Here is a 70994-nt window from a genome sequence, read left to right as displayed (position 1 = left end):
TGCTTATTCGCTTTCTTGCAGAGAAGTACACCTGCTGCCTGACAACCAACTGATTTGTCAATTATGTGTTTTTTACGCTTTGGTTTTTGATTGGATTAAACAAACAAGATACAACGTGTTAATTAGTGAGCTTTAGAGGTGCTGGCAGAGGCAGATTTTGTTCCTTTAGGAGAGAGCCAGGGCTAACCATTTCCCCCTGTTTCCTGTATTTGTGCTAAGCTAAGCTAACCGGCTGCTGGCATTTGCTTCATATAAAACGTACAGACATGGCAGGGGCATCAACTTTGCCATCTAAGTATCAGCAAGAAAGCAAAGAAAAGAAAATTTATTCATTTGAAACTTCTGAATTGAACTGAATCATTGTGAGTCATTTTTCAAGGATAAATACCAACTACTCTCTGGTATCGAGCATTTGAAGATGCCAGCTTGGGGTCTGGGAAATTGTGATACACATATTTCACTATTTTCTGACATTTTTATTGACCTAATTGATCATAATCAGATTAATCCATAATGAAAAGAATCGTTAACGTGCAGCAGTGCTTTTGATATGATGCACCTCACTAGTGTTCATGATGCTATATCATTTCAAATCAAATTTTATTAGCCTCATGAATTTAACTATTTTGTTAAACATCGGCTGTCCACTCTTAGATTTTTTTTGCCCTTGTCTATGTTGAATGTCAGTCAAACCTGAAAATAGCACAGATTGCATTATGTGCCTTCATTGATGAGTACAGCACATTTCTGTGTTAAAATGTAAGCATTTTAGACACCACAGAAGTATTTCTGTTCTGTAGATTTAGAGCTTTTCAAGATGTCAGGTTTATATATAAAGAACAAAGCCACATCCAGGGTGACAAGTGCAATATTCAGCATGTCTATTTCAGCTTATTCCCCCTCTGCAGTTGATCAGCCATTCAGCTGCAGTGAATTGAAATCTAAAGAAGACAGGGCACTTTCTCCCAGAGTCAAGGCTATTACGGTGGATCCAGCAGTGGGCCCTTAGTTGCTGCGCTTTTGTAAGGGGGACACAGTCTGTCCATTATGTTGTGTCAGAGTGGATATGTGGGAGGTTGATTTATGTCTGAAACTCTCATGGGTTTCAGTCGCCCCTCTCTTACTTTTCATATTTCAGAGAAAAAGAGGGAGGAACGTCCATTAATGCTTGCATTTCCTCACTTTCAGCATGTTTAATCATGCAAGTAATTGGATGTAACTTACATTAAAGCAGGCAGAAAGGCTTAATGCCATCATTCTGTGAAATGACAGCCAGCAGGTATCAAGCTTGACTTGAATATTTAGTTTCACCTGTTGGCATTTCTGCTACTGTTACCTTATGGCGCCTCCACCTCTCTCCGCTGAGGCAGACAGTCAGGGAGTTTTGGACTGGAGCCCAGCCGTCCTGAAGGACCTGCCGAACATGATACCTGTGTGGAGGAGCTCCAGCGTCTTAGCCCCCAGGTTCCCAGGGGAGAGCTGGGTCCCCCTCCACACCACACCCTCCCACCATCACTGCTTTGCTTATCGTGTTCCTCATTTTCTTTTGTGCTCCTTGGTTACCCACATACCCCGAGGCTACTGAGCCCCCTTTTCACCATCACTGAACCTGGCCAGTCCCTTTTCTCTGCTAAATGAGTCCTCTTTAAGATAATGTTTGATGCGCTGACAGCCAGGACCAAAACAGTGTAAGAGAAACCGAGTTTGACATCTTTTAATTGTGCGTCAGAGAGCGGAGATTGTGGTCTCTTGGACCGCTTTGAGATCAGGCTGCTGATATGGTAATTTGCTCAAGTGAAGGATGTGATGAAAGTGGTGGTGTTGATAGTTTAGCAGTAGATGTCCCCGGTGTCCAGTCTGCTGGTTCACCGCTCTGCCTTAAACATGACATGATTCCTCAAGAAGTGTATACTGAAGTATCAGCAAATACAGAAATAGCAGCAACAACTGAAAAGGTTTTTTTTCTTCCACAGAATATGTTTTCACACAGGAAGTCTTTAATCTCCTTCAATAAACAGGCACAAGTGTTCATTCTGATTTAGAACAAATGGCAGATGTGCATGAAATGATTAAGTTCTCCGAGTGCCAATGTTTTTTTTTTTTCCTTTCTTTTGCAATATTCATGGTAATTGATTTCCATCTGTGTACGACCAGAGCTTGTGGTTGTGATTACATCTGTCGGCTAAATGACTTGGGATCATGGTGCACTTCAAATCGAGCGTGTATTAAGCCGGATTTCTATTCAGATGGCATGAAAATAGATCAGTTAGTGTACATAAAGCACTGGATTTTGTTATCATGATTGACAGTTAGTGAACAGCCGCATGACAAGACTTGTTATTTTTGTCACAAGTGATGCATGTTTGTAGAGATAATCCTTTCCTTCATCACAACCCGATGAAGACAAAGTAGCTTATTCAAAATTTAGCTTTTTTAGCCCCTCTATCTCTCTCTGTTGTGCTTTTCTAATTGATTTGAACAAATGCAAATGACCCTATGCTTTTTGAGTCATCATACTACTTATAATCATCAATGACGGGAACCTGCTGCGGCATTTGGTTTTAATTTACTCCATGTGCAGCTGTAAAATATGACATAACATCTACCAGGAAGTTAGGCTTGTTTGTTGAAAAATCTGTGGAGGACTAATTTTCAATGTGTGACTTAAATAAAAACGAGTTGTGAGTAATTACTAGGTGGAGGAATGGGAAACATTCATATGTCAATGTTCTGCACAGCACGGAGGATTTAATTGTGAAGTTATTTCTGTAATAGAGATCAACAGAAAACATTAAGAGTGGGCTTTACGTTTTCATCTGCACATGAATGACCTCTTTGACTAAGCTGTTATTTCTTAAGACTGACTTTTCTTGTACTGCAGGGCCTGCCTGCGTATTAATCTCTTAAATGAGCCGTGCTGTGTGGAGTTGGATGAACATGTGCTTCTCTAGATGTAGTTTTCTTATTAAAACTGTCCCATTAGGCTGTAATTGGTGCTATCTGAGGCTGGGACAGAACCGTATGGGGAAGGGAGGGAGAAGTCAGACTGAGATGGTATCGGGGCGGCCGAGGAGACAGGAAGCCTCTGTGTAATCTTGTCAGGTTGGAGATCGGAGCTGCGATCAAGCCGACTGGACTGAACTGTGCTTGTCTGCTGCCACACTGCAGCTTCACGGGGAGTGTGCTGAACCGCTGTGAACTGTGCTTGTCTTTGTTGTTTGTGCAGCATTTCACCTGGGTGTTTACACGTTGGATCGTTTTCAACTTTGTATATAAAGTGAGCTCAGTGTTACGATCAGTGCATACGATGAGCATCAGAAGGGATCAGTTGCTACTTCATATCAAAATTCAAGGGAGCAAGAGAAAGGTGGCTTTGTAGAATAACAGCAGTAGAAGCCAAACATGTTCCCATAAACTCTCTGCTGAGTTTATAGGAACAGAAATCCAGTCAGATTATGTGTAGTTTTAATCTCTGCTTTTTTCCCTCCTCATATGTGAGGTTTTCAGTTTCATCTGCAATTTAGAATCACAAGAAGTGATTAACCTATTATTTGGCTGGAGGGCAAACAGACAGAGAACATGATCCTTTTAATAGTGATTGAGGTAATAGATGTAGACATCAGTGGTATAGAGCAACGATTTTGTTCTCGACTCGGCTGATGACAAAATCAAAATCAGTAGCAAAAGGCCACTCAGCTGAATTAAACAAATCCATGTGAAGTGTATTTTTACTGCACTAACACAGTAATGGATATGTTTGGTTGGTGTACAACAGAATGAGAAATGCTCAGTAAACCTTAACTGTACACAAGAATCAGGGGATAGTGAGAAGACTGCTATTACTTTACACATATGTCACTCACGATACGATAACAAAACACTCCCAGGACCCCGGTCTGAAACACTGCAAAGCTCTCACAGTGTTTTTTTCCAGCTGAACCCAAGCTTACTAAGTAAATAGGAATGCTGCACGCAGACACACACTGACATTTGCCAGATGCTCAGTGCTAATTAGGGCCAAGTATTCCCCCTCGTACGGAGTGTGTGAGAAACCATAAGTGCACCGCTGGCCGACCTGTAAGACCCGACCAGGGTGGAGTTCTATGTTTGTACTCTGCAAATAACAAACTCGGGATTGTTATTCAGAGCAGGAATTTGTTGTTTCTGTTTTCATACAGGGAGACATACATGAAGTCCAGTTTTCTTTGATGTGAATTTGTGATCTCTGATCATTTGGAGTCCAAATAAACAGCTCACAGTGTATTTTACTCATGGACATGAGTGCTAAATCCAGTAAAGCTCAGGGTCTCCCAGAAGCTGCAGTTAGAGGCATGAACAGACACAGCTTTGCCTCTTGACTCTGTCATTTAAGATACTTACATCCTTGCAGTTCAGTGCTGCTTGTGTGGGTGTGCCACAGCAAAAAGCAGGTGCTGAGAAGCAAAATGGTTTCGCCTTGTTGCTATTTTCCCCCAGTGAGCAGTTTACCATTGAGACATTATCCTTTTCAGGTATGACATTCATCATTTCTCATCTGGCCTCCACATTTTGAAATCCAAGCTATCACACCACCTACAAGTCTCCAAATATAATCTACCCATATCCAAAAAACAGTCCCTCCCTCCTGCATAATAAGCCACTCTTCAAACCCTCCTCCACCCCCCAAAATGGTGGCGGCTTACTAAGCAGGAAGTGAAAGGAGCCCTGAAAGCTCCAGCCACCCACAGACCCGCCCCCCTCTACCCCACCTCACCCTTCTTCACCCTGCTCTCCCAGGCTGCAATGTGGCTCTGTGTCCTGGCTCCTGTCCAGGTTCTGGTGCTGTGATGGGGAGGGTCACAGTTTGTGTCTGACCCCGGGCCTGCATGTTGGATGTTGTTATTATTAGTGCTCCATTGCCCCCCCAGGCGGGCAGTCCCCAAAGCAGGAGGAACTGCTAGGGCTCTGGAGAGGCTCCAGACCTGGAGAACAGCTGTGTGGGTTAGAGGCTGCTGGGGCCCCTGCAGTCCCATGGGGGCACCGCTGCACCGGCCCGCCAGGAGGTACGACTGTGTTTTATACGACCTCATCGTACATGGCTGTGCAGCAGGACCAAGGCATGTTACTGGATACACTATCTAATGTACAGGTGATGGGCACAATAATGGGAGGCTTGTAATATAATGCAGTACATGATATGATATACTGTTACACCATATAAGTCTGTAAACCATCAGAGATATGCCAGTTTACCAAGGAATACATCTCTTTGTCTTTGACCCCTGTTCACATGTTAGGACCTCAGTGTGAACATTAAGTCAAGACAAAAGTCAGAGAGATTAATTTTGTGTTGCTGATTTTTTCCCCCCTATCTCATTACTACTCAGATGTACACATTGATATTATCGTATAAAATTACATTTACCAGGATAGAGGCTCATCCACCCCCACAATTAAATTGATCCAAAACTTCTCTGAACATTTTAAGCTTCCCAAAGTTTCAGTAGTTCTTAATATATTGCAATAGATGCTCCTGTCACTGTGTGAACTCCCTGAATTTAAAAATATATTTGTGAATTTATTTGAACTTAACTCACATGTTGCAGCCTTCAGTTGCTTTGTTTACAGCCGCAGGAGGGCAAAGGGTATTTAAAAGCCTACCTTACCTCTCACTACCATCTTAATTCTGCCTATTCTTGGCAGTTCTGGGGGTGTGTGTGTGGGGGGTGGTGGCTTCTAACTGTGTAAATAGCTCTGGAAATTGCGTGTGGCCTTTGACTGTCTGTGTAATTGCAAGCCTCTTGCAGTATTTTGCTTGGCAGTCTGAGAGGTTAACCCCTGAGGGCTGGAGGCCTGAAGCTCTCCGTCTGACTGGCAGAGGGCTCCTCAAAGCCCCACTTGTTCACCTCGCAGCCTGGGCAGTTCTAAGCCGCTGCTGATCCTCTTCTGGACAAGAGGGAGAGTGAGACGCTGTCGTGGCTGAGGCTCTGCAGGGTGAAGCCTGGAGTGTTATAGGCCCCCACAGACACACCGAGCCCAGGCTGCCTTGTTGCACCTGGGCAGTCAGTAGCACTCATAGCTTTGTCACCTCTGCGAGAGAGCACCAGGACTAAGCTCAGGTTTTAGCTGTAATCAGATTATATGGAGGCTACTACAGTATGTGGTTGGTCAGCTCCCTGGAATTTTTTTTTCCCATATTCCCATCAAACTGTAAATGTGGACTGCTCTTGTAGTTAATGATGCGCAGATGGATGCACTTACTTTCATTATATTGAGTGAGTGTTTGATGCAATAATGCACTTAAATGTCAATTTATCAATTTATATGGTGTATTGCTGCTAATTTACAAAAACGCCCATTACAAAGCCACAAAATGCATTTGGCAGCACTGAAAACGATGGAGAGAGAGTAAGATTAGAGAAATAAATCATGAGTATTCAGACATGGCCAAAAATAATGTCATGTTAAATTGATTTGATCTTAATCCCGCACATTACTTCTGTATTTTTAAGGGTTTCACATCCATGACACTGTTTATTTTGAACGTCTTCAACTCAGAAGTATTCAGGGGTCAAGTTGGGGATTTTGTGCAGAAGGTGAAGTCTAACCTGTCTGCTGTGATGGATGATGTAGCCGTATGAAATGGTCTGTAAAGATGCAGCCTCTTATAGAGTCACAGCAGAAACTGTAGAGAAAAAACAACATGCGCCGTTTCCTCCTTGGATTCCCACATTGTTCTCGCCAGCTCTGCTCCCCCTGGGCCTGGAGAACGAGTCTCTGTACACCCCAGACAAAAGTACACAGGCAGAAAAGAAATATCAAGGCACAAAAGCTCTTTATGTAATGCTGTCAAGTTGCATTGATTTTTTTTCCCCTCTATATTTGACAGACAACATAAAATCGTTGCTTCATGTCATGTCAAGCTGGGCCTCGGAGAGCGCATTGGCTCTTACAGTATCACAAAATTCTTTGGTGGAAATGTTTCTTGGACCAGACATTGTGTGGAGATGTTGACTAAGAGTAATTCATTTGTGCGGACTCTGAACATGTTTGTTGCCTTTACACAACAACATAAATTAAAACTACTCTACAGAAAGTCAAGTCAGATTAGTTTTGTGACTTTGTGCAGTGGACCACAGGGCACAGTGTGCTGTACAGTATCCGACACCCGGGTCTGTTTTATCAGTGGATGAATGGATTCAAGGACCGGGGCAGGACTGGGGGGGTGCTGGTTTGTCTCTGGGTTTCTGAGGTGGAGGATCAGCAGCTGTGTAATCAAACCTGGCTCTGACCCCACCTGTCCGGACGTTCCTCCACACCCTCCATCATGTTCATGTGTCACGCACACACTGATGAACCGCTGGTCGCGTGCAACCTCTGAGCTGCTCTGACCTACGGTCTGATTTAGTGAGGATATTCCACAACTGCCGGCGCGAGTAGGGAATACAGTACTTTATTCTTTTCCCTTTACATTCATTCAGGTCTTTATTTAAACTTCTACTGATTTATTGTTGACCTGTGGCCACTCAAGCTTTGCAATAAATCACAGATTAAAAGACATTAAAAATACAATTTTAAGGTAGCTGTACCTGAGTATGTCCACTCCATTCCAATTTTAACTTATACTATATTACATTTCACTGCCAAAATATTGTATTATTTACTCCACTACATTTATCTGACAGCTAGTTATTACATACATATATATAAACTATACAGCAGTAATGTAAAATTGTTACACCTTACCAGGAGCAATTAATACATTAAAATGCTGTTTTACACATTTAAGCATCAACTGATTATAACCTAATTATATAATAAAGGCAGTGAGCAGTAACTAGTGAAGTAGTAAAGTTGAGAAAAGGAGTTTTCAGGCTGGATAGAAAACATGCCTTGTTTTCTCATCTTTTTAGGCTGTTTCTCTGGGGTAACAGCAGTCACTGCTGTTTGGCTTGGTTTTCAGCTCAGTTTTATAGTTAATGCAAATTTTACTTAATGGCATTTTGGAGGAAATTAAATATTTTTCTCTTTTTTGGGAGGTGTCATGATGCAGAAATTAAAAAAAAAAATAAATTAAATAGTTACAGTAATTTAATAATAAGAATAATCTCAAGGGGTGTAAACAGTACTTTAGATACTTTCGTGCTTTACTGAAATAAAATCATTAGTACATGACTTGTTATAAAGTATTTTCACATTGTAATATAACTACTTTTTCTCTACATGTAAAGTATCTGAGTACCACTGCTCTCTGGTAAAGAATCACATTATTTGCTGACATTGTTTACATGGCACTTTGAGCTGAATGTGGCACAATAGAGGAAGAAGCCAGTGTCAGACATGTGGATGCTCGGTGGTTCCTGTTGAGAACACTAAGCTCTGTATTTGCACTCCCCTCGTTGAGGATAACAGCCTCTCCAGCCCAGGTTAGGAGTGGGGCTCCCTGCAGCTGCTGTCTCTGAGGCTGATTAGTGTGGTGATGAGCGAATGAGGGCCAGGGGAGCCACGCACACACACTCTGAAAGGGTTAAGCAGCCGGTTAGGGAGGAGACCTGCTCTGTGTCCAGGACGTTGAGTGCTGCAGCGAGATGGTGTGCTGTTACACTGCATGAGGCCTCGGCTCCACTTGGATTCTGATTGGGTCTGTAAGATCACAGTCCCGTATCCCCCCTCCTCCCCTTCAGTCCCCCCCCTCTCTCTGCCAACCCCCTTCCTCCCTGAGGGTTTCTCTCTCCACATCCTCCCTGCTGATTATCACCACTGCCAGAGCTGACTCTTGCACTCCAGCTGCTGTCCACACTCTGGCTCTGGGGCTAATTTAACCAGGCTGCGTGGAGGGAGAAAACTTTCTCACACAGACCCAGAGAGGCTGAGCTGCCGCACAGCAAAGCTCCTCCCAGGCTTTAGCTTGTTGCCCTCTGCAGAAACCTCCATCAACCACCGCTGCTGCTCACTACAAAAAGAACCGCGCTGCTAACACTACATGCCTTTCTGTCAGCTTCTCCCTGGTGGACCATTTAAACAATATCCAGAGCTACAAATGTTCAGAAAAAAGGTCACAGTCCTCTAAACTTGGAAATAGTTCATCAGTGCAAAATAGACAGCAGAGGTTTCCCTGCCGACCAGCATGTGTTCCTCTCTGCAGGTGTTTCCTCTGAGTAAAGCCAGGGCATAGTTCTGCCTTCACTGTCCAAAGGGTGACTCTCAACAGTCATCTTCAATGTGAAATTCAACCCTTAAGTCAATGTAGAGCGCACATACAATATCTCAAGAGCTACTGTATATCAAAGCATTGTGTATTTCCATCACAATACAACCAGGAATAACAGAGGTGAATGATGAGTTGCGAAGATTGATGCCTTGACAACTTCTTTTACCAAGAAAGATGGCTGAGGCTAGAAAAGTGAGTTTGAGTTTCTCTCTGAATTGCTATTTCTGCATTAGGGTATTTCAGGTTATTGTTACTTGATAAAAGCAAAGGCTGAATAATTCACACAAACATCATCGTAAGTCTGGGCTTCGAAAAACATCTATTTGACTTTGTGAGACTGCGAGGGAGAAAAACACAGTCATTGACCAGTCGAACAAGTGACTTTGGAGCAGGACAAAAGAGGTGGATCACAAAGAAGACAGGAATCAGAATGAGGGCTTGCTTTATGAAGTGAATTTGAAATCTAGCTTGGAGAAAATTTTCATTTGCACTGAAAATGATTCCTCAAATCTCTAATTATGTAACATATAAATTAGAGATTTTCCCTCTAAGAATACAGTTTATGCTCTTCATGGGAAAGTATTATGGTTTTGGTTTGTATTTAATTCTGTGCGACAATCAACAATTCAAACAATACGCACACCACAAACATTAGATCTATCCCATGCCCTGGCATATATCCATATGCCACTTGGACACATGCCAGCAGCTCTTGGAGTAAAGCCTTGTCTTACTTGTGAGTCTGTGCCAAAGCAGCATTATATGAGTGTTGACGGTGAGAGTCCTCTGTAAGCCTGCGGGGCTCCGGTGTCTCCCTGTCGGGCCGTCCTGGGTCGTACAATTGGACAGAGAGGGCAAGACGCTGCGCCACTCTCCCAGCCCCCCACCCCCCGGCCATGTTAAATGGGAGCATTGTGACTGCAGACCTGTTCTCATCTTCATGTACACTTTCTTTTTTTCTCCTTCTCGCAGTACATAATGACCCCAGACTATGTGACGACAGCCATTGTATCCGACCACATAGAAATTAAAGATGAGGATCTGATTCAGAGGCAGCTGCAGGTCTTTTTCTGCTGCGTGGTGTTGCTGGGTCCAGACATATTCAAGGTGTGTTGGTATACGTGTAATATTTAGTAAATCGCTTTTTACATCCTCATGCTGTGTTTGGCCTCTCATGTTGTTGCAAACACTGAGCCAGGTGGTAACAATTGATTAAATCAAATTTCTGCCCAGAAGAAGAGTTCAATTATGACATTAGACCTGTAATCTGATGCATTCCTTCATTCACATGTAGAACTGTAAATTCGTTATGGTATATCTACAATATTTACCCCTGTAATTTCACTTATTTATATCGTTTTAGATGTGTTAGAGGTGGTGCATATATTACACATGTGAAAGGGTTTCATTATCATACGTGTAATGTAATCAGAGTGCCTGATTTGAATATGCATTTTCTCAACAGGTGCATGGTCACACATACATTAAATGTACTGTAGAGACTGCAGGGAGAGAACAGACTGTATCCTTTATTTCATGATTAAAATGTCTCAAATAAGCTATTCAGAAAAAGAAACCCCCACTTTCATGTTTTTCTTTTCTCTCCACAGAATTTCCCCTCCATCAGTCTTTCTGGCGAACAATGTGGTCGCACCACACCGGGCAGGTATTTAATCTCTTGCAGTCATTTTGCCTGGGAATCCCCCTATTTTTTCAAATATGAAGTGCAATTTAGAAATCAAACCCAGCAGCACTGATCGTGGGCAGAGGAGTTATGAGAAGATACTTTTTTTTTCTCCTTCCATTTAACTAAAATGCTCCGAGAACTCACACAGTGAACACACAGCCCACTGTGCACGGCGAGATGGGTCCTCAAAGACAGAGATAATGCTTTTTCCTCAAAAAGGTGATTGATGTGCCATTCACTATGAAGAAAAACAATGCAAATTTCAGATGGGCAGGTTTTACATGGCTTTAGACTACATACAAAGTGTCCTATTGGAATATACACCAGGAGAAATACTTGTTACTGCATCAAAATGTGGTATGTTTTCAGTATTTATTTTCATAATGTGGTCTTTACATCTTCAGTGACACTGTAGAATTGTCATGTTCTTGGACACTTACTTACATTTTGGAAAATAATTTACCTTACATTTTGCAGCGGCAGTATGAGTATGAATTCAGCACTTTGTGTTCGCCAGCTTTGGCGATCATGCTGCAAAGTCAAACTGACCACAGAGATAGCATCTCAGAAGGCAATTAAAAAGAAATTAAGTCAAATTGTGACTAATGTTGTGTTGTCTAGTATTTTTCCATGTTTATTTTGAGCAAGATTTCTTGGAAACTCCCACTTTTTAAATTGCAGCAAATGCTTATTTTAGATTTTTTTTTTTTCAAACCAGTCTGCTTTTCCACTGGTCTGCAAAGATGCTATCAACAGTGATTTCAGTGTGGCTATTTCTGCCTTATACACACACACACACACACACACACATATACAATGCATGTATAAATAATTCGCATAGGTCAAGCTTTGATCCTCTGATACAGCCTCTCAGATTGCCAGTGGTGGCAGGAAAACCAGTAGATTGAAAATGAGGAATGCATCAAGGGGTGTGCTGTTTACTTGTAGCACGGGCAGCTGGTTAGCCACCCCCTCCGCCATTTTACACCCCCCTCCCTCGCTTTTCAATTCCAGCCAGACCCCAGGCTCGGCCGCTAACTGGGGGCTGGAATATTGTGCACTGGGGATCAATGCGGCCCTGAGTGAAATGTCAACTGTGGCCCTGCGATGTGTCAGGCTGTGAGGGAGTTGTAATGGCTATTGATCCACTGTGCGCTTAATGCAGAGCTGCCCTGCCACGGTGCGAGCCAGCTGCAGCAGAGAGATATATGTATGAGATGAGCTAAAACTGAGAAAATAGAAAAGAAAGAGCCCACAGTTTTGTCCCCCTCCTTCCAATCCCTCCCTCTCTGGCTGCAGATTGATCTTCCTCTTCCTGCTGATTCTAACTGGGGTCTGTCATTATCTTACTCTGTCATTAGGGGCTCCATTGACAGCCTTGGCCTGTCTGTGTCACTCTATTGAGACAGCAACACTTTTCCCATGCAGCGTTCCCTACATTTATTAAAATCTGTGACAGCCTTGTCTTAGCTTTCTCCATAGATGGCTGAGCTTCAGGCAGCGGTGCAGCAGTGTAATTGGAACATGAGGCTCTCTGGCTAGTAATATCTGTGAGGTACAGCTGTAGGTCAGACTGGTTTATATCAGACTGCTGGCTATGAAGAACATAGTCAGACCACCTCTGTCTGGGGGTCAGTGTAGCCTGTGCTCCTTGGGGCAACGCTATAGACCCTGCATTTATACCTGCATCCGTGAATCACGTGTATGATCAGGAGTTTTCACACTGCCACTGTGAGGGGAAAAAACAATGTTTTCAAAAACATATATTACGAAAATAAAGGGATGAGCAGGAAGTCAAAAAAGGGAGCGTGTTATATTTTTCTTTTTGTTGAAGGGAGAGTGTCAGGAGATTTATCTCAGAGTTAGTTCTGAGAAAATTTTCTTCTAAAACTCTAGTCTTATAAAGCCACAAATATAGAGTACTTGAAATATTCAATAAACAGTGCCCATTATGTTATTGTTTGCCATAATTTTAGGAATTCCACTCCTGATGTTTGCTTGAAAATTGCATCAAGGTTTAAATTAGAGTGCAAATTGTTTGTCCATTTTTAGTTATTATTGGCAAAGTAAGTCTTAATGTTGTCTTAATTTTTGAGCTATAAATCCAGAGACTTTGAAGAATATATTAATAATGCTGGGGAGGATGGTACTTAAAAAAACAAAAACAAAAATTAACCATAAAGCACAGCCACCACCATCACCACCCCAATAATTTTCATAATGTCCATCAGGAAAACAGTCCTTTTATTTTTTCCCACCACCAAAACACCTTTTGGCTTTAACCAAAGGATTTCTCGACTATCACAGCCAAAATCAATTTTATTTAAATAGCCAAAAATCACAAGTTTGCCACAGGAGGCTTTAAAATGTGTACAGCATATGACACTCTCTATGCTGAGCTCTCAACAGAGGAGCATGTAAAGGTAAAATAACAATAAAGTCCATGAAAAATGACCATAGATATACTTTTAAGGTTTTCACAAGACCACGACAAGAAGTCATTTTAGTGCAGACTTTTTGCATTATGCACTTGAATGCATGCTTAACTGTTCAGGGAGAGTATAAAAATGACTGGGGAAGGGAGTAAGGCTGAAAGATATGTGTCACTTCTCAAAAAAGGAGCGCCTTCCTGTTGGAGTTTCCAACAGCCTGCCTCTGATATCACACATAAACAACTAAATATCATGTAGTCCTGTTTAAACATTAATATGTCACTGGAGCAATAATTTTCATTGTGCCACCAACTTGCACATTAGAAGCAGAATTAGTTATTGCCAAACTTTTGGCAAACATAGTAAAATGGATCCAGTTACCTGAACATTAAAGCCTTTTTTCAAACCAAAATCTCCTAAATTATCACTGTTATTGAAAGTTACATGAGACTATGTTGTAGCCTGCTACGTATTAGAATAAATTCAATAGAATATGAACCTGGGTATGAGAAACGGTTAAAAGACTCGCACATAATCGCCTCAAAAAGTCAAATAACTCTCCCCTCAGCAAAAAGAAAATACACAGTCCTCCCCTTCCTAATAATTTTCATACTGTGCCTAACCACCAGGTAAATTAAGCTGTTTATAAAACTGAATTCATGCTCAAATGTCTCAACAGCTGCAACTTCAAAGAAGCAGATTTGAAAAGCCTATTTGTTTCTGTGTCAAAGTGACCAAACAACTGAAATATTGTGCCAGATTTCAGTGTGAAACAAAATGAAAACAGAAAAAGAAAGAGCCTGCAATCCAAACAGTTTTATTCTTACAGTCTTTACATAACCTAAATTTGTGATCACATGATTATTGTTTTATTGTATTTTCTGCTCCCGGACGATTACTGTAGGGACTTGACAACTTGAAAACATTTCTGGAGGCTGTCAGGAAGTGCACAGTGGGGTGCGCTGAATTGAGATTGGTGGTTTGTGGGCATGTGTGTGTGTGTGTGTGTTTGTGTGCTACACAAAAGCGATGCTGAGTATAGGCTGGTGGTGGGACCAAGCCGCTTCTCCATGTTACAGGAGGCACAATCAGGTAGGACCAGGGGGTCTCTGGCTGTCTTGGCCCCCGTAACACACGAGGCTGCTCAATGGGACGGAAGTTATTGGGGGGTTGGGGTGAAACTGATGACATGGTGTGTGACAGAGACTCATCATTTGAGTGTGATACAAGTATTTGAGCTGCAAGGCTGTAATGTTGCTCTGCTTGTCTGGAAAGATTTATTCCAGATTGCAGTGCCTGAGGGGTCAGCGGCCATACATGTGGGAGGTTTTGCACTTTTTCGGGGGGTTATGGACATAATTAAACAACATGGAGAATCTGTTGGCGTAGAGGAAGAACGCAGCCTATGTATGTCTTACAGGACATGGTGAGGAGTAATTTAGTATTTGCTTTTATGCAGATATACATATGGCAGAGAAATACAATAAATTTCTGTCTCCACAAAACTTGAATTTATGGCCTCGCTCCTGCCCGATAGAAAAGAAGAGCTTTTTTTTTTTTAAAGCGGGAAGGAAGAAGTGTTTAATCCAACACCCACTGTGAAAGGAAAAAGTAATGCATATCTCACTATCTTGCCTGTCCCCCAGCGAGATGAAATTGAAATTTTAATGCATTGTGGAGTTTTTCCCTCGAATGGAGAGGCTGATAGACACGGGGATGTCATATTTACAGTATGAACACCCATGGTTTAATGCACTCTACAATACTGCCATCTCTGAGTTCTTTGGAACAAAACATGCTCTCGAACATAAAGGAAAGGCAAGGAACAAAATTATTCCATAAGCTTTCTATCAAGCCTCTGCATTCATGGCAAAGTCTAAAGGGCATGTCAGTCGTCCTGCCTCTGAGAGAGGTAATTATCCTTTTCCTGTCAGAGAACAACAAATGATAGCCAGAGATGGGGGTGCATTTTCAGGAGCTGAAATTTGTCAATAGGAAGGAGAAGGAGGTTTAATTTTCTGGCAGCTGCATATCTACTTTTAGCATGTTCTTCCCAATGGTCATTTGTTGCATGTTTTCTTTCTTTTCACAAGGGTAGTGCTGTTTGTTTATGTCTGTGAGCTTCTGAGGGTGTATTTATGTGCCCTGCATTAACATACCTATTTATAGTCCCACACTTTCTTACAGTCACCTTTTTTTTTCTGTTGTGACCATTTCACAGATTATATATTGTCCAAGTAATTTCCCTTTCAGCATCTGTGTTTTTTACCTTTCAGAGAAAGCAGTGAATGGAGGGAAAATTATCACAATTACTCATATAATTGAGCCGTCTTTGTAGCAAGTGCAGCTTCAGTAGCCTTTTTTTTCCATCAGCCAAAATGGTTTCATTATATGGGTTTTTCATATTCCCTGACACAGGGCTCTGCTGAGGGCCTGGCGCGTGGATGAGATGCAGGATGAACAGAGCGAATCATTAAGGTCACAGTAGGAATAATTATCCCAGCTATGGAAAGAGCATCTACAGCCTTTTTTCTCCCCCGGCACAAATGCAATGTCCACGGCTTTTAGTCACAAAGAACTTTGTTACAAATGGAGCTTCCACCTTCTACTTATACAAAGAAGAGAGGGGGAGAGCAAGACTTGTATCAACATGACAATTTTCCATCATTAAGACTAATGACAGGCACAGACTGTGGGGATCAAGGGGGAGCACAAAAAAGAGAGGCGCATTCAGGTGTTGGCTGAGTGCTGACCTCCTTCCTGTCTTTGTTGGAGACTTAACTCTTAACAAAAACTAAAAAGGGGGTTTCAGACTAAAGGCGCAGTGGCAGCTGAACGTCAAGCAGCACAGCTCTCCAAATTTGCATGTTCTCCATTCGCAGGGAAATTAATTCAATTAGACAGATACATGTAAAGATGTTTCGTCAGTCGTTGTTCTAGTGTTGGTGAAATAATTCCCCAGCTTACAGCCGTGTTATATTGATTTTATCCCTGCAATCCAGCTCTCTCACATCAAACCAAGAGTCCATTAAATTTGGATTTTCTTTAAAATTGATTTTCTGATAAGTTGACGATTTAATGCTCAGATCTTGACTTAACAGATGGGATACTGTAACATGTGTGCGAGTGTGACGCATCAATGTGACACTAGTTTCTTTTACAGTTTTGCTGAATTAAGTAAAAAGCCATATTTTCCAAGTCCTTTCTCCACCAACCTTCACTCAGGTAATTGGTCATTTTGCAGCCAATTTGGGGCAGGTTGGATGCTTACTGCCATGGCCTGACCCCTGCTGCTGCTGTAATGGGGACAGCATTTCTACCAGTTCGCTGGGGGCTTTTCCACACTTGTGACCCCAGCTTTCTGAGCAGGAAGCTGCTCTGAACACTGAAAGGGGGAAAAGGAGTTGAAATATGACTTCTCAACTCTGCAGTGATCAGCTTATACATGTGGATGATAGATTCCTGCTTTTTACTCAAACACGTTTTTGCAGCGAGAGATGTCATATGTTGGGAATGACAGCGTTACAGGGGCTCTTAATTTTGTACAAATGCTCTGCTTCTGCTTGAAGGAAAAAGACAAATACTAAAAAATAAACAAAGAACAATAGAGCAGACAGAGTCCTGAGAGCAGCAAGTCCATTTTGGAGTACCAGGAGTGTTTGATCAGTTCATCCCCAATGGATGTGATGCAGTTTCCTCACAGGGTCATCAGCGTCTAAAAACAAACAAAACAAACATTACTTTCCTGCACAGGTCAACACTATATCATTATTTAATAGCTATAGAAAACATTCTTAATATTTTTAGCTACAAGGACTATATTCTACTTTTTGGTGTATGATAAGCATAATCAGTGACCCTAATATAACAGATTAGCCCAACACAAAAATTTAAAACAGGATTTGAAGCTGCTATCACATTCAGTCTTTTAGTTAAATGAATGAGTTATTAATGTTTACACCTGTTTAATTATAATAATCTGAGAAACACAAAATTATTTTTAATTTAGAAGCCATATCATCTGAATAAACTTTAATTTAAAAGGAAAAATGCCTGACTGTGCCCTTAAGAAATAAATCATGTAATTGTTTCTTATTTTTATTTAATTTCAGAAACCAGAAAGTGTGACTCTACTTGCAGGTAATAAAACCAATCTGATTGAGACTCAACTGGTTGAGAATGTTTTTTAAAAAATACATTAAATTACTGTCAGACAGTAAATTTGGTTTGGACTGTATTGTATTTTCAAAAACCATAAAAAAAAACAGACACCCCCCCCCCCCCCCCAAAAAAAAAAAAAAAAAAAAAAAAAAAAACACGAATTTTCTTCCAGCATCTCTCCTGGCCCTTATGATAATGCAATCAATTAACCAGTGTAACAATCTTGTTTCTCAGATATTATGATTTATTTTTTGTTTACATATAACTCGGTAAACAAAATCAATTCACATTTTGATGCCACACTGAACATGAAAATAGACACTGAATCGAGTTAATTGTAGTGCATCTAGTTTGCGTTCATTGACGCCACAAATTACAGGATTGCAGCGAGCAGCAAAGTCAGGCAGGAAGCAGAACAAAAGGCAATTTCACTTGTTTGATCCACTGCCTTTAAAATGTGAAATACAACCTTCATATAGTGTGACATTTCTGCTGGAAGTCAGTCGCCGGACTACATTTGCATTTGGAGTTGAGGTGATGTGGTAAAAATGTCCATAATGGGCAGTTTGAGAAAGATGAGCCACTGTATTAATGTTTTTAAAAAATCATTTAAAAACAGCAGAGAGTGTGGGAACAATTTATTTTTTCGTACACTTCAGGTGGACATTAATGCAACATGAGAAAAGTTGATCGAAATATATACATATTTTTAAAAAGCTCTTTTCTGTGTAACTTTTCATTTGCAGATTTTAATTATAATCGCCTGAAATGGTCAAATATCAGCATAAATTATTTAAGATGAAGCTGAAAAAAACTCACATAAACACATCCTGTTAAAACATATACAAGTGCATGTTTTAAAGCTGCATTATGTCTCCTTCATGAAGAAGGGAAGTAAGAAAAAAAAACTCACAGTTGCCTGCACCTCTAACGACAATAATTAATCACTGCTCACATGCAGAGTGTGCACGGAGCACAGGGGGCTGAGCCTGCACACAGCATGGATACACGGTTTACCAGTGCACCGCGGTCGGGATAATATTTGGTGGCTGTTAAAATGTGGGTTGGCATGGTAGTTGTGGAGGGCTTTCTATCACCGGACTGAAATGAAGTCTGTGACATCTTGGCCCGTTTACTACCCCCACCCCACCAACCCCAAAAACCTCCTCACCCCTCCGTCCCACACCCCTCCACCCACCCCTCCCTCTCCGTCTCTCCACCTCTGTGCACACTAACCTTCAGGTGAAGAGCAGCAGGTGTTAAAACACCCTCAGCCACAGAGCTACTCACTCCTAATGAGTTCTGCCTCCGCGCTCCATCCATGCATGGAGGACTTTATTTTTAGTGCGGCTAGTTAGAGCCCTGCTGCGCTGCCATGCTGCAGGAGGGACCGCTCTGGCCTATGCTGCCCTCCTGCCAGCGAGCGCAGGAGTCAAATTCTAAATTAAAGTGGTAATATTATCACACGCCTGCTCATCCTAATGACACCGAGGATGCCCTGAGAAATATCTTTCAAATAAATAGCTAATCCCTTAGGTGGCAAGCAAATTAACACTTTGTAAATGATTGATTTTTGCAAAAGGTATCAATAAAATTAATATAATGTATGCGGAACTACATTTACTCCTCAGCCCTACAGGACATTTACCTCACCAAAAAGCCTCTAATTATTATTGCTATTATTAGTATTATTCTAGGGGTATGATTTTTACATTTTTTCCCTGCAAATTCTGTCTCTGTTCTGTTAATGGTTTTGCTCACAGCCGCGTTTCAGTTTGCAGATACTATAATCGTGGGAAAGTAATGACAGTTATCAGTCGCACCCACCAAGTACCCATAAAAATCTGTCCTCTGTTCTGGAAGATGATAATTATTGGTTGTACTACCATTATCATTGTCGTTGTTGATAGAGGAAATCTTGAAGCATTTTTCGAAAGTAATTCCAGAGAAATCACTTCAAATTGGCCTATTTTAGAGGGGGACAAGGAACCATCTTTCGTTATAGCCTAATATTTCACAGAAATCTTTAAATTCAGGCATCCGCAGCCGCCTGGCACACTGTGGCACACGCGCCGTGATGTCAGAGCCCGCATTTTTGATAACACATTTTGCAACTTGCCTAGTTCTGTTTTGAGATCAATTATGTAATTACATTGATAATGACAGTGACGGAATTTAACTGCCTTTAATTTGTTATTCAGGTGGAGATGGGGGGACTGCGGATGGAGCAGCTCGGCTGTGTTCCTGCTCTGCACAGACACCAGAAGAAGAGCTGCAGCCTGCAAATGAATCCTAATAATATGAAGAGCTGCTGGATACTTTCCTCTTCTTCTTTCACCAAGTGCAACCCGTGGAGGCTCTTTGACCCCGGATGGCGCGGATTTATCTGCTCCTTTTCCATCACATGATTTTTTTAAGTAAGTGTTAGACATTGCCTGTTTTTTTTTAAAAAAACCTCCTTGTTGAAATGAAGGTATTGTTTTTAGATATAGCGTGGCTGCTGCACTGATCCTGTTTGAGCTTTGACGGTGTGGAGGTCTGAGCATGCAGCTCAAGAAAAATGTCTCCTGTTTTGTCAGCCGGCAGTTCAATTAGATCAAATGTCCATGGATAATTATTCTCGTTGGGCTGTGGGAGGCTGGCCGCACCCACCACCCCCCCACACCCTCACTTAGATTCATGTTAATCAAAGGTGCCATGTGTTTAACAAAATTATTACCATTAATTGATTGAGATAGAAGGTGTGTTAAGTGTAAAGTCGCTTGGAAAACATTTGAAGGTGATAAGACAATAGGCCTGTGTGCGTTCATGCATGGCTGTGTTATAAAACAGGCGAAGTTGGGAAGGTAAAATCCATCCGAGTAAGGGAATAAACAATTTATACACTATATTGTATTAAAAATAAGTCAGTTAATAGGAAGTTCGGTCAGGTTGAAATATTAAAGTAGACTACTTTTATTAAATTACTTAATGGCCAGATAAAAACAATCATTATTTTGCTATATATCCTATATATTATGTATAGGCTGTGTTGTTGTTATATGTTTTCAGGTGTTATAAAACATCATTGGGCCTTTACCTGAACCAATAACCATTTGACATCAGAGCAGACTGTTTTAACATCCCACTGCTGCCAGGTGTGACCGAGACCTCAAGCCACTGTAAGTGTTAAATACATGACTAATTACAGAGCTACTTATGAAAATTGAACACTAGTGTTATGCTAATGCACCTTCCTCCTGATAGAGCATTAGGGGAGCTTTAATCAGGAAAAAAAAAAGAAAGCTTTAATCAAACTGGCCAGCAGAAACAGGGCAGCTTTAACGAGGCTGGAAATATTATTTAACTTTATTACATGACGTTTAGGCGGATATGAGACAGTCCTACCTTTACTGTATTATCGAATATTACATTTTTTGGATAGTGTCGATAAAAATATGTATCAGAAAAAAATGTTATCACCTGACAATGTACAATATTTTCTATTGTACTGTTATTATTTGCTGTCCAAAATGGATGTTGGTATTAAATGCATTTTGATAATAATAATAACACTAATAATACTGATAATAATAATACTGATAATAATAATAATAATAATGATAATAATAATACTAATAGTGAATCTTGACATGTCAAGAAATCTGAGGTTTTGTGGTTTTCCTTGACTTTATCAGGTTCTTCGGACCCAGCCTCAGCGTCGCCAATCGGCTTCCCTCTTGGAGAGAGTGGACCAATCAGCGACAGTCTTTGATGAATATTCATGAGTCCGAGATTCAAACCTTTGAGCGAGTTTGTCTTGGTCCACAGCATCATACCTAGGACTTTTCACAGGCACAAACTACATTTTCTTATGAATGGAAAGAGAAAAAATCAGTTCGGCTTAAATTGGGACACATCCTTCACTGAGATCATAGAAGGAAAACAACAAAAGGAAGACAAGGGGAACCGCCAGAAGAGATGACAATGACTACAATTCCAGAAAGTCTTAATAGCCCTGCCTCAGGAAAAGCCGTTTTCATGGAGTTTGGACCCCCGAGTCAACAAATGTCGCCTTCCTCCATGTCTCACGGACACTATCCCATGCACTGTTTACATTCTGCAGGTCATACCCAGCACGACAGCTACAGTCCAGGCTCATCGTTCCCCAGATCTTTGGGTTATCCATACGTAAACTCCGTCGGCAGCCATTCCACCAGTCCATATCTCAGCACAGTACAGACCTACCAAAACAGCTCGGCACTCACACAGACTCGGTTAGAGGATGCAGGTAAGTGTGCAACGGCATCTTTGCATCTCAAATATTAACTTTCTGTTGTACGCACGGCTGTCTACTCTATACGATCTTCGCTGCATCGAAAAGACGACCCAAGCGTTGGAATTGGGCTTGGTAATTATTTATTGCGTAACGCTATAAACAATGTATGCAATTAAGGGTAATTATACCTAAAGTACAGCGCTGGAGTATTCATTGCTGCGCAACACGGTTGGCCACAACTGCCTCCTAATTTTTTTCTCCCTTTCTCTGCTCTTTTTTGTCTCCCTCAGCACCAGAAACAGAGAAAAACACAGTGGTGGAAGGCGGAGAGGTTCGATTCAATGGGAAAGGGAAAAAGATTAGGAAACCTAGGACTATCTATTCGAGTTTACAGCTTCAAGCGTTGAACAGGAGATTTCAACAGACTCAATATTTGGCGTTACCGGAGAGAGCTGAGCTTGCAGCGTCGCTGGGTCTCACTCAGACACAGGCAAGTCCACGAGACATACTCACAAATAACTTCACTCTGCAGGAACACCCAGGGACACTTTTTCACAACATGCAATCTTATTATTATCGAATATTGTTATTATTATTATGGCTATACTATAGCTATATATAGACGGATGATACCAGATAATATCACAATAATATCATAATCATGGGCCGTATATTTACATGTCATTTCTCTTGATCTTGACTTTGTTTAATGAATTCTGCTGTGTGCGTAAAATGTGCGTAAAACCTGCGTAATTCTATTTCAACTGTCTTTTTTAGTCTACTCCTTAACCTCAGTTTCAGTTTCCTCATCCAAATGATTTCCTTTGTCTTTCCAGGTGAAGATCTGGTTTCAGAATAAACGATCCAAATTCAAGAAACTGATGAAGCAAGGCGGTGGCACAATTGACACCAACGCTTTAGCCAGTGGCCGTGGACTTTCGAGCGGCTCTCCTTCGGTGGCACCTGTTTGGAGCACACCGACCACCGTGAAGACTTCAGTGGGCACAACCGGATCTTACATTCCCAGCTACACCTCATGGTATCCAACCACACACCAAGAGTCTATGCAACAGTCACAGCTCATGTGAACAGAGACCTCGGCCCTCAACTCGGCTCGTGGCTCGTGTGTCAGGATGGTGAAGGGGCTCACAGCCGCTCAGCGCGGCCCAGCACTGATAATGCACAACACCAACCCCGGAGTTTGCTGCCTAATGCCGCCAGCTGACACAGTGGCCTCCTCATACCGGATGACGGCAAGCAGCAAAGAACAAGAAGAAGGCGAGGGAGGAGGAGGAGGAGGGAGCTGGGAGACTGAAAAGGCACGCAATGCGCCCAAGGGCAACAAGTCCGGAAATCGTAGACAAATGGATCTTTTTTTGGCTGCTGTTTATCACTTTTGTGTCAGTTTCTATTTTTTAAAAACAAGTCATATTTGTGTGAGCTATTCTGTTATTGAGCTCTAGGCTACATGTTTATAAGAAAACGCGTGTTTGTTTACGCCAGATGTCGGACCCGAGGTGATGACGACCTAAAACCAATCTGCATTCATCAACAGCTAAAGGTTAATCAGGCCATAGGGGCGATTCTTAAACCAAATAATAACAAATTATAAACTCCACCACCCGGCCATTATGCTTACAGCACAGTCAACCACAGAGCATATTGTGCAAAGCCTCAAATTGCTACTATGTTGTTTATATGTGTTTATTATTTAAGTTAAATTATTCAGGCTAGTTTTTCTGTTGAGGTTAGTCTGTGTTCATTTTGTAAGTGTGTTTGAAATAACAACACTGTGTTGTTAATGCTGCACTAATGCAAGCAGAGCTTTTTCTATGCCGTGCCCCGATGTTATGTGAAAAATGTAAAAGGCCTGACGATTTGCTGCTTTAGAAAAAAAAAAAAAAAAAAAAAAAGAATAATCCTGAGGGTGAGCAGCTCATATGTCACTGTATTTTGTACATAATTTTCAGATTTGTTTTTGTGCTGTACTGGATACGCTGTGAAACAGGGTTTTAGGCTTTCTGTATTTGTCGAGATGTGTTTAGTCAACATAGAAAATATTTAGTTTTGTATTGATCACTTTAATTTATTTATCTGTTTCTGAAGTTTATGTACATAATGTGCAAAGTTTCAAAAGCAGTAAAATAATGATTTAAATTATGTCAAGAAAGGTGTCTAATTCAAACCACCACCTCCTCCTCCTCCCTCCTCCTCCTCTCCACCCTCCTCTCGTGTGAAAAGAAAGGCTTCAGCATGGTGCAGGTTTAATGTGAGCTGACACAAAGCAGTATCATGTTGGTTATTGTAGCAGACAGCATGTGAGCGCGTTTGTGTGAGCTGCAAAAGGCTCGTCGTCTAGATTTATGGTCGTGTTTGAGCGTTCATCGTACACGGGTTTGCGCATGCTGCTGCTTACTGACTGCAGATGTTGTCAAACCCCTGGAGTGACCTAAGAGTTGGAAATCTGATGTTGCATCTACAAAACGTCCAACTCATTAATGCAACTACACGAAAATGGCTTTACATCAACTACAGTTTTAAACGTTTTAAATAGGAAAAAAAAAAATGACTAAATACTTTTCAGGACCACAGTGATTTTTCTTTTTGCCGATTTAATTCTTTTCAACTTTTCCAGATAATCTCTCTATTTGTCTTTGACAATCCCCATTTTCTGCCGTGAATGGGGGAGATCAATTGAGTGTGTTAAGTGAATAATCGCGCAAAAGGCAGGTGCTGAAAAAAAGACTGGATGAGCAAGCGGGGACACAGGCACAGGGCGGATCAGATGGAGATCTGTGAAAGTGAAAAGTTCAAAGGCCTCCTTGTTTGGGGCGCGCACTTTATTCATTTACTCTATTACGCAATTCTGCAGCTAGGCTTTTAATTTGTTAAAACGTGTTAAAATGCCACCAGTCTGGTCAGATAGGATTTTTGAGAGTGATCTTTGTGCTTACATTTATTTTCATAATTAGTTAGTAAATGTCTAAAACAAAATAAACAGCATCTCACACAGGTTGGCCACACACTGCAAAGTAATAATAGGACAGAATACGAAAAAAAAGAAAATGGAAAAAATATAAAATAATTCACGATACAAACTGAATTAATTTTCTGACGTTTTACTGTTTGTCTGAGAGGAAACAAAGAAATTAATTGCACACCGTGCGGCTTGTGCTCGCTCTCCTCCTGCTGTCATGTCTATCATCATGAATATATATAAATGTTTTGCAATTATAATGACAAAATCTGACGCAGTTTCTGCGGTCTGCACAGCATCCCTTTAAAACTGAATGAGGCCAACATGAGTCCAGACAGGTCACAGCTCACCACCATCACCATCAAAACCGAGCACCTCATTTCCTTTTAATTTATCCCATGATTCATCTGTGTATTTTTAAGGGCAAATTAGACCATTGCAATGCATTCATTAATTTATAATCATATTATTATTATCATTATTATTATTATTATTATAGTACTATATACTATATTTGAACTATATACCAAAAATGTCTTGGTCTAGTTTATCCATAATGTCTGTCCTCTGCTTCAACCATGCACTCTCCATTGTTATTCGCACACAAAAAGCAGAACATATACGGTCCTTTGTGAACAAGCTTACATCTAGAGGAGGCCTAAGTATATTTCGATACCATTAAGAAAGAATATGAATTGTGCTGTTGTTGCTGTAGCGAACATAAATCTGCCTACCTAGCCCCTAGAAAGGCGCAGCTGCACATCCAAGAGGGTCAGTGTTATTTCGCTGTATTCTCCTCTTGATTATACGAGCTGAGCCCATCAAACCCAGCATAATTACAGTAATTTCGCCCTTATTTATTCTAATGCAGTTTCCTATCTCTGAGGTAATTATGAGCAATTTTTTTCGCACGGAGGATCTTTCTGCGTTGACAAAAGACATAGTGCTCTGAAAGAAATTTGCTACTGCCATAGAGAGAGAGAGAAGGGGGGGAGAGAGAGAGAGGAGAGAGAGAGAGAGAGAGAGAGAGAGAAAGAAATAGCGAAATAGGTGAGCTGCCATTTCGTCACTGTTCCCTTAGACTTAGCTTATGTATAAGGCTGGCAAATTGCTTGCAGGTGTACATCACGGAGTTGTCAATGACGAGAGGCTTCAAAATTAGCAAAGCACAATGCAAGAGTAATGAAAGCAGCGACCAAATTGAAGAACAACTTGTGTGTCTCCCCCTGCCTCACATTTCCTCAGCTTTCTAAGCTATAGCACTTTCTTTCCCCACAAAAGAAGCTCCTCGGTTTCATGTTAGATACACTGCAGACTTATTTTATACTGAAGCTACAGGATAAAAATGTGGCAAAGATTTCACTATTAAGGAGCTAGTCTTTGAAATAGTTTTAGATCAAAGAATCAGCAACATTCACCGATTTGTATAAGAATAAAAATAAATAAATGTTATGTCGAGGAGAGAAATTGATGATATGTCTGTGACGAGAATCAAAATCTGTTTCCTGTTTTTAATGATCTCAAATGCATTCAGTCGTCACGTTACTTCCAATTAAAATGTAAGAAATAAGCATTTAATACACACCTTTCAGCTTGGTACTGAAGAGGCAGGCTCCCTCTGAGGAGTTCCAGAAATCAGCGTGGAGGCAGATGAGCAGCAGCATCCTGCAGCACAAGACACACGATGAGCGCTTAAATCCCACAAAATGTGTCCCATGTGTTGGTCTAAGCTATAGCAGCAGAGTTCAGAATATGACTGAAAATGCCTGCTTTATTTCCCCTCTTTATAGCCGATGGAAAAAAAAATGTAGATTATTAGCATAAATGTTTACTCCTCATTACGCTGATGACATTGTGCACTCGAGATCTTGGTAATCTTTGGGGGAAATTATGAGTAATTTTTTAAAATTTAAAGCAGCAGTTACCATGCAATTCAGGCTAATTCTGCGTAGGCTCCACACGGATATAATTATCGTTGAGTCAAGATGTTAGGCTAAAAACTATGCATTGATATTCCCATTTATTATGTACATACAACTTTGACAATGTTGATGCTTGAAATAGCGGGAAATTGTCTTGTGTAAAAAATTACACCCCATATTAGGACATCTAAAATTGCGAAGAATTATATAGTAATTGCAGGCTTTCAGATTTGAAAGCCAGAATGCTCAAACCAGAGCAAATGTGGATGAAATTACAGATCAGGGTATAAATTAGGAGGGTATGGCATTTACAAGTTGCCTAGAGAAATGCAAAAGTATAAACCACAGGAGCTCTAATCCACGAATGGAGTTACAAGGAGCAACAAAAACATTTAGAAATCATATATAATACATTTTCTACAAATAATTTACTGATGTATTATTTAGAAATCTGTACTGAGTAGTTCACAGCTGGAGTATTGTTACAAGAAAAACAGCTAATGTTGTGGCATTTCAGTGCATGGTGCAGTGGTCGTACAGGCCTGCCGTGATGCATGCATGTATGCATTTATACTAGTACACGCAATTTAAATCTACAGAGGTCCACTCAAATGCATGTCTAAGTCGTGTGTTGTGTTGGTGCACAGCATAGACCTGCTGCCTGCCGAGGATCTGATCCTGTCAGCCCCAGGAGAGGAGGCTCCATCATGGAGATATAGCAACCGCTGACAGCCTACAGTCCTAATTATGTACAAGGAAACGATCCCACTTTATGGCCCGTGGTCGTTTGAAGGGAAGCGTGTGGGATAGACAGTTATGATCATGAGTGAGAACTAAGTGATTGGCATTGTGTAATAATAATAAGACCCCCACTATCTATCTATCTATCTATCTATCTATCTATCTATCTATCTATCTACTCTATCTATCTATCTATCTATCTAATTGGAGTCAAAGTAGCTCTAATAAAATAGCTGAAATAAAAATAAAATAAAGTAGGTTTTTCTTGCTGCAATAAATTTAGGTCTTGGACGTGTGCCTGTGTTTTCCATGTAGCCTACAGGCCCTACATGAGTCACATAAATAGTAATGTAGGTCAATCTGCTCGTCTTCAGAGATCAGAGACTCGACTTGTGAGACGTGAGAAATGTTTCCATGATGTTGTATCCCCGGGCTGTCTTGGCCCAAGTTCCTCTCTCCTTTTTCTCTTGTTAGGCTGACTTCATAAAACGTCTGGAAAGCAGCTCTGTGACTCCAGAGAGTCTGAGGATCCTGTGCTCATTCATACCCACCCTCATCTTTCCCTCTCGCATGCCAAGGCGTGTTGTTGTGTTGCCGCCCCCCCTGCTCCCTCAGCTCAGCCTCCGCCCCGGGCCTCTGTTGCTGCCTCTGCCTGCCTGCATGAGCCCCGGCTCGGCTAATCATCTGCTGACGGAACCGGGTAAAATAAATGTAACTCGAGACAGTTGAGGAATTATCTTACGCTTGTCCACGCTTGTGATAGCACCCTAACACGCTCGTGTAATTACAAACAACATATTATTACTTAAGAAATAGCCTTTAATCAGTGTAACCTTTCAAGTAAACGTCCGCCTAGCTTAAAGTTCAACCGTCCTGACTAACTTAGCTAACAGCCTACAGCTAGTTCCGGTGGTTGCTAAGCAACACAACTAGCGGTTAGCCTAATATGCTAGGCTATTAATTTTTCTTACAGGTGTGCATTTATATTCCCCACCAAAATACAAGTGAATGTAGTTTAACTAAGTCACTGTAACATGTTTGTGGCAGTCTAGAGCCATTTAATAGATCGAGTTTCCCATAACTGGTTAAATTAAATAAATATTAAACTGAAATGAAGCCATTTGACTTGTGAAAATCATGCAGCATTCAACAAGCATTAAATGTATACTTAAAAAAAATAAACAAGCAAAATAAGAGTCTAAAATAAAAATAAAATAAGATTTTAAAAAATAGTCCTAAGCATGTATATATTCTTATTAGAAGGAAAAAGACAACACAAATTCTCCTCAGTCACACAATGTTGTTAGGAAAGGGAAAAGGGGAAATATTTTTGGAAAGAAAAAATGGATGCATATATGCACAGAAAACATTTTTATTTAAATAACGTCTGGCCGTATATGGAACACTGCTAAAATAAATAAGACAAAATACAATTAAGTGTGATACAAGTAAACCAGAGGGTAGGACAATCAGTAGCTTACGGTGGTTAATGGATTTGCACCAATAGCCTAAAAAAAAGGTCAAAGCGTCATGGGCTGTCAAAAAGCTGTGGTAAAATATTTACAAACGTGGACTTACCCCCCAATAGAAAAATCGAACAAATGACATGAGGAATGGATTAAGGTAAGCTGTTTTTTTTTTTTTATCGCACAACAAAATGAGGTCATATTGAAAAAGGCACGATACAGTTAACTTGTGCTACATTTGTGACAGGTTGTCCTGCGATTAATGTTTTTTTATTTTGCAGGAATGGCAAAAAAGTGACGTCCGCGTAAAAGTGGGCTTTCGCCCAGGCTGTGATTGCTTTGGGTAATAGTGGTTCATTCATCCCTCGACATAAAGAAAATAAATAAATACAAAAATAACTGTAGAAATCTGTGTCTACCATTTGCCAGCGCGAAAACTGGCAAGGTCCATGAACCTGTCTGGCTCCATTAATTTCTCCTAAAATGCTTGCGCGTAAAGTTCGCATGGCGCTCACACGAGGTCTGTAAAATGAGGGTATTGGCATTTTTCTTTTTTTTCACCAGTATTGTCCGATTTAAACCCGATGTTTTTATTTTCTTTTTTTTATTATTTTTATTTTCAGAATATCGTCCCAGCGCTTATGGCGGAGTTGTGGTGGTGCTGGACCAGAGGAGGCTGCAGATGCGTGCTAGAGTTCGTGGCTGAGTACCAGGAGTAGTTTGCCAGAAACGACGAAGGCGCAGTCGTGTTGGGAGGGCTGCTGCTCTGAGGTAAAGTGGAGTTGACACTGTTCATTCTTTGAGTTTGTGGAAAGTCCCAGGCAGTAGTTGGCGGGGACGTGCAGGGGGGAGATTCACTGGAAGCAACATGTTGCTCCGGGGGGATTTCTCCACTTTTCCACAACTTCTTGAACTTGGAGCGACGGTTTTGGAACCAGATTTTGACCTGAAAAAGAAACAGATATACACGTAGAATTGGTCAGACGACACCTTTTTAAAAATATATATTCGTATTAGACATAAAATGGATATTTGACAGTGTACGTTAAATGTACCCACCTGTGTTTGCGTAAGGCCCAGCGAGGCTGCCAGCTCGGCCCGTTCTGGTAGAGCCAAATACTGCGTCTTTTGAAACCTCCGCTGAAGTGCAGCCAGCTGGAAGCTGGAATATATGGTTCGAGGTTTCCTGACCTTCTTTGGTTTTCCATTAACCATTCGGATTTCGGGCTCGCTCTCTTCTTTCTCTGAGGGAACATATAAATGCAACCGACGTTATGCATGGGAGATTTAGCAAATGTTCAGCTTTGCAAGACTGATTTTTCACGGGCGTCAGTTTGTGCATAGCAGAAATGTCTACGGCTAACAATCAATCTGATTTGACCAGATTGTAATATTATTATGCAGAGGACAAAATCAGGCGCGATTTGCTTGAGAGTTGTTTTTAAAATAAATTAACTGAACATTCACTCTCAATGTATGCACGTCCCTGTAAGACAGGTATGTGTCCAGTCATTTCTGACCAGATAATAATTATCTTGTCAGAGGCAGTGCATGATTCAACTTGCTCCTCAGACGTTTCATGCCATGGGAAAGTTTAGTCTCAAACAAAAGCAAATTAATTAATTCATTAACACATTGAAACATTTCCTTACCTGTATCAGCAGGAGTAGGAGAGGAGTTGGAGCCGTAAGAGCTGTATGCAGCGTAAGATGTGCTAAAACCAAGATCGTAAGACTTCGCATTATATGGCACAGTGCTCGTGGCGCTGCCGTGGTACTGATAGGAGCCGAGTTGGCCAAACGGAGACCCTGCGCAGTGGCCAGGCTGCTGGCTGTTGTAGTAGTTGCTGTCCGTCGCCGTGGACACTGGCAGAGTCGGGGACTCCTGCGATTTGTGCAAGCTGTGGTAATTGCTTGAGGTAATCTGGTTCGAATGCATATCAGTATTTAAGTTCTCAAAAACCCCAGTCATCTTCGGAGTTGGAGCGGAGCAGTCTCCTAACCTATGCGCAAAAATCGCAAAATTGCGAAACCGCAAGCTGTAAAACACGACTCAAATCATGGACTGATGACCCCTTTTTCGTGAATCAAAACGCATCCCCGTGTAAAATCAGTGGTGGTGTGTCCTGCTCACAGTGGCCTGTGATTATCTGCTACGGTCGGTGGTGGGAGCGCATTTATGAGAGAGTGAGAGGGAGAGAGCTACTGTGTCTGAGGCAACCAATGGGTAAGGGCTGCACCACTGACTACTCCCCACCGCGTCCACCCTCCATTATTTGTTCAGGTCTGTCTGTCCCGGTTGTCTGCGGACAGTTTTCTATCAAAGCATCTCAAAAGATTCAGAGAAAGGTACCGTGACCAAACCCGCAGCCCCAACACGTCTGATTTTCATCCAGTAATTCATCCCTGTGCACAATCATCCATATTACTAGAAAAGATAAAATGTGACTTTAACATATGGATAAAATGTACTACACGTCAGAAAAGGCAGCATTACGTTGGTGTAGCAAAGTAGTTTTAAGTGGCTTAGTGGTTTGGCATCTTCATTAGAATTTTACGCTTGTCAGTAAAGCAGATTTATATCAGTTTTCCCATACGAGCTTTGGTTGAACCACAGGCCTCTTTGATGTACATTTGATTACAATCCTGCCTCTAAACTCAGAAAACTATCTGACACTAGCAAAACGAGGCAGAGCCGCACAGAGAAGGGGAGGGAGTCTGGTCAAAGGGGATCATAAGGTGTTCATACAAAAATCAAACTCTGGATGAGGCTGGAGGTTGTGTGAGGTTACTGAAGGAGAGAGCTACAGCGCCCCCAGGCGTTGGAAATTCAACTTACAGCCTTTTCCCTTCTCTATGTCCTTTTGTCTACATTTGGTGCACAACAGAGGAGAAGATGAACCGATATAGATACCAACTCCCTTCAGACAGCACGTGAGATGTTCACAGGAGCGTGTTTTATCTCTGCAATTTTACCTGAAGTCTGAAGTGTTGGTCTTTCCTCGTCGTAATGGGTTGTTCTGGAGTACAGAAGTTGATGTGATGGCAGAGATGTTGAGCTGCCTATGTCCATCGCCACAAGATGGCAGCATGGTCCCTTTTATTAAACAGCTGGCATAGATTTACTCAGATCACACTAACCTGTGTCAGTCTGGTGGTTTGAATTTGCTGGTATATTGTCTTAAATCAACACCCTGGATAAGATTATACTTTTTCCAAAGCTCCAACAAATAGTAGACCATGTGTTAAGGGGATGTTGTACTTTTTATATTATACTATTATATTGTCCAACTCAGCAAGCGAATGCAAAAGTCCTTGACTGCTGAAAGTAAAAATCCCATTTTAAAGAGTAACATTTCTTAAATCTTGATGATAAGTTGTTAGTCCAGGGCTTGTTAAAAAGATGGGGGATTCATACAAAAAAATCTTTTGATTTAACAAAACTCACAAAATAAATGCAGTGGGACTTTGCTCCTCCATCCTCCATTATCTGTACTGCTTATCCTTAAGAGTTGTGGGGGGCTGGAACTAATCCCAGCTGACGGTGGGCGAGAGGCGGGGTACACCCTGTACAGATTGCCAGTCCATCACAGGGCCAACATATCCAGACAAATATCCATTCATACTCACATTCACACCTACAGGCAATTTAGAGTCACCAGTTAACCTGCATGTCTTTGTACTGTGGGAGGAAGCCGGAGTACCTGGAGAACTCCACAAAGAAAAGCCCTTGGCATTTGAACCCAGAGCTGCGAAGTGACAGTGTTAACCACTGAACCACTATGCCACTCTGACTTCTGACTGCTCCTTTCAAGCTGATAAATGAACAAGTTGATGAAATCTCACTTTAGTTATTTAGTATTGTACTCCCAAGAGACAGTTTTAGAAATTGTTTTCGAAGTCAATACAGCAGCAGCTGAGATATGCTCAGCTTCTCTACCTAGTAAAGTTCACACACCACAAAGTTGGATCTTACAATTTCCATAATACAACTTGATAGTTTCTCTTCTTATCATTCAGTTTAATCTATTTCATGTTCCACAAGTTGTAAATTATTGTATTTTGCACATTTTGTCAGTGAGGGAGTGATGAGTTTTCTCTGTGGCACGACCCCTAGATCCAGTACAGGGGGGCTCTTCCGTCTGCCCATAGTTTTCCCCTGAAAAGCAAGTAACCCTCTTCTACCGTGGGCCAATGGGGCTGTACATCACTGCTCATTAGTGGAGCATTGTCTCTGCATTCAGATCACCCTGCATTACAACCAGAACGAGCAGAAATTCTCCAGTCAGAGTCACGTAGAAGTAAACAATGGAAGTCATGCGAGCAATTATCTTCTCTAATCAGGAATCTTTTCATCAGAGGTTTGTTTGATGCGGTTTGTTTGACGGCTGGTGGATTTTGACAGTGTGAAAGGAATGTGTTTTAGCAGTTTTCTGGGTAAAACAAAAAAAAACAAAAAAACCCCCAAACAAAAATCTTTTATTTTTAGAACTTTTTGTGCAAATGTCCTCCCAGTTCAGAGAGCTCGAGTTTAAAATGTTCAGATAGTACACAAGGAAAATGTAAATAGTTTCAGAGTCGACTGAAAGGAGAAGGAGGTTCCTGTGGAGAATGCACAAGTCATCATATTTTTAGATCGTCATCAGGGAGGATTTCACAACGTAGTTCCAAAAATCTCAGAGTCCACAATCAACATCAGGATGTGCCAAAGCATCCATCACAACTGGACAATATAGATCCTATCACACCTTTTCTTCCAGTCTTAGAAACAGATTTCTGTTCGTGTCCAGTTAGTCGATCATAATTTTAATGTTTAATATTAATGTTTTCCCCTCTTTCACAGTTACGGAGCAGCTGGTATTGTAGTGTCCCAGTGTTCATTGACATGGAAATGATGCCAAATGACAGGACACGGGTGTAAGCAGCTTCTATCTTGCTTCCAAACCATTTATATAGTCATACAGGACCTTCTGACATGGCTCTAACTATGTATATGTGTTCAGTATCTTTCCTCCCAGTTCCTATCATCTTGTCTGTCTTTCTTTGCTGTGAAAAAAAATCGGACAAATCTTCGATGCCCTAAAGATAACAGAAGCATTCTTCCTTGTGTTTTGCTCTGTTATCAATAATTTAGTCTAATCCTTATTGAAATCCCTCACCCATCCATTATTTAATATTTAGTGAATGCTAGAGGCCACATTATTTTACATTATTATGTAAAATGACAATGACATATTATCAGTTTGGTTTTGATCACACATGCAACATGCTTGTAACTTGCTCTGTGCAATCCCTCATGTATTGAAGTTTTCCATGTGTAATAGTTGAGAGGCTTCAACACATATTTTCTCTTTCTTCTTTTGTAAGAATCTAAACAAGATGTTAATTTGTGTGTCTTGCTTACACACCTCTGCTCTTATAGAGCTTGTGAGGAGAAAACATGTTCATAAAATTGCACACCAGTCAGTGATATTGACATTTTGTCTTCAGAAATCAAAGCGCACAAAACAGGAAGTCACTGTGAAAACTAACAGCCCTGACATTTGGAGGAGTTATTGATCTTTAGTACCTGTTATCTTGTTTTGTTGTTGCAGAAATGCTGAGAAATGCTGAGATCATTACGAGGGGAGCTTTAAGAAACGTTAATAGAGGTCAGGGCGCAATCAACATAGCACTCTGTGAACACTCACAGTGTATTTAAACTGGGTGTGTGTACGCTACACATTCACATCCTACAGGGATTTAATGCAAATATTGTTCTGCAGCTCTTGGTTTTCAGTATGAAAGTCTTGTTTACTCTTGTTGTGTTGTTCTGTGGCCAGATGGAAGGAGTTCAGTTGGTCCTGATTAGTAGATACCACAGATTCACAAAGCTATTGCCCTGACTCTGACTGAGTCTCAGTGTCCCATATTTCACCAAGGATATTGACATATTTTGAGATATTTTGTTTTGTGAGAGCAAGGGAACCTGGCATCATACAAAACCCCCCAAAATGTAGCTTTCTGCTTTTAATAAAAGTACCCAAGTAAAAAGAAGTACACTTACCTGTACTTCATATGAGCAGCACATAAAGTGTGTGAAATGGTTGATTAAGATTATTTTCAAAATTGGAAATACACCTACCTGCTGATTAAAGAGCATTAAATGTAAATAGCTGTCAAATTGTACTTTAAGCTTGATAATGTCTTACTTAGTTTAAGAACTACCTCTTAAAAGTGTATTTTTAGTATACTGTATGAATTTTACATAGAAACTTTGACAGTGTACTATTCTGGTAAGAGGAAGTATGTAAAAATACCATAAAAAATACAATGTTATTATACATTAGTCTTAAATAAAACACAGTGCAGATATACTAATTTTGAATACATATACAGTATACTAAAATATACTTTTGGAAAGTATACGCAAATATACATTTTTACTTGGTTTGGTAAAATGGATCTACAATGTTTTTTTTATTATATACTGTGCCTCAGGGTCAACAGGCGCAGTAATGGTCCTGTTGTGTTTAATGCCAGCAGGTTTCTGGCTCAGTAGAGTGATTTAGCTGTTGGTGGATTCTCTTCACTGATCTCCTGCTGTGTCTATTGGAGCATTCATCACCTTGGTAACTCACCCTTTTAGGTCAAATCACATTAAGAAGGTTTTTCAGCTTTGGCTTAAAAGTTTAAACACCTCCATGAAACGCTTTTGAACAAACCAAAGCAACAGTTGGTGGTTTATTTGTTGTGCCATCGTTTCCAAATGTTTTTAAGCTCGAGAGAGAGTCTGTGAATAAAAACTTACATACACATTCACCTCATGTGCTTCTTGCAAACATGGAAATGATCTACCAACTGTTTCTTGACCTCTCGGTTTGAAAGGTTGAGCCCGTCCTGCACGGCTGTGGACGCGAGTGGAGTTCAAGTTGGAAACCTTCAGTGGTGTGTTCATGATTGAGCATGTGTTTCCTAAGAATTAGTCATGGCGGCTTTTCCCCTGACGAGGAGTTATTTTTAACAACAAAGGCTTTAATGACGAGAGCTGGTAGACAATAACAATTGGAAGGAAGTTTTCAGCTTGGAGCTCCTAACAGATGTAAGGTTAATGTTTGATGCTCCACAATGGGACAATCTGTGTTAAAGATCACTGTTATGCTTGAGTTAGCTTCAGTCCACTGATAAAGCACTTTTTAAACAACAATCTTTGACATACTCAGACAGAGAAAGGCAAAGCAGAATTGATCTGTTAATTGCTGAAAGCCATTTAAACTTAAAAAAAAAGTTTTTCAATCAGAGCATTGCATTGTTGTCAGAAAAGGAAAAAGCTCTAAAGCATCTTGGGCTTATGAAAAAACATTAAAAACTGAAATAATTCAAAATCTGCTTGTTGCCTGATGTGAAAATACTGAACACAATGATGATTTACCACTTTGCAGGCCTAATGAAGGAATCCCCAGAATTCCCTGTGTCATCTGCGTGGCCTGCCTGAGAAAGAATTCAGAGAGGTCTGCGAGGTCCCGCTCCCTTCATTGTTGATTCAGCGGCACCCCCCCCCCCCCCCCCCCCAAGCAGCCATAAATGGAAGCGTCCCATTGTGCAAGGGGAGTGGAGCAGATTTACTGCGGATGGTCTCTCTACAAAAGACCACGCCACTGTCACAACAGGACCAGGATCAGCTGTGACTGCTTTCACACAGTATGATTTAACGCTGTGCTTCACACAGCCACTGATGCAGACACAGCTTCCACAGGCACTCAGCATCCACACTATCCATCTTTTCTACATCTGAATACAGCCAAACTTATTTTATTTATATTTTAACTAGTACCACTCTCAGCATTCCTAACTCCTCCTTAATCTCCTCCTTAAGTGCCTCTGTGGGCTGTATGAATGTCATTATCAATAAGAGTGGGCCTAGATTTACAGTATCAGAGAAGTCTTGAATTTAAAGTAAAACAACATCCATCTGTTTACTTTGCATTGTTGTCATCACTTGGCACACCAGCAAATTGCCTATGTCAGCTGTGCATTTTGGGCATGCTTCCATGCCTCCCTGATACATAAGTTGTGGGTTTGGTTTCCTCCACCAGCATCTGTTATGTTGACTGTGAAACTGGCCCTTCAGTATCAATAGGATTTAAGTTTCAGAGCTTCTAAAACCAAACAATTTCAGTGAATGAAGAAGGTGGTAAATCTGCATAATCCAACCATTAACAATAAATGGACATTTGCTTCTCTGAGCAAAGCCTGCATGCACAAATTAAATTATTTCAAATGGAAAGTTCTGAGATTGTAACTGCTGTAATTATGTTTCTTTGTCCAGCTATATGTGACAAATAAAAGACAAATTCCAACATAGTGACACTGTGAAGAACTAAGTATGTCCTTGGAAGTGAGGCTGCACATCTGAGAGGAAATTAGATATTAAAGGTGTTATTCCCCTTTTTCTTAAAAGTTAGAATACCCTCAAAGACAGTAATTTACCTTTAACTAATAAACTTCTCCCAATAATCAAACCAATGGATTATGTACTGTGGGTAACATTAGAGAAGGGCTCCAATTCTCTACCCACAAATGAAACTTAATATCTTCACCGCTGATTTGACCGCAGGGCCACACAGACCTTTCTCCAGTCAGTATTCACTTTGTTCTTACAGAAGTGCAGCTAATCTGTGAAGAAAGGCCTCGTCACCTGCAGGGTCCACCTGTTCGACCTGCACCGTCTCTCCAGTTTCTCTGCTCCCACTGACCCGAGACAATACGAGGCCAGGCAGGTTCACCTCCTCTCATAGCTCGTGTTACACAGCCACCCGGGGCAAAAGTGGACATGAAAGTGCCATTTTGTGGTTGGTTGAACTCAGGTAAAGGCAGTTACACACCTGTTTACTCACATGGACACACATAAATCGTACAGAGGAAGCACCTGAAGAACATTATTTAGATTTATCAAAACTAATCACATAAACAATGTGCTAATGTTAGAGAGCATGCTCTGTGCCATCAGTATCAGATTCACTTTTTTCTTTTTTCTTTTTTTTTTTTTTTTACATCTATAGCTCATCTGTTCCTATAAAAGTAAATATAGATACACTGCTAATTAGCTTAGGCTATATGAGCCATAGCATGCATGGTATAATGTGTTTTGATTGTCTCCTCAAGGTTACTGCCAGGAGCAGTGATACAATCAGTGTTAATCAGTGTCTAGTTAATATTTAATTAGATCGAGGGATATGATTTCAACGGGTAATAACATGCTGTTTTATTATTGTACAATTGCTAACTCTGTTGGGTTAATGTCGACCATTACATGCACCAGATCCTGACGATGTATACATGCAGAGGAAGTCATGTTTATTAGATAGAGTGTGGTTTGAGTTACAGAGCTAAGGACCAAAAATCAGGAGTAGATCTAGGAAACTGTGCAGTGCTTTAAAGTGACATGTGACAGGTATTTAGGACAGGGAGAAATGGTTAGAGGAATTCATACAAAATACAATATCAGTGTACAGTATTGAAAGCTGAATTACATCCAAAAGTGGATGTGAGCAGACGTGCAGTATGTTTATCGATGCTGATGATGATTTCATGTGGGTGACATCAGTGATGAGGCTTGTGGTGCATCTGTCACCAAACCCACAGCAACAGAGATGCCATTCTGCCATTTTACACTGAAACCTCCCAAGTCATTTGCTGCAATTAGGAATGTGGTTAAGACCCTACTGCCCCCCCTCCCCATTTCAGCCCACGCCTGCTGACACACACACACACACACACACACACACACACAGGGCTTTCTAACTTCAACAATGCCCGCATTGTGTTGAGTTCTGTTGTGTGATTGTGGCCGAGGCTGGCTCGAGCTTCACACCACCATCAAACACCAGCAGATACACTGAGAGAAGTGAGAGGCCGATACAATGAAGCTGTTTTATGTTTCTCGCAGGTTTGGAAGATGACACACAGCAGCTCATATCACTGCTGCTGGTGGGTGGGAACCTCTTAAATGCCAGCTTTTCAGGAGGTAAAAAAAGAAGACATCTTTCAGCAGTCTGTTCAGCAGGCTCTTAAACATGCAGGATGATAAAACTTCCTCATTTCTCAAAAGAGTACTGAATAATCCTTCATCAAAGTGAGAAGATACCAAAGGTTCTGGCATGAAATAAAATCTTTCCTTTGCAGTGATTAATTATGTATGAACCTGGTCCTCAGCAGGTGTTATTAATGAAAGCGCTCATTAATATTTTATTCCAATTATTATGGAAGGATGATCAACCCCAAAACCAGAATATATTTCCCCTAATCAAAGCATTTTTGTTTTGTTTTGTTTGTTTTTAAGTCAGATAATGCCTCAGGATTTCTGCAGTGATACAAACTGAAGTTGCAGACTTCTAGCCCTTCAGTGACCTACAGCAGCTTGTCTCCTTGTCCATCTGAATCTAGGAGGTTTACAGTATTTGTCCAGCTGACTGATGCACCTGCACTCGATGTTTATCTGCTTCCACTCAACTAAACAGCAGGTGTTCTGTTTGTTTTTCTTGCTATTACTCATAAAATTGCATCTACACATTAACCAAAGGGAAAAAGGACATACAGTATTTGTACACCTGAATAGATAAAAATTGTTAAAAGAAACATTCAGGTCAATTATAATGATTTTAGCAGCAGCTGTCTCAGCCTCTGACCCTGTTTTCAGGGTTGTGGACATTTGACCTGTCATTCTCAGTTTACCCATGAGCTAACATCATAGATAGATGAGGAGTGAAGGAAGCAAAGCAGTGATAAGGCAGGGTGAGGTATGGGTGTCATGTGATTTGGGTTTAATATTTTCAACATGGAGGAATGTGGAGGAAGATCCAAACTGGGGAAGCCTCTAATTTATCAATGAAGTGGTTTTATTCTATTACATTTATTGAAGGAGATCAGCATGGGGTGTCAGTGTCAGTCTTTATTTTCAGGTTTGGACTGTCTGTGGTTTATTCCACAGTCCATATCAAATATCTAAATGCACGACTATAAACACATAAACCATATATTGTTCATTTTAGACAAATTTGTTTATTATGTAGGTGTAATTTTATCTTAGATTCATATGCTCATACTGATACTGTCCATGCTCACTAGGAAGAGGTCTCCTGTAGCGGTGAAGTTGGTCCCGGTGACCGAAGGGGGCGCTGTGGAGCTGGAAGCCGAGAGCCGGGTGAGGACACACACAGCAGCAGCTCCCAGTCAAACTGCACCGGGCTGAGCGGTGAGGAGCGGCGGGGTCAGCGGCTCTTAACTTCGGACTACCGGACGCACCTGGGACCGCGCTGCGATGCTGCTTCAGGGAGGACACTCTGCTGCCCGTGCTGCACTTTTGCTTCACTTTTATCTTCTGGAGCCAACTTTGGTGCTCGCCTTCAACCTTGACACCAGGCATGTTCTCAGGAAAGACGGAGAGCCAGGGAGTCTGTTCGGGTTTTCTCTCGCCATGCACCGGCAACTCAACCCGGATAAAAGAATGTAAGTGATGTCTTCAGCCGTACATCCCTACAGCTCTTTTTGCTTTCTGCTGTGATTGATGATTAAAAGTGCAGCTCAGTCATGGGGAGAGACACCTCACGGCACAGATTCAGTGAAATTACTGACACGAGTAAATCTTTAAAAAGTTACCTCTGGTTTACTCTTTGCAGGGAACATCTTAATTTAAGGATTCTGCCTTTGCCAAACGCATAGAGGTTGTGGTGTCAGGCTTTGCAGCGACCCAGAAAAGATCTTTTAAAACCCATACTGTTTCTTGTCAGACGATGCGAGTTTTTGTTCTGATTTTCATCAGATTTCTTCTTCTATCTCCCCGTGATGCTTTGAATATGAAATGGCAAGCAGCCTAAGGACACCAAGTGGATAAACAATAGTTTTAAGTGTCATGCAAATGTGCCCGTGAGGTCAAACTGTAGGAGAGAAGAGCTGTAAAGTTAACTGTTCAAGTTACTGGCCTCTATTTTTGACCAAAATTATTGGTAGATATATGGATAATGAAAATACTTGTTGGTAGTAGCCCCTAGTTAAGTGCTTAATATATATATTTTTGTTATCACAACAGAGATTTTTATGGTTCAGTTCAGACTCAGCAGGTGCTTTTTCACCTGTGAACTCTGATATGTAAGTAGCATTGAGAGAGTATGTATAAAAAAAATCTATTTAGTTGTCTTGAATTAATATTAACAGCTAGTGGACTGTCACATATTTCAGGCATTTCATACACTCACATGCCCACAAATGAGCCAGGTCAGAGAGGTTCTCAGCTTTTGCCAAAATAAAAGGAAGCAGCAGTTAAATCGTAAAATGTTTCCTCAGTGAAGAATGCCTGCTGAATGCATACACTACAGTAAACTATTTCCTTTAGGTTGGCTCGCCCTGAGGATGCAGAAAAAAATGTCTGTGTAGTGATCCTGATCATCCCGCCACACAAAGAGTGATGGGGGTGAAGTGAGGGGAGGGGGGTGGCATGTCAATGCCTGTGAACAGAGTGAGGCTGCATGCTAAATCTACAGTTTATATACTGGTCAGCAGCTGTAGGACCCTGCAGCAGCATGTAGAGCAGGAATGAAAAGCCCTGATAGCAGGACTTATCAGATTTAACAGAGATCACTGCGATTAGCCTCGACTTATGGAATTTTATCTAACTACTGTTTTGGCTATCGTGCAGAGGCAGCTCATCATATAGTGTTAAAAGAGTGAAAGTCATGAAACTTAATGTAATATTTGTGGTGCAAACAGAGGTTTGAAATGTGACACTGGCCTGATAGTTTGTTTTTTAGCCTATAAAAGTAAGAGGAGAGTGAAGACTTGCAACATGACGTGCAAGAAAAACTGCCCTGGGTTTGGAAAACATGCCACACAAATTTCTGTAAGGGTGTGCAAAACATGCTTTTTGAACAGAAACAAACCATATCATTGCATCTGTTTGTCACTGGCAACAAATTTTATGAATCAATGTTTTTTAAAGGAAAAATTTGCTGGTACCTGCTTCTAAAATGTGACGTTTTCCTGCTTTTCTTTGTCATATATGATAGTAAACTGAATATTTTAACAATTAGAGCTACAGCTGACAGTTATTTTCGCATTTAATTCAGTCTACAAAACATATTGTTTTTTTGAAAAATGCAAACTGCGGTTTCCTAAAGCTGAGGTTGACTGCATCAAATTGCTCTTTTTGTCTGACAAACAGTTCAAAAACAAAACGTTCTTCACTGCTTGTTGTTGTAACAGAGAAAAGTTTGGAATAAACAGCAGCTCCTCCTGCTCGGCCATGATCTCAGGTCTAAATCGTTCATGTGAGCCTGAGATGATCAGTCACATCGAGTTAAGTGAAAGCCAGGCAGAGCACAAAGAAGTAGGTAATGAACAGCCTTACCCAACTCAAAGCTGCAAGGCAGCAGTGTGTGAGTTTGATGATGATCACTAGCAGCTGTAAAATTTTACTGGCTATCATTGCTTACATTAATCTGATTATCATGAATTATATGTGAAGAGAGGAATGCTGGCCTTTACAAGGTCCTCTCTAAACAATCTGTCTGACGAGCAACATGTGCGACTAGATAGATTAAATTCATCTAATATCAAATGCAAACTGGCCTTTCATCCTCTCTTTGCTGCAATTGAAATTGAAAAAACAAAATCTTCTTGTGATCAAAGTGTTGTTTTATTTATAATGCATGAAACCATTTATGCAACTCTATCCACATTGTTCCTCTAATGGATTCATTGAATGCACAACTTGGATTCTCACAGTGTTTATGGTGTTGTTATGCCTTCCCTCACATATTGGTTTCAGTTGAGTGGAAGAAACAAGGAGATCCATGTTTCAACACAAGGCTGAACATAATGTGGCAGCTTGCAAAGAAGCAACTGCCTCCTCCATGAATAATGTGTTGGGTTAATGGTGTGGATATAACATCCTCTCAATGCAACCAGAGAAAAAGGCCATTCGACAGGACATGCAAGGCCATCTGTGCACATGTAACCTGAGAGAGTAAACGCATCAGTGAATCATCAGATGAGATATTTCAGTCAAACTTTGGCAGGTTTCAGATTGTGATTGTGTAGTTTAGAAAAGGATTAATGAAACAGTTAAAACAGGTGAATCAAACTTTTTAGTGTCTTTGTCTTTAACTTTACTAGTTGATCTGTACTTGTAGTTAATATTCATGGTTTCTTCTGTGATATGCACCCAGCCAATCACAGGTCAGCACCAATCAGTGTGTGTGTGTCTGTCTGTGTGTGTGCGTATGTGTGTGTGTGTAAACTGAAACAGTTAGAACAGCTGCAGCAGCTTTGAGTGCACAGCTGTGGAGCACAGGAGCACATCTGTTAACAAAGACCAGTGAGATCACTGTGTAAACCCATACCATGTATTCCCCATTTACACTGCAATGAAAGACATGTTGCATGATGGGACGTGGTTTCTCACTGTAGCCTGGCCGATAATGGATTTTAGAGGCCAATATGATATTTATATTTGAGAGCTTAAAAAATCCAATAACAATATATCAACAGATAAATTGAATATACATACATAGGATTACTTACAGTATGTGATTCATCATATGATCAGTGTGGAGTTGAAGATTTTACAGTTGACATGTCTACCCTTTTTCTAAACAACTTTCATGCTCGACCGAAATTATATCTTTAGCATTTTTGTTCTGCAGTTTATTGACTGGAAATACTGAAACATCTGTGTTGAGCAAATATAGTCAATGTATCACTCCTGCTTTATTGAGTGTTTTTGACTCAGATGCAATAGTTGTAGTAGATACACCTCTAGGGGATTTATGTTAACATATTAGGCGATTCTTCTAAAATTCTAAAGATACTAACATTTAGCCTTTTTCTGGATTGAAAGCCTAGTTCGTGTGTCTGCTAGACTGGTGTGTTACATGTAAATGTCAATGTTAACCCTCAGTTACTTGCTAAATTCTACAACTGACACTTTCCTGAGTAGCTCTGCTATTTGGGTGGAGGTGTTTTTTCTTTATGTGTGTAAGAAGCTCTTCATAAATGTGGTGTTTTTCTGCATGTGGCCTCATGGATTTTGCTTCTCTTGTGTCAGCATCAGTTCATGGAGCATGTTAGGCTAAGCCAGCTAGAAGCTGAAATGTAAAACTGAAGCTATCTTTGTAAAGGCTGTTGTTTGTATTTGCATTTCACTGGGCTTTGTTTGAGGAGAGGGTTTTCAGTTTGGTCTTCAGTCTTCAGTTTTACATCTGACCTCCTCTGGAGAGTCCTTGTTTAGGAAATGATGAGCCACTATGTGCTGTCCCATAGATCAATAGGTGGGTAACAGAAGGAACTGTAGAGTCATGGGGAGGAGAAAAGGGTGGAGAGGATTTCCTCTAATTCCTTTGAGAAAACTCCTACAATGCAAGTACGCTGGTCAGTTCACACATAAAACTGTGGCTTGCTTTGTGAAATATACTGTCTGCAGACAGAGGTGACCTTTAGTTATTCACTCTTGTGTTGCATTATCATTTTTAATGGGTTGAAAAATTGATTTGGTGCTAACCAGTCATTAGTGACTAACAGATCCAGTAATCTGAATGTTTTAACTGAGAGAGAGTTACAATAGGAGATACAGAAATACCTGAACTGTTTTTGAGTCAACTGGGCTAAGTCTAAGTTAACACCTAATTCATGTGAGAGCAAGTCGTAGTTCAAGTCTCAAGTTCTGCAGACCGGTCTCTGAACACTCTTCACTTAAACACATCCAAAATTTAGTGTTATGTGTCTGAGATCCAATTAAACAGCTGTGACACCAAGTCCTTTCAATTTATATGTTTATGTTGTGTAGACATAAAAGTCCTGTCTGTCACTGTCTCATTCATTAAAGACAAGCCTGATGAAAACATTAAAAAGTTTTTAACCAACTCATGAAGTTATAACATTTGTTTAATTAGCTGGCTGTTAAAATCTGCCAGTGACAGTTGTCATTTATGGACACCAGTAATTAGAAACCTGCTATTGTTTACTTCTGCCTGAAATCAAGAATCCACTCTTTCAAAATTTACCAAGAAATATTAAGTAATTAAATACTGTGTCTCACTATAAACTTCATAAATGCTGTGCAAGAAGAGAGAGTTTGAGCAACAGTAGCTTTAATTGGAGTTGACAGTACAAACAGCAAGATGTTGTGGCAATTCAGAGGTTAACTACAAGTTAGCTGAATTTTACTAACTATAGTTTTATATGAAGATTTCACCAAATTTAGTGGGCCTGTATTTTTTTGAAGGAAATTTACTTTTCTTTTGTTTTTTCAGTACGACTTTTCTATACAAGATGAACTGTATAGCCACTGCTGACAGGAAACTACAGCCAGTTTCTCTCCACTGCACAAGTCTTGCAGTTTACTTGAGTGTGTGAAAGGTTATAAATGCAGTCGGCATGTTGTCAGCACGTTTCAGAAGCACAAAGAACAATGTACAGATTGGAAAGTACAGGAAGTTGTTGTTGGTACAGGTCTCAGTTGTTGCAGTTGTCCCCATGCATTCATCTGAAGTAATGCAAAAAGGCATGTGACAATAAATATGTTAGAATCACGTCAAATTAAATTTTCCTTGACACAGACATGAAGCTCATTCTTCATGCTTCTCTCTGTAACTTCCCCGTTGTTGCTGATTTTATCATCCCAGTGGCTGCTGACCCTCAAAACACTTCCCCTCTTCATGCTTGTGAGACTGTGGGTTTTGGGGAGAAGCTTTGGCCTGTGAGCAAAGCTGGGCAGAACAAATAGATTATTGAACACCCTCCAAATTAGATTGTCTGCTTCAGTGCTCCTTTGCCCTCTGAAGAATGTCAGGACAGTAGTCTGCTGTCATGTACGAGAGTTTTCCATTTAGTTTCTTATCACAAAATACAGAAGCTCTTTGAGAGACAGATTGAACGCTGACAGCTTTTCACAAACCATCTTTCCTATGATGTAGCTACACAATATGCAATGTGTGCATTAACTTCTTAAAGACATGTAGAGAAGCTGCTTTATGTCTGTTAATATTTACTATCATTAAATAATCCAACCCAAGAGAGTTAGCCTGGCTGAGACATTATCATCAATGAGATTACCGTTATTTTACTTACATTTTTAAATTGAAAATGTAGTGATTGATCTCTTTGTTGGTCTGTGTGTCAGTCCACCACCTTAGTCCAAGTGGAAATATCTCTACAACTACATGACATTCATGGTTCCTAAGCAATGTAGCGCAACCATCAGGTCAAAATTTTTGTTTCGTCCAGTGCTTCCTTGAGTAACCGGCAAATCTAATGACTTTCCGATCAGCCTTAGCTGTCCTTTGTGTTTAGTGTTGTGTTTTAACAAACTGAAATAAACTGGTGAACATGGTTGAACATTATACCTGCTACAAATACAAGCATGTTAGCATTGTCACCATGGCCCTGTGAGCATACTGGCGTAGGACATTCAGCCTCTCAGAGCCACTAGTGTAGCTATATCTTCTCTTAGTCTTGGTAGTTATTCCTGGCTCAAATTGTGGTTTTGAAAAATCTGGTTTCAGGGCTTTTTACAATGTTAAATGTGGCCGGATTTGGTTCATACTTTTTTGCCTTCAGACCTGCACAGATCTTTGTAGTTATCCAACAGATCCTTGGATATCTCACACAGCAAATTTTCCCTTTTGTCAGTCATCTACATTGTTTTAAATTCTTTTTGTCATTTTGGCTTTACTTGATAGTGACAGTGTAGACAGACAGGAAACATGGGGAGAAAGAGACTACCTAAGGTCCCCGACTTGAAATGAACCACGGATGTTGTGGTTCTCTGATACGAGTGTTAAACATTAGGCCAACAGGAAGCCTGTATTGTTCATGATTCTTGCTCTGTAATGACAATTCTTAACAATGAGAGTTCAGATTAAGACATTTGCTGCACAGCTTCATTGTAATTTAATAGAAGACAAATGAGTGCTTAATGTCAGCCTCTCAGATTTAGAGTACAGGCTTTTTTCTAGACTTTATTGTTTTGCTTTGACTTTCAGACGCAGAAAAGAAGACGTTGAGACCAGTTCCTATGCCAACAGTAGCCACAATATTTTTATTGCATGAAAGCAGCCAGAAGACAATTTGTGTTCTTTTTCTTGAAATGAAAACTTTCATTCTTGCTGTTGCTGTGCCATCACTGTCACTCTCACTGTTGAGCTTTTCACATATGTGTACTAAATTCAACAAGCTGCTGGAGCTTGTTGAAAGATCTTTAAAAATGTAGAAGCTGTAGCTGGTCAGTGATGACAGGTGACTACAACAAAAAGCTAATTTCAATGCTAATCACATTTAATGCTGTAATACCTCAGAAAGTAAGTTTGATTATAATGTTTTTGTCCTTTCTGTCAGGCTGTTGATCGGCGCTCCCAGAGCCAGAGCTTTAGGAAAACAGACAGCCAACATCACAGGAGGGCTTTATAAATGTGAAATCTCTCAGTCCAGTGATTGTGAGCGCGTTGACTTTGATACTGAAGGTGAGAATTCTATCTATCTATCTATCTATCTATCTATCTATCTATCTATCTATCTATCTATCTATCTATCTATCTATCTATCTATCGATATGGCAGCCTTAGACTTCTGCTTCTTCCCCAAGATGAAGAGAGACCTCAGTGGTTGCTATTTTGACAGTAATGATGATGTCAAAACAGAAATGCCACAAAAGTCATACTAGAGATGAATGCACATGCATGTCATGAGAGTTTATTCATCTCTGCTTAACATGACTTATCAATCATTCAAAGATAGATAGAAGTACATAGATATAACACAGGGGTCCAGGTACCTCAGCAACATCGTACTAACATTAAATCCATATACTGAAAACAGTGTGTATCTCCAGAAATACAATGGACAATAAAAGAAAGTAAGAATTCAGTGATGAGCATCAGTGCTCATATATTGTCTTGTGTTGCTGCATTTTGAAAGAGGACATACGTGTTGAGAACAAGGAGAATCAGTGGATGGGAGTGACGGTTCAGAGCCAGGGACCTGGGGGAAAGATTGTGGTGAGTCAAACCGAGCGCCTGACCCATCGTTCCCAGTAACCTTGTGTTATGATGCGATCTTATCTCTCATCAAAGTATGAACTAAAACACAGCCACGTTTTGTAATTTCAGACTTGTGCTCATCGCTATCAGAGGCGCATGTTTGTGAACACCCCCCAGGAGTCCCGAGATATCACCGGGCGCTGCTATGTCCTGAGTCAGGACCTTACCATCGACCCGACCTCTGATGAGGACGGAGGTAACTGGAACTTCTGTGACGGAAGAGCCAGAAGCCATGAGATGTTTGGATCATGCCAGCAGGGTTTGGCTGCCACCTTCACCAAGGACTACCATTATGTGGTGTTTGGAGCACCAGGAGCTTACAACTGGAAAGGTCATTAACTAACCATAACTACACAGTGCTTTACAGTATTTTACTGGGGGAGTCCTACATAAAACATTTCTTGGTCACGCCTGTAACATGTACTGCACTGCTCACTAACCTCCTCTGCAGGTATTGTGCGAGTTGAGCAAAAGAACAACACTTTGCTGGAGATGGGAGTGTATGACGATGGCCCCTATGAGGTTGGAGATGAACATCTCTTGAACCCCGAGCTGGTGCCTGTATCTGCCAACAGTTATCTCGGTGAGTGTCTACTTACTAAACACAATATGTTTTGTGTCACTGTATCTGTTTTCTTTATGCTTGGCTTGACATGCTTGATTCTTTTATTTTTTCTTACTGTAAATACATTTTATTTAATTTTTCTCTTTAAACTTTTCTCCCTGTTGTGTGTCTTTTCTGTTACACAAATACAAAACACCTGTTCAAAGAGTTGCTCATTGTGTGTTCCAGTGAACCAGTGTTTCTTTAGATGGTGCTGGGTACCATTATTGAGGCCCCCGTTTACATGACAAAGTTTGCGTTTTAAGGGGCAATTTAAAGGGCCTCTGTACTTAAGAGGAGGATCAGAGAAAAAGTTTGGGATCCACAGCAATGAACAGTGTTAGCAGATGAGACCTGTGTTATCGTTGCCACACTAGCAACTCCTACTCGGTGGTTCAGGAGACCTACACAGACAGATGGGAGGATCTGGCTGTGAATACCGTTTCTATCAGCACAGACTTGTGATTCTCTACACCAACCCCAGAACCACAACTGAAAGAACCATGACAGCACAACAGGGGAACTTGATACTCTAACTTAAGGTGAAAAAAATGGAATAGAAACTTGTTCTTCAGTGTGATATTTATGTCCTACAACATCTTTTATGCTTCAGGTTTCTCCCTTGATTCTGGACACAGCATCACCAGGGGTCGTGGCCTGACAGTGGTGGCTGGAGCACCCAGAGCCAACCACAGTGGAGCTGTGGTCCTGTTGAGGAAACAGAGCGAAACCTCCAGCAGACTCTCTGTGGAGCACATGCTGCGTGGGCCAGGGCTTGGATCGTCCTTTGGATACGATGTGGCTGTAGTTGACCTGAATGGTGATGGGTGGGTAACATTTCTCACTGCCTTTGCTCTGCCTCAACAGATGTATAATTTAGTCTTACTGGGGAATAAGTCTTTCTGTATCTCTCATACAAGTCAAAAAATAAAGCAAAGTATATTCACACGTAAAAGAAACATTTGCATAGTGGTTTTGGGAAAGTACCTGACTTCCTTTGATATTACTTTATTATGATGCTACCTAATCTTTTACTAATGTGTAATTTCAACATTTTCCTCTCAGTGGACTTTCTTCATGTATTAGGTTACATTCTGTATGATACTGATAAATATTTACCTCCTGTCTTTGATCTAGATGGCAGGACATAGTCGTAGGAGCCCCTCAGTTCTACATGAAGGACAGAGACGTAGGAGGGGCTGTTTATGTCTACATCAACAAGGCAGGAAGGTGGGAAAAGATCACTCCTATCCGTCTGAATGGGACCAAAGACTCGATGTTTGGACTGGCAGTGGAGAACATTGGAGACATCAATCAAGACTCATATGAAGGTAATTTAGCTGTCATTTTGCAGCTCATTTATGTTTTCTCTATCGGTTGCTGTCACATTACAGTAAATGATTACTTTCTCATTCAGACATCGCCATCGGAGCTCCTTACGATGACAGCGGGGCAGGAAAAGTCTACATTTATCACGGCTCTGCACAAGGAATCAACACCAGCCCTGCACAGGTCGGCCTTTTTAAGCGTTATGGGAATCTTTTCAGATGGTCACAAATTATTGATGTGTGTAGTCATTCCTTTGTGCAAGCACAGAAACATTTACCTTGATGATCAATAAAGTATGTGATTAATGTTAATACATACTGTTGCTCTGGAACCCAGACTTACTGAAGTGCTACTGCTTTCAAATGTCTGCAAATCACTGTAGCTCCTGATACTAAAGATATATCTGTGTTATTTTATGAATTTGCTGACCACGTTTCTCCTTTGTCACAGGTTCTTTCAGGAAAAGAGCACAACCTTCGATTATTTGGTTACTCCCTGGCAGGAAACATGGACCTGGATGGCAACACTTATCCAGACCTGGCTGTAGGCTCTCTGTCGGACACAGCTCTAATTTACAGGTAATTTTCCTCACACAGTATAAGTAAAATTAAACGCCTACAGATTCCTATCACAACTTCGCTTAACAACCTTTCTTTCAGGGCAAGGCCAATCATTAGCATCAGGAGAGATGTCAAAATATCTCCACAGGAAATTGACCTTACAGTCAAAACCTGTGGTAACAGCATTTGGTAGGTGTTCTAATATTCTTCTGTTTAAACCAACCTCACAGTCAAACCTTCCTCTGTTTGAATTGTTAAAAATATCTATTTCTTATTTATAGCTTCACCGTGGATGCATGCTTCAGCTACAGAGCAAACCCTGCATCTTACAGCCCCAGACTAAGTACGTAAAAGAAGATTTATAATCCTGATACACAACTGTTCAGCCGTTCTTTTTTACACGTGCTTTTCCTCTACGCTGCAGCTATCAGATATTCTGTCGAGGCAGATGGAGTTCGCAGGAAACAGGGGCTGCCCTCCAGAGCAATGTTCCTGAACAAATCCAGGTCTGACACAGACTACCAGTTTAATGGCACCTTAGACCTCCGTGGCCAAAACCAGGAAACATGCATCAAGATAAAAGCCAAACTTAAGGTAAAACATGTCGATCACAGTTAAAAGGATGAAATCAGATCAGAAAGCAACAGTCAAGAACAACATGAGTCAGGTCAGTTTGTGCTTGTTTGAGGAATTTACTGAAAGATTTAAGCAGATTCAGCCAGTAATGCTGAAAAAATAGAAAAGTATACACAGAGGTTTTTTTGTAACAACATATCCAAACATTCACACAAACTATGTATTAATGTGATTATTTTTGCATAGAAAACTCAACAAGTACACATTCTCTCAGCTTCATAAATCCTATCCTACAAGCCAAATATAGATAAAACTAATTGAAATTGACAGTTAATGAGATTAATTGTCCTCTATTTTGATAATCGATTAATAAGGCATTTTTCAAGTAAAATGCCAAACGTTACCTGGTTCTGATTCCTCAATTGTGAGAATTTTCTTTCATACATGTGATAGTTGACTAAATGAGTTTTGGACTCATGCTGTGCTTTAGGAAAATGTGATCTTGTAATATTTTCTGAACTTTATAGACCAAATTACTAATCAAACAATCAAGAAAATGACCAGCAGGAAGTTGCAGCCTTAGTGCCGTACATCACACACTGTGAAATTCATACACACACATTTTTTGCTACAGTTGCTGCAGTAAATGTGGGATAAACCATCTTTACACATGTCAAGAAATTTTAAGTTACAGATGAGATTTATTAATATTTTCTGATTTCCACAGGACAATATTAAGGACAAGATGCGCAGCATTCCTGTTCAAGTTTCTGCAGAAATCTTGGGCACAAAGCGGCAGAAGACCATTAACGGCCTCCCTCAGCTTACGCCTATATTAGACTCCTCTCAACCGAGCAAAGAAGTCATTGAGGTAAACATGCAGACTGCAACATTTATTGTTAGGTTAATGATTCAATGTTTACAGTGAAGAACAAGTTGTTTATGGCTTTGTCATTGTTGCAGGTCAATTTTGTAAAAGAGGGATGTGGAAGGGATCATATTTGTCGGAGTAACCTGAAGATGGAGTACAAATTATACTACAGACAAAACAACATACACTCCCCACTAGCCATGTAAGTTCTACCATTTCAACTATTCTTAGCAAAATAGTTTTAAGATAACATAACAATAACTTAATCAAATGACTCACTTCCAATCTAAGTCAACACCCACATGTAACATGTAATGGGATGTGATGGTTGAAAGCTCAAGCTGAAGCAAGTGGTCATGTTTGTGTGTATCTGCAGCAAGAACAACATCCCCGTGTTTCATTGGAATTACGAGAGGAAGGACTTGGTTCTGAGGGTGATGGTGAGCAACATGAATGGAGACGATGCTTATGAGGCAAAGCTGGTGGGGACGTTCTCAGATGTGCTGTCTTATTCTGGATACCGCACAAATCAAACAATGGTAAGTCTACAGATACACCATGTTGTTATGCCTGAAATGATACTTTAGATATGATAAATATGATAAAATATGATGATAAATATCTTGCTATGAAAAAAATGCTTTTATACAAACATTTTTTTTAATAAAAGGAGCCAAACTTATTTAAATTTAACTGTCTGGTCAAAGAATATGTAAATCTGTCTGACAACTTTTTGTACTTCACTACTTTCAATACTAGGAGCTACACAGATTTTAGACTGCAAGATGGTTTTGAGGTTTGATGCCGGCTTTATTTAACATAATAGATGACATTTTAGTTTCCTGAGGAAAACAAAAGTGCTGGACTCTTTCTGTTTTTGTCACGCAGTGCCAGGCACGCTTACTTTAAGCAGAAAGCTTTTGTTTTTTCTGTGAGAGTTCACAGCAGACGGCAGACAAAATTTAGAGGAAAATCATAATGATTATGTTCATATGTTAACATGCTACTGTGCCTCAGTGCAGCACATGGTAGGATCGACATCAAATCTCCTTTGGTTTTAAGTCTTCATATCTTGTCACGAAATCAGGGGCTGGATGAGTGAAAATTGTGAGTTATTTGTGGCACGAGATAAAAAGTTAGATCATCACCAGAGTCATAAGGATTCATCCTCTGGGAATCATGAATGTTTGTACAAGATTTTACAGACATCCATTTATCAGTTGTGGATATGAATCAGCAAATTTGACATTCATTGCCATACCTGATGAAAACGTGACATAAAAAGAGGTAAAAAATGTAAACATCATTTTATAATTGCAGAAGCTATGCTCTAATGACTTTCTGATTTGCAGTTTCAAAACCATTCAGGTGCTCAGATTTTATGATTTGATCTCTCCAGCCCATCTGTACAGCCAATCAGAACGGCTCCCAAGCAGACTGCGACCTGGGAAATCCTTTCAAGAGAGACTCCAAGGTACTGAAATGTCATGTTCACATGCTAATCCTTATTTTGGCTTTTAGTTGTTCAAATGTGATAAAAAAAATTTTTTTTTCCTTTTTTCACACAAGATTACATTTGACATCATCCTGAGCACTGTGGGTATGACTCTCGACACAATGGAGATTGACATTGACCTGCAGCTCCAAACGTGAGTGCTGCTGCCACAGATGCTGAGCTCTGTATTATGTTCTGTACATGTGAGGGAACACTATAGGGCCATAGTGTTTATTTGTTGCTTCTTCTTGCATTTTCAGGTAGGTTGCTTATAGGGTTTATCATATCATTCACGATAATACTGGTACCAATTCTTACATGGAAAAAAAGTTTCATATCACGATTTCAGCGATATAGCAGCATGATGATGTGTTGGCGCATTTGCATACTGTAGTGCACAATCTAGTCTTCTCTCATCACATCAATGGCAGGAAGCCAGAGCAGCACATCAACCTCTGATAGGAATTGGTCCCTAAATGGAGAGCTATTTCTGTTGTGTGGGAGGGGTTTGGCTTTAAGAGGTCAGACCTCCAGCAACACACAGTTTTTATATTCTGCAAGGAAATTGTCACAGCTAAAGGTGGAAACACAACCTATTTGTTTTACCACATGAACCAAAACCACAGACATGGGACTGAGTGGCCCCAGGTTTTTTTTTTTTTTTTTTTTTTTTTCCATATCATCTTAAATATCAAATTACTCTGAAATATGGTGATATTATTGTGAGGCTATATCGCCCACCCCTAGTTACGAATGCTGTTAATACATATCAATTCATTGCACTATACGATTGTGTTTTTTCTTTCAGGACCAGTGTGCAGAAAAATATCGCCTCTCTGAAAGTAAAGGCTCAAGTGATCATTGAGTTGCCGTTGTCAGTCACCGGGTAAGTGCGTTGTAAATCATGTTGTGTGAACCACTGATACACAGCGCCTCCAGCAGTATGTGAAATAAAAATATTTGCTTGTCTTCCTCAGGAAAGCCAGTCCCAATCAGGTTTCTTTTGGAGGTGTTGTGAAAGGAGAGAGTGCCATGAAGACAGAGGAAGAGATTGGAAGCTTGATTAACTATACATTCACAGTAAGTGTATTCATCTGACCCATGTCTGCATTTTATTACTAAAGCATGACTGTTATTAAAGTTGATTGTATATGAAATAAATAATACTTATTGTGTTGCAGATAAACAACCAGTGGACATCCTCTGTTAAAGCCTCGCTGCACATTCATTGGCCCAAATTCAACAAAGACGGGAAATGGCTTTTGTACCTGGTGAAGATCACTGCTGCAGGACGGGAGGATGTCCACTGCTCTCCTAAGTCTGAGATCAACTCTCTCAAACACATTCAGGCAGGATTTTTTAAAATATATATATTTTCATGCACTTTAAATAAAATCAACAGCAGCTAGAACAGAAGTCAGCCATGACAGCAATCTATCACCACTTAATTTTGGTTTGTATTAATGAGAGGAAATGTGCTTTCAGGAGTCCACTGTGTCCCGGACAAAACGGGAAATTGAGAGAAGAGAAAGAAAAACTGTTGGAAAAACATCTTCTCTGTCAAACAGAAATAAAGTTTTGGTGAGTCTTTGTATGCGTGTGGTCGTGCTCTTTTACAGAGGTGTAGATTTGATGTGTAACCATAGACTGTATGTATTATTATTATTTTTTTAATTTATATTTTTATTTATTTTTTTATATACAGTCTATGTGTTTAAGAGGCTCTTTCTTTCTTTCCCAGACGTGTGAGAATGAGATCAAATGTGTGGTGCTTAAGTGCCCCCTGCAGGGCCTTGATGGTACAACAATTGAGCTGAGGTCTCGTCTGTGGAACTCAACCTTTATTGAGGTGACATGTTGCATTTTAATGTGTCTTATCAATGTTGTGTGATAATACCGGACCCTCTAATTTGGTACGACTGTGCCTGAGCAGATGTTTCTGTTTTTACACAGGATTATGCCTCTGTTTCGACCCTGCACATAATTGTGAAGGCCACACTCGTGCTTAACGCTGCAGCTGAAAATATGATCCTGACGACTCCTGACACCGAGGTTAGCAGCTCAGTAGCTTCACCAAATTATTTACTGTCTTCTGCCTTCATCCTAACTCACCCAAACTGCTTGGTTTCCCTCACTGTGATGTTGTATCGCAGGTTACAGTGGTAGTGTCCCCAGAAAGCACAGTAGCACAGTACGGAGGGGTTCCCTGGTGGATCATACTGGTGGCCGTTCTCGCAGGCATCCTGATTCTGGCTTTACTGGTGTATCTGCTCTGGAAGGTGAGAACAAGGATGCTACATCCCCATTTTACCAAACATGGTAGAAATGGGGATGGAGATCTTAGATAGAACATGATCCTTGTATTAAGTCAGAGAAGGTGTATTCTGTGAACAGTAGAAGATATTAAGAAGCAACTTGAGAAAAGAATTTATTCACCTTGTTTCCTAATTTTTCAGTTACAGGTTTTTAAAAAATTAGGATTTCCTTGATTTCATATTATCAGGAATACCTTTCTATACTTTTGGTCTTTCAAATAAATAGACTAAATATGAGTAAAATGTGTACAAATGTGTCACAAATCAAAAATAGGCAATTAGTTCCGGTTTTACTTTTACATTATATTACATTATATTTACATTATATTCTGTACTAAACAAATATAGTCAGAAAGAGGAGCTGAACAGATGCTTAGTTCATAGTACATACTATCCAGTCTACAAATATAATTCTTTTTTATGGCGATAACAATGCACTATTTATTTGGATAAAACAGTATTTAACCATAACTTGAAATTTAAATAAATGCCACTGACTTTATTGTAATGAGATGTTTTACTTTGAAAACCATGTTTTATGAATTTGAGAATGAATTGAATGAATGAATTGAGATTTAGTTCCCCTCTTTGAAAGTCAACTTTGCAATTTAAAGTTGTTTTTTCAAGTTTCACTAATTTAGATTAAAAATTGGGTTCAGTTATCAAAAATTAAAAAGGTTACATCCTGTCAATCACATGATCCATGAGAGAGAAGTACAGATGAGAGACTAGAAACCCTGCACACTTTAATTTTTAATCTGACTGAGATTGCAAAACTCCACATGAACCACAGTAGATGGTTGTCAAAGTAAAAGATTTTAATGCTACAAAGCTGCAGGTGGTTTTTAAAGGAATAGTTTGACATTTTAGGAGATTCACTGTCTTGCTTAAAGTTAGATGATACCACTCTCATGTCTGTGTGATAATAATAAAGCTACAGCCAAGTTAACGTGACAGGAAACAGGGAAACACTTACTAATGGACTCGCTGTTTGACATACTCCTAGGTTCTCATTTAAGAGTGGCTTCTCGTCTAACTCTCATATCCAGCTGTACTCAACATTTATAAATATGTTCCTTTCAAATTACAGCACAAGTATTTAGTAGTGGTTAAATATAAGTATTCAGTTGCTTGTTTAAATCTGAAGTTGATTTGAGCCTGAGGTTGATATTAAAAATGTGTCAATGTTTGATTTGGGTTTAGTTTTTGTAGATTGTCCAGTGACATGTTTTGCCGGAAGAAATCATTTTAGTTATTGACTGTTATCACTAATTCATTGTCACTCTTAACCATTCATCACGCTTACTCCCCCCTTAGTGTGGTTTCTTCAAGAGAGCAACAAAAGACCAGTATGATGCTGCATATCACAAGGCAGAGATCCATGTTCAGCCCTCTGACAAAGAAAAACTCTCTGCTGAGGCCTGATTTATACTCTGAGTCTGAACAGGGGTAAAAACAAGCTGTCAGCATGGAGTGTGATTACTGCAGTCACTAATGAATTCACTTTCCAGCCAAATCAGCTGATTTAATGCACAAAAATTCAATCAGACACATATTGTACTGAGCCGAGCTGATGAGGCAAGTTATCTGGGAAAATTTACATCACAAATTAAACATGAACAAACATTAAACAGATGCTGCACTCAGTGTAAGATTAGAAAACTTTTGGTATTTGTACAGTATGTGTCTCTGAATTTTGTCAAGAAAATAATCATTTTCAGTCTTCTTCAATATTCATTTTTTCCCACTGTGCTTTGCAGGTGCTTTTGCTGACATCACTTCTACTGCTTGGCTGTTTAAATTAAAAACTGCAAAGCATGCTTAACATTCAGCAAATTTCTCTTCTGTTGTTCAGTGTGCATAAACATTTCTGACATTCATCAGGATTTAATAATGTCGCTGTGTTTTTGAAACGCTGTGTTTTGTTTTAAATCTCCCCCCTCTCAGTGTGGATTCTTCAAACGCTCCAAACAAGACAGCAGCGTCCCTCGTTACCACGCCGTGCGGATAAGAAAGGAAACCCCCGAGTATAAAGATGGAAAAGTCAAGCTGGATCCTTTTGAAAAAAAGCAGTGGATGACAACTTGGATTGACAATGAAAGTTACTCATGACTCATTTTTCTGCTCGAATGATTTTTACAGCTGGGGATAACCTGTTTTTCTTAAGTAGTGTCGAAGCACAAATACACTGAATGTTGTTTGTTGTTCCTTTGCTGAATGCGATGCTCGATGATTTCACTGAATTAGTTGGATTCATGTCTTTGAATTGTTACACTGTGCAGATGATGACTTTTGTTTGTAAGTTTTTGTACATATTTAAATACTTACGCACACTGTATATTTATTTTTTGATAAAAAAAAAATCATTCAGCCAAAGAGTTTTTCAGTCTTATGTCTAAAAGGGCAAAGTTTACTACTGTTTTTATGACAATGTACTGTTTTAAAGTCTATGCAAGGAAGGTACAGCTAGCTCAGTGTATTATGAATGTAATCAGTATACATTTTTAGTTGATCTTTATGCCTCTGGTTTCAGTACTTTGCAACAAAAGTGCTTCTGTCCTCTTTGGAATGACTTTTAGGCATTATCATGTCACAGCACAAATGACCACAACTGACTTTAAACTCAAGTGGAGGTTGTTTTTCCACTTCTGTTTTGATTTATTCGTCACCTTTTCTCACTAATGTGGCATTCAGGTAGCACCCACTGTACTGTAGGTCATCACTGAAGTAAGAAGAACTGTTTTTGTTCCATGGGAGGAAAACAAAAAGGGAAGAAACGTATGTTTCATAGATTTAATTCAAAATCAGTGTCTTACTTGTCATGTGTAATAAAATGCTTAAGAAATAATTTGTACTGTTGAATTTCATTACAATCAGTATACCTGATATAAAAGCAGCACTGCAACTAATTTTTAAAATTTTTAATATTTTCATCAGTTATTAATCTGATTATTTTTATAATCAATCCATTAATTGACTGGTTTGTAAAATGTCAGAAAATAGTGGAAAAATACCTGTCAAAGTTTTCCAGTACCTACAGGGGGCTAAAAACAAATAGTTGATTAACAAAATAGCTGATTAATTTTCTATAAATCTGCTCTATTAAAAATAATTCAATATGCATGTGTCACATTTAAGTCACAGAATAACAAAATGTCTACATTTTTATAATTTAAAATCTTACAGGAACATTGGATGTGTCTACCTCTGCCACTGAAATAAATGGCAGCAGTGTTTGTAATCATCTTATTTTACTGACCAATAAAGCAGAACCTTAATCCAAAGGTTTATTTAATCATATTCTTCAGAACAAGCAAAGCATTTACATGGGAAAATTTTCACTGTTCTATATAAAAACTATTTCACTGAAAATAATCTTTATGCAACCAAAACACTCCAAACAGCTGTAGGAAAAAGCAGTTTGACAGTTTGACAGGAATTGTGATGAATGCAAATCCAAAATATCTTAACACCTACATAAAAACATCCCTGTTCACAACTACTGAAAAATTAGAACAATGTTGATTTATAAGCCAACATATTTATTCCAGATCAGTCAAATGTTAAGCGAAAGGTTTTCTCCTGCTCCTTGCGCTGGTTGTCACACAGTTTGGACACCTCCTCCACTCGTCTCTGCAGGAGGACTGAATTCTGATCAATCCACTGAAGTGAATCCATGTGGGCGTTGAGGATTTTACAGATCTGCTGAAGCTAAAGAAGAAAAGACAGAAAGGTAGATAATTAATTTATTTTGCAACAATAAATGTCAAGCCAAGCTCATCTAAAATATGATCTCATCTTACTGGATCACTGGTGTCTGCAGGGCCACTGGATGTGTTGAGGTGCTCGATGATCTCCTTCAGGTCTTGTGACATCCTCTTCAGCTGCGCATCCACGTTCTCTGCAAGCTTGTACGTTCTTTCACGCTCCTCGTCTGCGTTCTGCATGTAGATGGTTCCGCTCTGCTCTTTCACTGACTCCTCGAGTGGGCACAGTAAGTCCTCCAGCTCCTTCTGTTGGGACAGGATGAAATCCAGCTCCTGGTTCAGCCTCCTCTGGTCCAGCTTCACCTTCTCCATCTCCTTATGCAGGGACGTGATCTTCTCTCCATTCTCCACCAGCATGCGGTCCCAGGCGTTCACCTGAGTTGCCTGCTGTAAGAAGTGTCTCTCTTGGTCCTCAAGCTCAAGACTCCACTTGTTGATGAGGCCCTCTAGCTGAGCATAGGTCATCACTGGAGGAGCCGTGGTTGTAGTTATCGTTGTGGCTGCAGTAGTTGTTGTGGTACTTGTGCTGGATACAGGTTTGAGTCCCAGTGTGAAGCCTGTAGCAACACCTGTTGTGGCAGGTGCAGTTGTGGCAGTAGAGGCAGGGGCAGATGTGGAGGTGGCAGTAACTGGCCCCAGAGGTTTGAGCATGAAAGGCATACCTCCACCAGCTGCTGTGGTTGTTGCAGGAGCAGTGCTTGCTGCTGGAGTTGGAGCTGCTGCACCCAAAGTAAATCCTGAACCTGTTGCAGGGACAGTAGCAGCAGTTGTAGTGATGGGTGTTGCAAAGAGAGAGGGACCTGAAGCTGGGGCTGACTGGGTAGATGCAGGAGGAGCTGGGGTTGATGAAGGTTTAATCCCAAAGGTAAATCCTCCACCCTGCACCGTTGTGGCTGCAGCTGTGGGGGCTGGCTGAGGCTGGGAGCCTAAGGTGAGGGTGGAGGGAGCACTGGCGCCAAAGCTGAAGCCTCCTCCTGTGGGAGCAGTAGATGCTGCAGCTGTGGTCGCCTGGACCTTTGTAGCTCCAAAGCTGAAAGCTCCAAACGAGAGGCCGCCTGCTGCTGTCGTTGCTGCTGGTGCGATTGTTGCTGCTGGAGCAAGTTGGGTTTGAGCCTGAGGAGCAGTCCCAAAGGTGAAACCCCCACCTGCAGGGGCGGAAGCGCTTGTCTGTGCGGACAAACCGCCGCCCAGGGTGAACCCTGACCCCGCAGTTGGAGCTGCCGTGGAGCCTAAAGTCAACCCTGCTGCCGCTGTCGTGGTTTGAGGAGCCGTACCCAGACCAAAGGAGGTGGTGGGGGTCCCAAATGAGAAGCCTCCGCCGGCTGCTGTGCTCTTCGCCGGGGTACCGAAGCTAAAACCGCCGGTAGCGTTGGAGTTGGGCTGGGTGGGAGTGCCGAAGGTGAAGCCTCCTCCTGAGGCTGCAGGTGCGGAGCTTGTCAGCCCAAAACCGGTGGCGGAGGCTGCGGTTGTGGTCTTCTGAGCTCCGAAAGTGAAGCCCGTAGAGGGCTGCCCGAAGTTAAACCCGCCACTCATTTTCTTTCCCAAGAAGATAAATATGAGAGAAGATGGTTTACAACGTTATCGAAAGCAGATTAAGTACAAAATGGTCACTTCCTCGCTGAACCTCTGTGGCTTTTGGCGGGTCACAACTACGAGCTGGTTCAGCTGAAGTTACCGAGGAAACTTTTCTTTCTACGATGACTTTCCAAACGTTAGCAGTTAATAAGACGATCAAATGTTTGTTGACGTTACCTTGACCGAAAACGCGGACCAAAAATTAACAACACATCTTTATCAAAAACGTGGCCCGTAGCCTCGATGCTTCTTCACGCAGGCATCTCTGTGGACAACTACAGGAAATGACGACCGTTAGGACCAAAGAGTATTGACGTTTTTTGCTCTGAGACTTGTCTGCCGGCGCACAAGTCCCGCCTCTCTTGAGAAGATTGACAGGTGCAGTGTCCAATCACAGCCCAGTCAGGAGCCGGACCAAAGTTTGACTGCTACAGCTTGGTACCTGACTAACCTATCTCAGGCAGATGTCCATGAATCTCACCAAAGAATAAACAGTTTACGAAAAGAAATAACTGTAAGGGCTGATTACAAGCATATTCCCGACTGACGAAATAAGACTCTGTTTTGCTTAAGCGCCAACAAAATGATGCTGTTTTTTTTGTTTTTGTATATATTATTTAATTTTCTATAATTAATTGCTAACAGTTGCTAACGCGCTGTAACTGTGGCAACACACCGAAACAAATTAATTTAAACATGAAAAGCACAACACTGACTATACGATCAGCTCTGACAAATCCACTATTTTCGATCAAGTACACCAAATAAAATGTAACTGTATTTTGGTCAATAAAGTTTTTCTTCGTAACGAAGTCGACAGGCGGTGACTTCTCTTGACATTGTTGTGACTCTTTGGCTAGTCAGCCGTATATGTAGGTATGCGCTTCGACTGAAGATGTGACTAAACATTTGTCTTTATCTATTCAAAACTGAACTGTACTTCAGTTGTGACAAAACTATTTTATATATATGGATTGAAGCGAATCATGTGTTTTTATTGCTGATCAGTTTATGTGTTTTTGTCCTCTGCATAAGTGTGGAAACAGGATAATTATCTCTGTACCTGAGTAAAATTATGACTTATGTTAACGACATTCATTTATGATCAATCTGCATTAATAATGAACTGTTATGGGCAGCTGTGTTTCAGGATGGTAGTGAGGGTCACCTAAGGAGATAGTGAGGGCTAATCGTAAAGTTAGTGGTTTAATCGCAGGCTCCTCCAGTCTGCGCTGATCCTTGGACAAGATACTGAACCTCAAAGGAATGCATGTTTGTGTGAATGGGTGAATGTGACCTGTAGTGTAAAGAACTTTGAGTGGTTGATATGACTAGAAAAGTGTTAGATAAAATGCAGTCCATTCGATTCCATTGATGAATGTTTGGTACCAATAATTGTAACTGATAGAAAGTCATGAAATCATGTATATTTTCTGTTACTGTAAAATAATGAAATGAAAAGTGCAGCAATTACAAAGCAAACTAAAATAAAATCTAAATCTGTTGTGGTACTTTATAATAATTTCTACTTGTTATACAATTTGACCATCACATGAATCATCTGTCAATCACCTGTCTCCATACTGTATCTTTATTGAGGCTATTTATCTTTCATTCAAACTACTTTTTTTTTTTTTTGGTCAAAATCAACACCATAAAACATCGCTGTCATTGCTCCTGTAGGGGATCAGAGCCCTGAGAATCTTTCAAAGCTTAACAATGTACCAAACATTTCTGTAGGAGGAAATTTTAGATTTTACGACCCTACCTGATCCTTGAACGCATCACCGCATGCGCTCTCAAACTATAAGACCATGACGTCAGACGCCGAGATTAGCACACCATGGCAGCGGTGGTGTCGGCGCTTCATGGCGGGGTCGAAATGTAAAACCCCGGGGGCTTAACGGCAATGTTGCCTTTGTCAGAAATGTTCGCAAAAGTTAAGAGACACCGGGACGATCGCGTCCAACGACAGGAGGAGCTCGGAAATTCACTGAGAAAGGTTAGTAAAGCCTCTAAGTTAGCCACCAGTTAGCCTGGCGTTTCTGTCATTGCGGTCAGGTGTGTCGGCACCTGTTGGGTTTTTAAGTTTGTAACTTGGAATATTTGTTTAGAGTGACATGTTTAACCTCACTGCAGTGGGGAAACGCAGGCTCTTGCACCGTATAATGCCCAGTTTCTTTAAGTTCCCACATTTAAATACAAGTACAGAGAATTTGGCAAAGGAAAAGGCCGAGTTGTTTGTGGTCGCTCAGAGGGACACGGATTAACCCACAGTGCTGTAAACCCTTATTAGTCTTGACTGTATAAAATTCGGAAGGAGAATGTGCGCTGGGAAAAGATATTTACCCTTTTTAAATATTCAGCAGTGAATGCAAAGCAACGGGTCTCGCGGCTTTATTTGTTTATTTATTTCACGTGAATATAACCTGTAAGTGTGGTGTGGTCAATAAGATCAACCACAGTATTAGTCTCACAACTCCAAAAACAGCCGAGGTAATCAAACCAACGTACAGAGGCCTCCCTAGGTAGTATTGCGCATAGACGGTGTACAGGACCGCGAACGGCTGCTGCAGTGTAATACAACTGATCATTTGTAAGTCAAAGTAATCCACTTAATGATATTTTGTCACTTTTTTATTCAATAACAGAACCACGCCCTCCTGTAAGCTGTGAGGAAAAGACACCGGGAGAACCTCGTCCTTTAAAACTGAACAAGAAAAGTAAGTGATGCCATTAACGAAGCCACGAGTTAGAGTAGCGTTAGCGTTAATGCCATTGCTCTACATTTTGTAGCGAATTTCAAGGTTGGGCTAGGAAATTACCAAACTGTCAGAGGCTTGAGACTTGAGTCCGACTAACTTTTTTTTTTTTCTTTTTTCCTTCTCCCGCAGGTAGATCTACGAACCAGTAAGACTCATTTTTCTTTTTATTCTGTGTGTTTTGGAAGGCCGCCGCGCCGCTCTCTCACAAACACGCACACATGCACACACACTGACTTTTACATCCTCCCCTCTGTCTGTCTTTGCTGTGTATTGAAGGTGGATTGTCATGGCCGCCGTGTCGTGACTATTTGTTTGTCTCATCAGCTTGAAATGTTTTATTTTATGTGTGTTATGTGTCTTTTCTTGGCCGCCGCGCCATGACTATTTTTTTACAACACCCGTTTGACCGACATAGCCATAGTCTGCGCATCCAATTTGACCATGGCCACCAAATTATTTCGTCCGTGCGTTCAACACGGCCACCCATTCGTTTGTCTCTCTTTGTCTATTTCTCTCTGTTTTTCTTCTGTGTTGAGGAACAGATAGCAGATCTCTTAATTGTGTCGGGAGGGATGGCCTTCCAACACAATTGGAGAATTTAGCGGTCTTGTCGTTTGGATAGTGAGCTTATTTAGAGGACTGCTGAGTGGTTGGAAGCTTACAGAGAAATTCTGTCTCCTTGTTTGTTGGACCTAAATACACACACTAGTGAGTGTGACCAGGTAGAGTAAAATGTAGGTTCAGAGCTGGACTGATGTGGCGCAGAGACTGAAGGGACTCTTTCAGGGCTCTGTGGTGGGTCAGACAGTTTTTTTTTTTTTTTTTTTTTTTTTTTTTTTAAAGTTGGATAGTAGGTAGGTTATTGGTCCTTTCCTACAATAGATAGGAGTGGAGAGTTTTTGTACTGTCGTTTAAAGAAAGGTGTTAAAAGTTGTATAGAAGGTGCCTTGTCTTGGTCGCTGTGCCATGACTATTGATTTCTGTCTAATAAGCTTGGATGAATATTTATGCACTAACCCCTTTTCCTTTTTAGGTAGATCTACAATTGGTGAGTCCCATTTTTATATTCTTTAATTCTATGTTTTGTTTTTGGATGGTCACTGTGCCTTCCTGGTTCTGTTTTATAGTACGCCTGAACAATTAATCAAATATTAGGGACACACCCCAGCCCAAATTTTATATTTATATATAATATAATTTATAATAATATAATAAAATAATAATAATAATAATAAGGGTTAGGATATATATTAAAACAAAAACATACACTCCTATACTTAAATTAAAAAAAGTGTGTGTGTGTGTATATATATATATATATATATATATATATATATATATATATATATATTATATATATATATATATATATATATATATATATATATATATATATATAAAAAATCCATTAGGGCTGTGTCTGTTTCTTTGTGTCAGTGCATCATTAGGGTTGTGTCTGTTTCTTTGAGTTAATGCATCATCACACAAACACATTTCCATTATGTTATCATAGCTTATCATTTTCACTATTTAGAAACAAAGTAGATTCTAGAACCTTGGCCAAATTTATTATAGGGCCTTAAACACACACCGTGAGCGGTCTTAACTTAAAACTGGAGTTTAGTTTTAACATCAAACGTTCCAAATTTGTCACTGGAACAAAAAATCGGTCCGCGTGCTGGAACAAAAAATCGGTCCGTGTGCTCGTGTGTCCAATGTGACTGTTTGCTCATCCATCCAACATATCTGCGTGTTCGTCATCAAACATTTATTTTCCTGGTGGAACTTCAAACTTAATTTCTTTGCGGATCTTCGACAGAATTTCTTCGTGGATCTTCAACAGCTTCTGGTTGTACAATCTTCAAAAGTAAGTGCTGGTTTTTTACTTAATGTGCTGGGGTTTTGCTTGGCCACTGTGCCATAACTAACCAACTCATTTCAATTTCAGCCTTCATCTGGACTTCATCCCACAAAAGAAGAGGATTGCGTCTTTGTTTATTATTTTTTTTGTTATTTTTGGGCCGCCGAGCCATCTCCAATCTCTATCCCTCACCCTTTTAACTCGGCCAACGTGCCGATCTCTAACGATCTATCCCTTCCTCGTTCACGCATTTGACATGACTGCCAGTCTATAAAAACTGAGGTTTGCGTCTTTGTTTATTATTTTTTTTTGTTATTTTTGGGCCGCCGAGCCATCTCCAATCTCTATCCCTCACCCTTTTAACTCGGCCAACGTGCCGATCTCTAACGATCTATCCCTTTCCTCGTTCATCCAACCGATATGGCTTTTAGCTTGGCATAATTTAGCTGCCGTTCGTCCTTATCTATAATACTTATACCAAATAATAAAGTGCCATTTCTAATATAATATTAACTTTAATATAGATGGCTGCAGGAATTGGTCTCCCACCCATTCCTGCAATCATCTACACAAGCCTGGGAAAAAAAAATCTTAAATATACATTAAGACTGTAGTCTTTAGAGTCAGTTTTTCTTTGTGTGACAGGGAGTGGATTTTGTGTACAAGTCAGAAGGCTGATCAGCCTGTTGGCAGTTGTGTGTTGTAGGTGCCTTTTCATGGCTGCTGTGTTGCAACACAGCCTTATGTCTGTCCATCTTTTGTTCGTCCATCTTTTGTCCGTGTTTTTGATGGCCGCCGTGCTATCACTTGTGGCAGTACCTGTTTGTCTCTGTCAATTTATGTCTGCGTGTCCGTCGACCATGTGCTGTGGTTTTCCCTGGCCGCCGTGTCAAGCAAAACCACAGTACCATGACTACCTATTTCCTTTTTTGCCATTTATCCATCCAAGAGGCCATCCATGATAACTGACCATCCGTCCGTATACCCGTCTTAGTCTGTATAATCGGTGTCTCATTTTTCTGGTGAATCTACAAACAAGTAAGTCCCATGTTTGCTTGATTATGGCTGCCATGCCAACCCTTTTTTCCCCTGTCACACTAACACGCACACATGCACACACACTGATCTAACACAGTCCTATCCACTGTCTTTTCATTAGCTGTTGTTGTGTCTTGCTGCCGCCTCACACAACACGCACACATGCACACACACTGATACTGATACTGTATGTCTGTCTGTCTTTTTGGCTGTCTGTATCTGGTCTCAGTCTCCGTCTTTGTTTGTTTTCTTTGTCTGTTTGACCAGACTGACATTCAAAAGACTTATTATACTGTCTGTGTGTCTCTGTATCTTGTCTGTCTCAGTCTGTGTCGCTGTGTCTGACTGACAATCAGATTAGCTTTTTTGGACTCTGTGTCTCTGTGTCTGACATTCAGATTAATGTTTTTGGTCTCACCATCGGATTAGCTTTATTGGACTGACGGACTGACAGAACAGATACCTATATGCTAAAGCAATACGGAAAATGAACATTTTCAGATAATTGGCAATAAATATACCGTATTATGCAAATATAAACGACCCTATCAAATATAAAAGGCTTTGAATAACAATTACCACCAAGTGAACTTGTGATCATACAGGACAGAAACACTGTCAATTAATATGGCTTGTGCCATGACTTTATTTTCATCCCTGTCCAATCAAATTGGAACAGCTTTAGTGGACAAGTTTTTGTTTACAGGTAGATCTACAGAAAGTAAGTATTTGGTTTTTTTTTTTTTTTTTAAGTGTTCTATGAAGGCAACTGGACTTACTTGAGGTTTTTGAAGATGTTTCATCTGAACGGTTTCTTCAGTTCTGTCCACCTGCCTTTGTATAGCACTTAGAAATACCATGAGCTGGATGAGTGAGAATCTTCAAACCAAAGTAAGTGTCATTTTTGTTTTTAAATCCTATTGTTTTTTTTCACCATGTTTGGTGCTGTCTTGGTCTTCCTATCTATGTTTCTATCTCTTTGTCTGTCTCTAGTTTTGTTTGTCTCTACCTGTATCTGTCTATGTCTTTCTCTTTGTCTTTAGCTTTGTCTCTGTCTGTATATCTCTGTCTCTCATTGTATGTCTCCATGATGAGGCTTTAGCACTATGTGTCTGCTAAACATCAGCGTCACATACGCAGCCTATAAAAGTATAAAGTCAGGCATTTTGATAGTCTGGGGCTTCTATGCTGGAGGAAATTCTGTCGGTCCAAGATTTTCACTTATTCATATTTGATAAATGCTTTTAATCTGTTAGCTACTTGTTCACTTTGCTCATGCTTGATAAAAGCGTTTGCTGTGATTTGTGTAGCATAGTTGGCGTTGGCGTTGTTGTTGTTGTTGTTCCTTTTTCCCCTCATTACGTTTTTGTGATCTGGGATGGTATTCCAAATTTAATTCCCTTAACAGTCCCTATAGTTTGATTGGGGTGCTTTGATTTACTACATTGCTTGTCATTGTAGTTATGCTGCTGTCAAGATCATCACCACCCAAATTTTGATACCAATTATGTTTATTGTACTTCACGTTTGGAATTGGATTTTAAAGTTAAAGGCTGGCTTGTCTCACTCTGCCAAGTTTAATTCCAACTGGATACTCAATTTGAACCTTTTGAGTTCAAGTAGATCTGGAGCGGTACAGTTTCATATCTATATTTATTTGCGCTGTATGTTGGGAGGCCTCCCAGCAGGGGAAATTTATCCCACCCCTGCAGAGCATTACACCACCAGGGTACGGTAACGTCAATCACTGCAGCATCAACTGGCACACGATATTTTCGGGCAGTTTCATACGTACACGGGATTGTAGTAGCGCGTTTGGGTTTTCTGTGAGGGAGCAAGCCTGGCAGAAAGGGACAACTCAGATACGTCCAATAAAATTTTGAAAAAGCTAATGGACACCTAAGTTGGGTATATTTGCTTAATGTATGATCTGTTGGTGATGAGGTCAACAGCAACAATGGCTATGAGGGGAAAAAACAATTGATGTCAAGGGTACCAATTTGTCACCATATTTTACAATTTGCTCCTTCTGAGTTACTTGGTATTGACATGCTATGAATAGAAACATTATACTGTGGGCTGAATTCCAGTGAAGGTTTTAAGGTTAACAGGTGTTGTCTTGAAGTAGAAATGGAGCATAAAATTGGCACTTTTAGACTTGCAATTAGAGCCAGGTGCTGCAGGGAGAGTACTTGTGTTAGATAAGTGTTAATGGGGGTTAAAATTGGCCCTATATCTTATCATTTTTCATGAGATTTACAGGAGACAGCTGTAATGTTTGTATGAAATAAGATTTCTATTGTAGAAGATTTACTTCTAGGATTTCCTTTTGTCCTTTATGTAAATTTGTTACATGAGGATAAAAACCTTGTACTCTGCTGTATATTCTCCTTTTTGTGTTTTGAGTTTTTGTTTGACCAATTTGCATTTCAGCATGTCTGTTTTTACATATTTGGTAAAATGTGGCTGTAGACCACTGACAAAGCGGAGAACTTTAAGTGTTTGACCCTGATTTGTCCAAATGGTTCATCAGACTCATCTTCACACTGACCATAAGTCACTATCTACACATTTGATTTCTGACAAGGTTGGACGGCACTTCTTCAGAACTAGTTCTGACAGACCCGGACTTGTAATACCAGCCCGAGAGAGAAGTTCTCTCTGTGTGCACATGTCCTGACAGAATCTGCAACATTTGGAGAAAACTTTTGCATATTTTTCCCAAATTTGGCAATCACAACCAGGAATGAGCCCGGATGTCCTAACACTACAGAGAACAAGGTCAACAGAGTCGACTCATATCACATAAGAAGGCAAGGCTTTTCTCCTTCCCCTTCTTCTCTGTGTGTGAGGAAGTCTGTGCTCTAAGTAGAGTTATTGCTAAGTTAGACGCTGTTGCTGATTCTGTCTTAAAGTTGTAATGGATAAGTGACTTCAAGGTATTTAAGAAATTTGGAAAAAAAAACAACAAAAAAAACAAAACAACTAGTCTTAGGAGTAACCACATAGACCATGAATCTCTTCTGAGTTGTGTGCTGTGGTTGTGCCGATTCCAAACCCAGACAAGGATCCCTCTGGTTTTAGTGAATTAGCTGACCATGGTATGCTATTATGATCTTACTCCAGGACGCATGACACCTGCATGTGGGCAATATAAAACTTGATTAATGTATATGCAAGAAAGAGAAAATGTTTAAAACTTGTAGATAGTATGAGTCTGCACTATTTGGGTGAATCAGGGTGAAGCATTGCATATACATGAGTATAAGGGTTTTGTCATCCAGTTGACAAACCTATAGTATTGAGTCTTTTCGATGTCTTACTGACTATTCTGAAGTTGGTGCACTTAGGATCAGGATCTAGGTAATGTCTAATGTAACATGTAAAACCAGCCAACTTATAATCTTGAGTATTTGGCCGCTGGAGTATTTGAAGCAGCAGTTGGTCTGGTGATACCAAGAAAACATATTTTGCTTGCTGCTTGACTGGTTTCTTACCAGTGACAGATGGACAATGGGGGTCATGTTTAAGACATAATTGCGACTGCTCATTGTTGAAGGTCTCAGTTGGGCCAAAGATGGACCAGGGAGTGGACATGAGGTAGTTTTCTCCAGTATTATCAGTGAAGCCCAGACAACAAAATCCCTTCTGTAGCAAAAGGGTCAGCTTTGGTACTTGCACCCTTGTTCAGTTCTGACAATTCAGTCCTGTCAATTCAAAATCAGATACTAATCTTTGAGGTAAGCTTCCTAATACAAGATGGCACAAACACTGTGTGGCCCACAAATTTAGTGTACAATTGGACTGTCTAAACAAATACATTTTGTTCCTGCTGAAATTTTAGTTATTCTACTCCAAGAAATCAGGCATTGTGAGAAGATTTGATAAATTGCAGGAAAAACAGTGCATCTCGTTGTATTGTGTGTCTGTGTGTGTCTGTGTCTGTGTGTATATGTATATATGTGCCTCCTGGAATATCAACATTGGATGCCATGACCCAGAGAAGTTGTGTCCTGGACAGCTGTGTAGAAGAGGAAGGCCGAGCTGTACCATACCCTCCTTGATGATGATACCTCTGTGCCACATGATGTCCTCAGGTGTGTTCTCTCAGATATATTATCCACTTCTTTGTCATCTTTGCTGTCTTTATACTAACTGATTGTATTTGTCTTTGTTTGATTCAGATGTCCAACCTTCAGGAAGCCTGGAATGCTGTGGCCTGACCTGACTTCATCAAGTCCTGCACACTGCCTTGACCTCCAGACCCCACAAGTCTCCAAACATCTCTGCAAAGTGGTTTGCCAAATTTGCACAGCTCAACTGCTGATTAAACACACA

General features: G+C 40.4%; 4 protein-coding genes and 2 long non-coding RNA genes across 8 annotated transcripts in view; 4 read left to right on the top strand and 2 right to left on the bottom strand.

Moving 5' to 3' along the window:
- The window catches only part of dlx1a (distal-less homeobox 1a), a 26535-nt gene extending 2647 nt beyond the window's left edge, over nucleotides 1-23888 (top strand). The window contains exons 2-8 of the mRNA XM_018684797.2: nucleotides 10163-10297; nucleotides 10801-10856; nucleotides 19672-19887; nucleotides 20522-20631; nucleotides 21148-21740; nucleotides 22019-22218; nucleotides 22565-23888. Coding sequence (XP_018540313.1) covers nucleotides 21431-21740; nucleotides 22019-22218; nucleotides 22565-22816 — 762 coding nt within the window. The 5' untranslated portion in view covers nucleotides 10163-10297; nucleotides 10801-10856; nucleotides 19672-19887; nucleotides 20522-20631; nucleotides 21148-21430 and the 3' untranslated portion in view covers nucleotides 22817-23888. The remainder of the gene's footprint in view (nucleotides 1-10162; nucleotides 10298-10800; nucleotides 10857-19671; nucleotides 19888-20521; nucleotides 20632-21147; nucleotides 21741-22018; nucleotides 22219-22564) is intronic.
- Nucleotides 23889-27969: 4081 nt separating this feature from the next.
- Nucleotides 27970-31029, bottom strand: dlx2a (distal-less homeobox 2a). 2 transcript variants are annotated; one of them, XR_007813441.1, is made up of 4 exons: nucleotides 30487-31029; nucleotides 29894-30078; nucleotides 28202-29780; nucleotides 27970-28052 (listed from the first exon to the last, which is right to left on the bottom strand). XR_007813441.1 is itself a non-coding variant. In XM_018684796.2 (3 exons), the coding sequence occupies exons 1-3, from the start codon at nucleotides 30803-30805 to the stop codon at nucleotides 29454-29456; spliced, it is 831 nt and encodes a 276-aa protein (XP_018540312.1). In that variant the 5' UTR covers nucleotides 30806-31029; the 3' UTR covers nucleotides 28075-29453. The 2 variants fall into 2 exon arrangements, 1 of the variants encoding a protein (XP_018540312.1); XM_018684796.2 differs by lacking the exon at nucleotides 27970-28052 and having other exon boundaries at nucleotides 28075-29780.
- Nucleotides 28000-37105, top strand: LOC108888697 (uncharacterized). The gene is made up of 3 exons (XR_007813444.1): nucleotides 28000-28068; nucleotides 29458-29605; nucleotides 36255-37105. It is a non-coding gene; the product is annotated as an uncharacterized LOC108888697 (long non-coding RNA).
- Nucleotides 37106-39174: 2069 nt separating this feature from the next.
- On the top strand, nucleotides 39175-58498 carry itga6a (integrin, alpha 6a). Of its 2 annotated transcripts, XM_051071370.1 has the most exons (27): nucleotides 39175-39335; nucleotides 39940-40320; nucleotides 47200-47324; nucleotides 47779-47858; nucleotides 47970-48231; nucleotides 48352-48483; nucleotides 49118-49331; nucleotides 49642-49835; nucleotides 49922-50016; nucleotides 50284-50411; nucleotides 50493-50582; nucleotides 50675-50736; nucleotides 50818-50987; nucleotides 51697-51840; nucleotides 51933-52042; nucleotides 52217-52379; nucleotides 53240-53314; nucleotides 53410-53489; nucleotides 54144-54221; nucleotides 54313-54415; nucleotides 54517-54684; nucleotides 54821-54916; nucleotides 55077-55184; nucleotides 55289-55387; nucleotides 55489-55614; nucleotides 56968-57099; nucleotides 57598-57744. In XM_051071370.1, exons 2-26 carry the CDS (start codon nucleotides 40133-40135, stop codon nucleotides 57073-57075), a joined length of 3198 nt encoding a protein of 1065 aa, XP_050927327.1. In that variant the 5' UTR covers nucleotides 39175-39335; nucleotides 39940-40132; the 3' UTR covers nucleotides 57076-57099; nucleotides 57598-57744. The 2 variants fall into 2 exon arrangements, with proteins under 2 accessions (XP_050927327.1, XP_018540308.1); XM_018684792.2 differs by lacking the exon at nucleotides 56968-57099 and having other exon boundaries at nucleotides 57598-58498.
- Nucleotides 58499-58923: 425 nt separating this feature from the next.
- nup62l (nucleoporin 62 like) lies at nucleotides 58924-61299 on the bottom strand. The gene is made up of 3 exons (XM_018684794.2): nucleotides 61170-61299; nucleotides 59454-60953; nucleotides 58924-59361 (listed from the first exon to the last, which is right to left on the bottom strand). The coding sequence occupies exons 2-3, from the start codon at nucleotides 60948-60950 to the stop codon at nucleotides 59203-59205; spliced, it is 1656 nt and encodes a 551-aa protein (XP_018540310.1). The 5' UTR covers nucleotides 60951-60953; nucleotides 61170-61299; the 3' UTR covers nucleotides 58924-59202.
- Nucleotides 61300-62702: 1403 nt separating this feature from the next.
- LOC108888653 (uncharacterized) lies at nucleotides 62703-64576 on the top strand. Its single transcript, XR_001961869.2, has 3 exons — nucleotides 62703-62994; nucleotides 63644-63715; nucleotides 63887-64576. It is a non-coding gene; the product is annotated as an uncharacterized LOC108888653 (long non-coding RNA).
- Nucleotides 64577-70994: the final 6418 nt, after the last annotated feature.

Source organism: Lates calcarifer, linkage group LG1 (genome assembly GCF_001640805.2).
Source record: "Lates calcarifer isolate ASB-BC8 linkage group LG1, TLL_Latcal_v3, whole genome shotgun sequence".
NCBI lineage: Eukaryota > Metazoa > Chordata > Actinopteri > Centropomidae > Lates > Lates calcarifer.
The sequence above is the reverse complement of the archived record's forward strand: the minus strand, read 5'-3'. Positions and strand labels throughout refer to the sequence as shown.

Coding starts and splice junctions, on each gene's coding strand:
- dlx2a (XM_018684796.2), bottom strand. CDS start 30,805: ATGACTGGGGTTTTTGAGAACTTAAATACTGATATGCATTCGAACCAG. Junction 30,079..30,486: donor TCCTACTCCTGCTGATACAG/GTAAGGAAATGT, acceptor ATGTTCCCTCAG/AGAAAGAAGAGAGCGAGCCC. Junction 29,781..29,893: donor TGGGCCTTACGCAAACACAG/GTGGGTACATTT, acceptor TTTCTTTTTCAG/GTCAAAATCTGGTTCCAAAA.
- itga6a (XM_018684792.2), top strand. CDS start 40,133: ATGCTGCTTCAGGGAGGACACTCTGCTGCCCGTGCTGCACTTTTGCTT. Junction 47,859..47,969: donor GACCTGGGGGAAAGATTGTG/GTGAGTCAAACC, acceptor TTGTAATTTCAG/ACTTGTGCTCATCGCTATCA. Junction 50,583..50,674: donor ACCTGTGGTAACAGCATTTG/GTAGGTGTTCTA, acceptor TCTTATTTATAG/CTTCACCGTGGATGCATGCT.
- nup62l (XM_018684794.2), bottom strand. CDS start 60,950: ATGAGTGGCGGGTTTAACTTCGGGCAGCCCTCTACGGGCTTCACTTTC. Junction 59,362..59,453: donor CTGCAGACACCAGTGATCCA/GTAAGATGAGAT, acceptor TTTCTTCTTTAG/CTTCAGCAGATCTGTAAAAT.